Source organism: Cucurbita pepo, chromosome 15 (genome assembly GCF_057944985.1).
Source record: "Cucurbita pepo subsp. pepo isolate OVF chromosome 15, ASM5794498v1, whole genome shotgun sequence".
NCBI classification, from domain to species: domain Eukaryota; kingdom Viridiplantae; phylum Streptophyta; class Magnoliopsida; order Cucurbitales; family Cucurbitaceae; genus Cucurbita; species Cucurbita pepo.
Genome location: NC_141812.1, coordinates 3,569,178 through 3,630,125, shown reverse-complemented (window position 1 = coordinate 3,630,125; position 60,948 = coordinate 3,569,178). Strand labels below are relative to the sequence as shown.

At 36.2% G+C, this 60,948-nt stretch overlaps 2 protein-coding genes across 11 annotated transcripts; one reads left to right on the top strand and one right to left on the bottom strand.

Moving 5' to 3' along the window:
• Positions 1 to 3,546: 3,546 nt before the first annotated feature.
• LOC111811406 (phosphatidylinositol 4-phosphate 5-kinase 8) lies at positions 3,547 to 26,591 on the bottom strand. Of its 10 annotated transcripts, none has more exons than XM_023698225.2 (11): positions 26,465 to 26,591; positions 26,052 to 26,203; positions 24,160 to 24,294; positions 22,963 to 24,042; positions 17,101 to 17,268; positions 16,774 to 16,939; positions 12,916 to 13,026; positions 12,640 to 12,827; positions 8,826 to 8,980; positions 6,998 to 7,169; positions 3,547 to 4,004 (listed from the first exon to the last, which is right to left on the bottom strand). In XM_023698225.2, the coding sequence occupies exons 3-11, from the start codon at positions 24,174 to 24,176 to the stop codon at positions 3,725 to 3,727; spliced, it is 2,337 nt and encodes a 778-aa protein (XP_023553993.2). In that variant the 5' UTR covers positions 24,177 to 24,294; positions 26,052 to 26,203; positions 26,465 to 26,591; the 3' UTR covers positions 3,547 to 3,724. The 10 variants fall into 10 exon arrangements, with proteins under 10 accessions (XP_023553993.2, XP_086973977.1, XP_023553994.2 ...); XM_087117851.1 differs by lacking the exon at positions 26,465 to 26,591 and adding an exon at positions 26,210 to 26,458 and having other exon boundaries at positions 25,819 to 26,141; XM_023698226.2 differs by lacking the exon at positions 26,465 to 26,591 and adding an exon at positions 26,210 to 26,458 and having other exon boundaries at positions 26,052 to 26,141.
• Positions 26,592 to 45,451: 18,860 nt separating this feature from the next.
• Positions 45,452 to 48,777, top strand: LOC111811946 (uncharacterized). Its single transcript, XM_087117802.1, has 2 exons — positions 45,452 to 46,099; positions 46,151 to 48,777. The coding sequence occupies exons 1-2, from the start codon at positions 45,504 to 45,506 to the stop codon at positions 48,462 to 48,464; spliced, it is 2,910 nt and encodes a 969-aa protein (XP_086973928.1). The 5' UTR covers positions 45,452 to 45,503; the 3' UTR covers positions 48,465 to 48,777.
• Positions 48,778 to 60,948: the final 12,171 nt, after the last annotated feature.

Sequence of the window (60,948 nt, the reverse complement as noted above, 5' to 3'; positions counted from 1 at the left end):
AAAGAATATTAGCCTAAATATCAGCCTAATTGTTTATTTAGTAAAATTTCAGAACATTTATACTGAATTAGTACCAAATTTAGAAACAATAAACAATATGGCAAATCTGAAAACTGAAAAAGCATCCTTGTATATTTAATTGAGTTATTTGGTAAAATTTCATAACATTTATGCTGAATTAATACCAAATCTGGAAACCAGAAACAACCCTGCTGGCAAATCTGCAATTAGGAACATCCCGGGTGGACACCCTAAATGGGAAGCAATCACAAATATAAACGAAAAAAAAAAGAAGATTCATTAAAAGATGGAGCCACCAAAAAGGGAAAACGGAATAGACAGCAAAGGGCTCTGCTGATGTGAAACCAAAGAGTAAGAAGAAGAACCCTAATTCAACCGCTATTGACAATAGAAGAAAAAGAAAATCAAGAAAGGTAGATTAAGGTAAAAAGGTGGACGTAAGAGCTCACCAACAAAGCTTGATAACTCTCTAATTGTATGGAGAGCTAAATCTTATAAGAGAAGCAAGATAGTTTTATGTAGTTTAAGGATACTTGAACGTAATTGAAGGTTAGAAATAGTTCTTCTTCTAGAGTCTTGTTAATAAAAATTACAAAACGATTATGAAAGTAATCACTATGCTCAAACCTCGAAGTGGGCTTGGGAATCTATTAAATGGAACTAAAACCCACCACAAGTTCAACAACTTATCTATTTAATCTATCTTAGCCGAACCTTCCTCATTACTGTTGATTTTCTCGTTGCTCTTTGTTTTTCGATAGGAGTGAGACTCTATATAAGTTTTGTTTAATTAGCTTAAACTCACCAACACCCATTGAATGAGACCAAAAACTCACTAAAATTTCAGCAACAAAAGTAACAAAAAAAAAAAAATAAAATAAAATAAAATAAAATAAATAAAATAAAATAAAAAAAAGGTTATCTGTCCATTCACTTATTACTTGCTACTTGTGATAGTGTATTGTACTTTTTCTTGTGAACTCTACACCATTTTATTATATACATTCACGAGCGATAAAAAATATTATAAATATAGAATGAGTATTTAACAATCTTAGTAAGTGACCCGAGTCAGAAAATGTATACACATGTGAAATGCTTCATAAATGGTGGTACCTAGTTTTCATTATTGTTCCTTGGACTTTACTTTTCATGACAGTTTCTTGGGCTCTACTTTTCTTTTCTAGATATGGTTGGATGCATAGTGTCACAACCATACTATGAAGAGAGTAGGTTGTGATCCTTACATTGCAACAAGCAAAGCAGCAACCCTCAAGTGGTGCCCATCCAGCCACACGAGGGCCTATATGAGTGCCATGGTACAACTGAGGAAGAAGGTGCATCATCTAACAAACCACACAGACTGGGCGTTGAAGAGAATATGAGATAGAAGCAAGATAAGCGCCACAAGTAGACACAGGTATCAAAGATAGGCTTATTAAAGGGTCCGGTAGGGCCCCGTGCCTTAACTTCGAAAGTCGGGGTTCCAAAGAGAATTTAGGCATGCGATTCTGGAGTCAAGTCTATCCATATGAAATATGAATGCTCGCTAAATTTGGTGTCAATCAGACACCGGACAGACGCTCCACGAAATCGTATGATCGTTTGCCAAAATGACGTCTACCTTAGGGGGAGACATGGTGTGAGCTCTCCATCACTCCTGGGCCTGTGGCCTAAACGAGCTACCCCGTGGCACATACGTGTGTCACAGTGAGGGTTAGCATTTGCCAGATGAGTGTCTCAAGCGACTTCCTTTGAAATGAGTTTTTCAAAGACATTGTTTGGGTTGCATAGTGTGTCGGTATTGCACCCTAGTCCAGGTGTCGAAGGTTGGATTATGCACTTGCTATCCGGTACGAAGTCCATACATGATATGGCATGGACACTAGAGTGTCCAATGCCTCGATAGAACCCAAATGGATGGATGTTTGAGATGTCTCTATGTTATAAACGGCACGTGGGCCCATTCTTGATGGCATGACTGAGTTAGCTGTGATAGCCGATGACACCCGTGACTTGAAATGTCATTAAGAAATATGGGTCATGTTAATTGGGAACCAAGATGACTTGATGAGATGCGACGTTTACATGAGAGACCTTGGCCCCGAGTAAAGACCAAATCGAGCAGAATGATTTGGCGTAATGTAGAGACAAGTTGGTTGTGTAGCAGATGATTGAACATGCATATGCAGGTAGAGTGTGTGACCAAACAAGCTTGGATTTTGTGTAAGGGATGTTCGATTGACGAAGATGACCTTACCTAAAGTTTGACGAAGCCGCAAAATCGGGTGAAAAATGAATATGGGGCTTAGGTTCTCTTCAAGGCTAGTCGTGAGCGTGTTAAGATCACGACGCCAGTTGAAAAATTACGGCCATAATACATAGTAGTTCTCGATACATATTTCATGCACATACGCATAAACCTATTATGACTAGCTATGGGCTAGTGCATGCCTCACTACTGAAAGTCACTAAAAAAAAAAGAGTATGCATAATAACATGGTGTCAGCATCTATATGTAACATTTTTCGAAAAGTAATTTATGATCACGTGACATACAATATGCATGAGGCCTCACACAACCCCGACTTTTCCTTATATGATTTTTTGTCGTCATGCATAGTGACAACCACGCAACCAATTGGACGCTTCAGCTCGATGAGACATTGCTGGTAAGTAAAATCCCTCAATCAACTTGGGGGTTTTTCCTTCAACCGTAGCAATAGGGAGACACAATTATAGTGCCAGCACCACCGTCTCCATTGTTGACAGCCATCACATGTCACCATCGCAGTTGCAAAACATCGTGAGACGGGTTATCAACATGTAATCCATTGGTCACACGAAGGAAGGAGACACGCAGTCCTAACTCCAACAAAATGAACCGACCTCAAAAATTTCGGTTTAGTCAGACCGATTAGTCGATTCAATTATGCTAGTTCGATTTGGTTGAGTTGAACTCATTTTGATCTAACGATATTGGATATGCTTGTAAGTAAAATGCTACATGTATTGTATGATTTAAAGTACGATTAAAATCTATGATGGGACTGTAGCATATAGTTGAGTGGTTAATGTCACCGTATGGAACAGTATACTATGTTAGACGAACACAACTCTCCACAATAGTATGATATTGTCACTTTGAGCATAAGCTCTCATGGTTTTGCTTTGGGCTTTCCCAAAAGACCTCACACCAATAGAGAGAATTCTTTGATTATAAACCCATGATCATTTCCTAAATTAGCCGATGTGGGACTTTCATCATCCACCACCTCCCCTTGAACAAAGTACGTCTCCCCTTAATCGAGGCTCAATCCTTTGAAGTCTTAATCATTTTTTACTATGCTTTCGAGGAGGCTTGACTCCTTTTCTTTTGGAGTCCTTTGTTCAACATTTGAGGATTTACCGACTAAATTTACGGCATGACTCTGATACCATTTTTAGGAACTAATCGAATTCCCTGTTACTCGAGCTAAGGATGAGTTGATCTTAAATACGAACAAACGCACTGAATTGTCTCAGTAGAAAAAAACTATGGTCCATTTATTGAATAAACATTTATTAACTTTACAATGAATTGACTGTAAAATGATCCTGTACTCTTTATTTCAAATGCAACTTAAGCAAAAACAAAGGAAAGAGAGCACAACTCAAAAAACCAAAATACAAATACAGATACAAGCTGGTTTACTTACATTTTTCATGGCAAGTCATGGAAGACCTTTTCCAAGAACCTTTTGAATCGTGTGGCGTACAAATGAGGCTCCACGACCGATATCGAAAGAGGGTCGAATCTTAAAGACTTGTACGCATGCTCTAGCTTCTTCTTCAAATTGTATTCTTGCAGTATATCTATAATGCCCATGTAAAGAACTACGTCGTATAACTCAAAAAGTTCTACTTCTGAAGACTCCGACTTATCATCGAGAAGCTTGTGGCTAGCCTGGGCTGGCATATTTACTCCCAGCTGCACTCGAAATCTGCACATACAAAAGAAAATGGCTGTTAATCATGTGCTACATTGTTGCTAGTACAGAAATTTCTGTGTAACTGATTACCACGCCTTAATCTATATTAGGCCATTTTTTATTTATTAAAACGAAAGTTGATTTGGGTACTTTTGTTAATTTTGGTTTACAATAATTTCATCTGTATCTACTTTTTGTTAGGAATCACGAACCTTCACAATGGTATGATATTGTCCACTTTGAGCATAAACTCTCATGACTTTACTTTTGGTTTTCCCAAAAAGCCTCATACCAATAGAGATGTATTCCTAACTTATAAATCCACGATCATCCCCTTAATTAGTCGATATGGGACTCCCGTCAACCATCCTCCAACACTTTTGAGTTCAATTATATCTTTTTTACAACTGATTCTTGCAACAAGTATATCAAAGGCATTTTCTTGATATTGAATTAGTTTCAGTTTGTTTGCATTTTCAAATTCAGAGTTTCTTCAAACTCCTAACTCAGTGGAGACATTTAAATTTAAAGAAAAAAGATAATTACAAATGGTAATGTATTTATCTTCGATTCATGTAAATGCCTCGAAACGGAAGATGACTCGAGACGTTTTGAGAGAATTTTCTAATTCAATAAAATGGAAATTCAAGAGAGAATTTCAAGAGTTTCTTGAAATCCACTCACCAAACGAAGATTAAAGAGAAAGTCACAAGGAATTAAGTTTCCAAAAAATGTCTACTAAGACAATATTAAAAGGAAAATTTCAAGATCGTCAGCTGTTCATAGCCAAAAGAAGAAAAAGAAGTATAATTTATGAGCATGATCTGAATAAAAAGCATCATTTCACTCTCTGTCCACAGTTATCATTCAAATAACAACAATTCGTTCCATTTTCAATATCAAGAGTAAGAACCCAAAAGGTTTTTTATATTATTCCCTGGCGAAACGTTTTAAACATTAGTAAAAATTAAAGGTTTAAGTATTTAGTTGGCTATTATGTTATAAACTTCATATTTACAATTACAATATGAAGAGTAAAATACATTTTTGGTTCCTAAATTTGAATATAGATTTTCATTCGGTTCCTATGTGTAACAACTATTAACTAATTTAGTGTAACTATTTACATCTATATTTTTTCATTTTCTTTCTCCATTTTTCTCCTCTCGTGAAAAACTTGTGTGAAGGTGGGAGAAGGTATATGACATTCAGATCTAGGCCGGTATAACTCAAAGAAAAACTTAACTTTGGAATAGGCTCTGAATATAACTCAAAGAAAAGAAACAACTGAAAATTTCATCTGGTCGGTAGCGATAGGCAACATTGGGGTCTAGTTGAGGGCTTTAAAGTGGGATCTGAGAGTATTCATGTGTCCCTTCTTTAGTTTCCAAATGATACCGTTTTTCCCACGCAGGAAGGAGGCCTCTGTTGTTAATCTTAATGGCCTTTTGTCATTCTTTGAAGCTAATTCAGACCTTGATAAATGGAGAGAAAAGTATGATCATTGGTTTAAATTGTGATCCCTCTAAAGTAGACTCTTAGGGGTCGTTAGTGGGTTGTGAGGTTAGTAAGCTCCCATTTATATTTGGGACTTGGGTCATCTGGAACTCTGGTGGAGAAAGTAAAGAAGGCTCTCTTCCCGGAAGACTTCTCTCTTTAAGGGAGTGATGTTTACTTCGACTTAGATGGGTTGAGTGGATTCCTATTAATCTTTCTCCTTATTTAGATTCTCAATCTCTATTTGTAAGAACTTAGAGAATCTAGTGAGGAATTTATTATGGGAAGGAATTGAGAAGGAAGGTGGATCTTATCGTGCCAGGTGAGAGGTTGTTTCAGAGTGGAGGCCAGAGGTTTAGGCATTGGTAAACTGAGATTATGAAATGAGGCTTTCCTAGAAAAATGGTTGTGGTAGTTGTCCAAGGCATTTCATACTCTATGGTATAGAATCATCATGAGTATGTATGATCTGCACCATTTTGAGTGGCCCAAGTATTGGGTTGAAAATCTCTAGGAAAAAGGATTGTTATTACCTTGAGTTTTCCATTATTTCTAAGTTTGTAAAATACTCTGTCAGGGATAGGTGGTGGATGTTAAGCCCCTTTAAGGTTATAAGTTGCGCCCTTTATCACTTGTCTGATAAGGGGTTGCACTTGGTTGCCTCGATTTTGTTTGCCTCCAAGTCATCCTCGCTTTCTTTTGGTTTTTGTTGTCTTCTCATACACAGTGAGTGAGTCAGTGTATGTGGTGTGAGATCCCACTTCTCCCTAACAGACGCGCTTTAAAAATCTTGAGGAGAAACCCGAAAGAGAAAACACAAAGAGGACAATATTTGTTAACGGTGTGCTTGAGCTGTTACAAATGGTATCAGAGCCAGACATCAGACGATGTGGCAGCGAGGAGGCTGAGCCTCGAAGGGGGGTGGACACGAAGCGCCGTGCCAGCAAGAATGCTGGGCCCCAAAGGGGGGTAGATTTGGGGGTCCCATGTCGATAGGAGAAGGGAACAAGTGCCAGTGAGGATGCTATCATAGTGTTTATCATAGTGTTTATCTTGGGAGAAGGCATTTGCAAGAGCTTGGGATCCTAATCAGTCTGAGGGTGTTTCTTCTTGTTCGTTTTTCTCTATTCTTTGCCGCTTTCGCTCAGTTAGAAGGCAGCAATGTTATCCAGTCAGAGGGCTGCTATGTTCACCTCTCGGTAAAAGGTTAAAATCCCTAAGAAAGTGAATCTTTTGTCCTGAAAGCCTTACATTGTAGATTTATGTGGAATTTAGTACTTAGTAGAGACGGTTGGTCTTAAATCTTGGCATGCTAGAGCTTTATAAATATTACTGCGAAGTAGTAGGAAAATGTCACAAACTACTATAAGGCCAAAACCAAAATGTACGGTTTGACTAAAGATGGGCAAAATGTAGACCACATTCGATAAAACTCGTCTTAATATATATATGTTTAATCTTTCAAAATTGTTGTCAAACGGGACGAAATAGCAATAATGAAAACTGACCTCGCTGTACCAGGCAGTAATACATCAACTTCTCTGTCACCTAATGAGTAGGTCTTCAATGGTCTTCCTCTGATGTGAGGACCAGGAGCAGTGGTTACAGAGCTAGGTTCATGTGTTACAAGTAATAGACCCTTTGGAGAAATCATTGGCTCGCTTACTGAAGATTCACCTTCTGGAAGGAGGTCAAGAGCAAAAACATAAACGAATAGTTAGTGCATTATTAAAGACATTTCCATATGCTACCAAAAAGAGGACGGTATCATCAGCTTTTTCAGCTTTAAACTTCCAAAGTAGAGGCAACATCAAGAATGAATACAGAAAACTATGTACGTAAATATTAAATAAAACAAACATAAAATCCTCCATCCAACAGTCCCTAATAGCAAAAGTCCACCCTCAACATAGCAATAACAGAAGAGGATAAATAAAACACATTATGATACAATGTCACTATAAGTGTACACGCAATACACTCGTGGCAGAAGTAGTCATGTACGGAACCCATTAGTGAATTTTTCTGTTTTCAGTTTTGTTTTCAATTTCTGTATTGTAAGGAGCCCTCCACTTTCATTTCTATTTTTAGTTATTTCCTTTGTTTTATGAGAATGATCCCCCATAATTGAGTCATGATTTCATTGATGTAGCAATGGTTATTATACAACTTGTATAAATAGTCATAAACATCAATGAAGATGGTACCAAAAAATTCTCAATTGAGTACTTGAACTTAGAGGGATTAAGGTTCCCACTATTTGAGTCTTACAATTATTCAAAATAGGTCAAAATAAGAATTCTACTTCTCCCCCCACATAAACACCATCTACCTCACTTAGGAGAGACCCATAACTCGATCTCAAACTTGGGCCCGTAACACATTCCTTCTTGAGAGGAAAGGAAAAGAATGGCAACTAAAGGGAAAAAGAAGACCCCTTTAACAGGTGTACAAAGAAGACAAAACCATAACTGCAGAAATTAGGTTCCAATCTAAAAGGATGAAAGGTAGGATTCTAGAAGGCTTTGAGGTGGGCAAGGATATAGTGTTGGTATCCCATCTCCAGTTCACAGATGATACTATTTTTTTTTTGTTCTAAAAAGGAGTCATTGTTTTTCTTTAATTATATTTTAGCTTTCTTTGAGTCTATGTCGGGACTTAAGATTAATAGAGGAAAATGTCAGATCACGGCGCTAAATTTTTTTTCCATTGAAAGTGAGGGAAAGCGGGTAAGTGGGTGCTTGTGTGGGGCGTGAGATTGGTCCTTTCCTTTTTATCTTGGTCTTCCTCTTGGAGTGATCCTAGACTCATACTCTTTTTGGAACTCCATGGTAGATATGAGGAAGAGAAGAAGAGAAGCTTCCTCTTCAAAGGAAAAAGATAAACCTTGATTCGTTCAGTTTTAAGATGTGTTCCTAGGACCCTCTGTTCGATGTAAGATTATCGAAAATCTTATGAGAGATTCTTGTGGGAAGGAGTTGAGGAGAGAAGGATGCACCTTGTGACTTGGGAGGTGATAAGAAAACGAGTGAAACTTGGGGGTTAGAAGTAGGGAATGATTTGAAACGGAGTCTTCTAGAAAAATGGCTTGAGCCTAATACTCTGTAGTGCAAGATTATTGTGAGCAAATAACAATATCATCCGCAAAAGTGGATGTTGATATAATAAAATATACTGTCACTCATCATCTTAAGCTTTCGGTTGATTGGTAATATAAGATTTAATTAGTAAGATCCACAATGAATAAAACATTCAAATCACAGTAGTGTTCATTAACGTCAATGTAGAAACTGAACAAGTTCATAAGGTAATATTGTCAAGGTAGAGGAAACTAACCATCATCATGGTGTAAATTATCAGGATTATGAACTGTAGCAGGAGGTTCCAACAAAGCCTTCAGTTTCTCAGGAGGTCGAAAATGCACTCCGAGCAGTAGGCTATAGTCAATTATGTTCAGAGACTCCAAAAACATGCAATCGAGAGAAATTTGTCTAGCATTAAAAAAAAAAGAAGAAAGAATTAACTTGATAAGTGTGGTCATGTTACATTGACTTCTAACTCCCTCTTAGTGAACATTATATCAATCTGGAAAGAAAAATAAGCTAAAATATAATTCTATAATTATTTAATTTTGTCTTAATATTTAAAAGGTTTCATTTTTGTCTCACTATCAACCATTGCAAGAATACAATCAATCTGGTGGTTAAAATACTATTTATTTAGTGGTGGAGATTTATTAAAAAAATGTTAGAATAAAAGGGATAGAACTATACCCAACGAAGCATCAGCGGCTATTTTGAAATCTAAATACAAATTTAAAAAAAATTGGATAAATTGAGCATTAAGATAAAAGGAAAGAATATAGGGGCATACAAAAAAATCAATCCCAGAAGAGCTAAGCCTACGTCCACCGCAATCCCACATCTACTGTAAGCCCACATTTCCCCATCCATTCGCCCATATTCCTATCCACCACAAGCCCATATCCCTCAAGACGGGTGTTCTTCAACCCATTTGCTTTGTCATACGGACAGAACAGAAAAAACTTTCTCAAATGGTCTCATATCGTGCAGATGTACCTTAAGGGAAAGGGAAAACTTCAGCACCTCATTGGACTAGAACCAGCAAAGACGGATCCCAGACTTACTGTATGGGACAAGGAAGACTCCATGATAATGTCATGGTTTTGTGATTCTATAGAGCTATCCATCAATGATACATGTATATTTTTATAGAATGCACAAGCCATATGAAATTTAATTCGTCACACTTACTCCTAGACAAGAAATGCTGCTCAAATCTATGAAATCAATAAATGACCGGAGCCATGAAGTAAGAAGAAAAACTGTCCTTGAACATGCCAATGTCTTGCAAACATTGTGGCAAGAACTTGATTATTATTGGGTATTCTGTAATTTTTTGGCAGGTCTCAACAACAAGTTTGACCAAGTTCGTGTACGAATCATCAAAAAAGAGGAAACATCATTCCTAGAAGAAACAATTTTCCTTATTCTAGCCGAAGATCACAAACAAAGCTTTATGCTTGATAAACAACCCAGTTTTAGATACATCAGCCTTTGCTCTAGAGAAAGATATAAATAATGGAATTAACAACCAATGGAAGTAAAAAAGACAACTTATGGTGTACCCACTACAGGAAACCGCCACAGACGAAGGAGAGTTGCTGAAAGTTGGATGGAAAACCTCCCAACCATAAATGAAAAAATTGGGAAAGCCAAAAAGAATCATGGTCTGGAAAACAAAGGAGAAATGTTGAAGGCACAAGCGTACATCACTGAGGAGTCCAAATCAGAATAAAAGCCACTCATTCTGGAGACTAGTAGATTCAATAATAAAGAAACTGAGAGATTGAAGGTGTTCTTGTACTCCCTCAATAAACCATCTACTTCCAACGCTTTGACAATCTCACAAGTCTTTATTCGCTTTTTATATAAATCCTTCAAAGATAAGTAGGTTAACTTTTGGATTCTAGACTCTAGTGCAACTAATCACATGACCTCTCACTCACAATATTTTAGAACATATAATTCATCCTAAGTACTTGAAAAATACAGTCGTAAATGGAACCAATGCAACCGTTGCAGGAATGGGCGATGCATTCATCTTTCATCCATACACTAAAAACGTTCTACACGTCCCCTAATAGCCTTATTTCCTTACAAAAGCTTACTCATGACTGCCACTGTGGTTATTTTCTCCTCCTCATGTTGTGTTTTTCAAGAACAAGTCTTGAAACTAACGATTGGACTTACTAAGGAAGAATTACCTGAGAGAACAACCAGTTATGCACCTGTGTCATATTTTAGTTCTCCCATTAAAAATGGGATTTGGTTCATCACTTCTGTATGGGTCATCCCTCCTTTAGAGTTTTGAGAATTATGTTTTCAGGTTTGTTTGACAGATGCCAAGTTTTTTATTTTCATTGTGATACATGTGAATTTGTTTTACTTGGATATCTTTTCCCATTAGTCAAAATAAAAGTTCTACCTCTTTTCAATTGATTCATAGTGATATATGGGGGACTCTCAAAAGTCCAAGTACTACATATTTTTTGTGCTGGTTGATTTCTCACACTAATTGATGACTGCACTTCGGTCACATGGCTATTATTCTCAAACAAAAATCAGATGTTAGTAATATTATTTTTGTCTTCCACTCAATGATTCAAACCCAATTTGTAGTCAAAATCAAAACATTTCGAACTAACATGCTAGAAATTACTTCAATCACACCTTATTCCCATATTTCCAATCTTAGAGCATTATCTATTTTTCTTTCCACGGGGAGAAAGAAAGAAAGAAGCCACCAAAAAAGTGTCCCACAAAAGAAAAAGGTAAACTAAAGGGTCTCCAATCAAGTAAAATAAGACCTAATGAATAGTTACAAAATGACTTGGTCATCATAGCTCACTAAGAGATGTTGAATCTAACAAAGGTCTGAAGCTATGTATGAGAGTAATTTTCTGACATCTTAGTGAGTGAGGAAATAGGAATATTTATACAAGAAGGATGCCAATCATATATCCAAAAAATTAACAGTTAGCCTAATTCTATGAAGGAAACTACAACAATAAACATACAAGAAAATAGTATCTCCATTTTACAGTTCGAGATTGATTTTCTTTAGGGTCCAAACATCACTCTAAGGTCTCAAACCCTCCTAAGACTTGGTTATTCCTCACTCCAAATACCCCGCAAAACCACACACACCCTAATCTGTCACAACCATCTCTTTGTAGCCCCAATTTCTAGTCATACTTAAGTTAAAATCCTCGAAAAAAACAACTTTAGATTGCTTATGCATAATCACAATTCCCGAGGATATGATCAAGGTCCTCATCCACTTGCCTATAAAGAATGCAACAAAACAACCTAATCAAATTTCGCAACCTTATCAAAACTCGATCCAAGGTGTTAACCCATTCATGAAGAAAACTTAACCTTCTTGAAATTTTCACCTTCCACAGTCAGGCAATGGCACCACTCAAGGGAGAGGGATTGACCATACTACAAAAGAAAGACTTGCAAGAGAAGCATTTGGAAGTACAAGGGCTCAAAACGAACATTCCTACTCTTCAGACTACAAGAAACCTCCCCAATCAACGAAAGAAGGGAGATAACATCCAATGTTTTCCTATCAAATATAGGACGCCAAAATCCAAGCATGGGCAACAAAAAGGTCCAGGAAAGTGAAATACATCTGCCACCAAAAACATCCTCATCAAGGACAAATGACACAAACAAAGGAAACAAGATGAAAAGAACGCCAAAACCCAAGCATGAGCAAAGAAAACGTCTAGGAAAGGGAAATACATCTGCCACCAAAAGATTCCTCATCAAGGATAAATGACACAAAAAAGGGAAACGCGAAAAAGGATCGAGACAAATAATCCTACTTAAATTGTCCACCACCAGCAAGAACAAAAAAAGTTTTCCAATTGCAATCATACGGTTAAAAAACAAGAAAAGCTTTTAATATAATTGTCCTTTTTTTGTATTGCCATCATAATTTTAAGTGCTTAAAAAATAGAGTTTATTTAGTATCCAGTTTCATTATCCAGACATCTTAAAGACTATTCATTGACCGAAGTGCTACCTATAGAAATTTACTTCTAAGAGAAGGAAAGTACTTGAAAAGGGATTGTCGCAATAATTTGTCCATATGAAATTCATATGACAAATCGAGATCCTTCATTGTTATACCATCTCTGGATTTATCTCCATGAGTATATCTCCCGAGAGTTGAGCCCTTCAGATCATAACGACGATGAATTTTTAATTCTGTGCAGAACATGTTTCCCATGACCACAAAGCGTACCTGATAAGATATAAATGGAGTGATTAGAGGTGAAAACCAACAAGTTTAGCATAAAAGAAGATAAATCCATATAGCAGACAGTAGATACCTTACTGTGACCATAAATTGTTATGCGATGGAGACCAAAAAATTTTGTTATGAGAGTATTTTCATGTTCTTTTACATGACCATAATATTTAGGAAGCATTTTGAGTAGAACCTGCAGAAAGGAAATAGACTGTTAGTGAGGTTCTGACATGTATTCTCAATCTGATCATTACCCAAGAGAGAAGATTTAGGAAGCATTTTGAGTAAAACCTGGAGAAAGGAAATAGACTGTTAATCAGGTTCTGACATGATTTCTTAATCTGATCATTCCCCAAGAGAAAAGATGTTTAATCTGATTTTCTTCATAATAGTTCTGGTAATTTAAAGATGTTTATATTTTGTTTTATTTACTTATTTAATATTTAATTATTTATTATTTTAAAATGGTTTGTAGAATTAAACAAAAGGAAGAGGTCTTCAACCACCTCCTTTTCTTAAGGGAGTGGTTTATGCATATTCAGTCTGTCGGTTTTTCACATCATCCATAATAAGAGTTACCCAGAGATTTTGATGTAGTGAATTTCTCGAAGGCTTTCTTCTATTTCTTATGAGGTTTCTTGGGCCTTTGTACCTGCTTCTTGGGTGTTCTTTGTTAAGTTTTTTAGGCATGGCTAAAGTTGTTTAACCGTGGTTCTTGTTTAAATCTTAGGTCTTAGCTGATTGGCTTATCTTTGTTTAGAAAAGGCTGCTGTCCAGCCTATAAATACTTGTACTAACTAGCTGTTTTGGCTTATTGCAAATTAATACAGAAGTTTTGAGATTTAACATTAGATTTTCCAAAAGATTTCACAGAGAAATTTTTAGTTCTAATCAAAGTCTATTTTACAACGTCATTCTTCTTTTACTGAGAATACAAGCAAAACAGCATTTGTAAGAACGAAGTCTGCAGAAGGATGTTGGTTTCTCGAGTGGAGTGAGTTAAGGATAGCATTCAGCTTTCTAAATCCTTCAACCCAAGCTTTCTAAATCCTTGCTTTATTGATAAATAGTTTATCATACATGGTTTGCTGTTCTGTTTGTCAAGTATTTAAAGTACTCCTACTCCATCATATTTTAGCAGATTCCCCAACCTTAAAAGAGAGACTTATTCCTAGTTCGTGTTTATTCGGCCCACAGTTTTAGTACCTGGGTTGGACAACATAATCGTCCACCCATGTGTTTTCAATCCACTGTGCTGCCACAAACTTATTATGCTCTTCCCTTATATTCTAAGGCAAGATTGTCATTGTTCTCCTTCCTTCTTGGCCACACCTTCGTGGGTCTATATTCAATCCTAGTTTTCATGGACTTATCTTTATAGAAAATTAGATCCACGTTTGTGGGTCTTTTGTGTTTCTAAGTTCAATCTGATCTACCTTCTCTCTTCCGCTAGCTCCATTTGGTAAAGTCACCAGGCTGCAAGAATACAAGTTTGATTGTTGGTACGGTTTCTCTCTTGCAGTCATGGCTCACTCAATTGTCCAATCTCAATAGATGAATCTACTGACTTCTCATTCACCATGACAAAACATAAGGCCACTCTAGAGCATCATATCACATGACTCTAGAGCATGTTTTTTCATGCAGTATAACATATAAAAACCATGGATTGCAGACTCTAGAGCATCATATCACATGACTGGCAACATCACTGTTTGTAATGAGTTCAAATCACAATCTGGTCACTCATCAGTTCAAATTGCAGATGGATCTCTCTCTGAAGTTACACAAATGGAGTCAATAAAATTATCAAACAATCTCTTACTCTGTAATGTCCTTTGCGTTTTAAATTGACTTGTAATTTGATGTCAGTAAGCAAACTTATGAGTGATTTGGACTGATCTTTAAGTTTTATATAAACTTGGATGAATTTTAGGAAGTGAATCTCGGTACGTAATTAGCAATGCTAAGCACATGGTGACCTCTATCTTCTTTCAGGAAAAACATCATCCAGGCTTGTGTTTCAACTCAAATCATAAGTCCTTCCAATTCTACTAGTCTTATTCTCGAGTCCTCTTCCCGTTCTAGGTCCTTGTCAAGCGAAATTCAAATAATGTTATGGTGCTTTCATTTGGGTCATCCAAATTTTTTGTATCCTGAGAAATTGTTTCCTCATTTATTCATCAACAGGAATTCGAGTCTTTTTTTCAGTGCGAAATTTGTCAACTTCCAAACATACCCAAAATAGTTCTCCAAGTGTGAGCTACAAATCTTTGAACTTTTTTGCACTAAGCCACAGTGATTTCGGAGACCTTTTTGAGGTAGCTCGTTCTCTCATGTTTGCCAGTGATATTCCAAATCATCTATGGAAATTTCCTTCTTTGAAAATCAGTCCTTTTTTAGCAAGTCTCATATTCACGGGAGAATATGAGGGAATTAAAACCAATGAAAGTTGAGTCTACATGTGTCACAACTTCTACTCCCATTGTGGCCTAGGTCTTAAACTCTCCCCCAAATAAGCTACATGTTTCTATGTTGGATCAACCTATTGGTTCTAACTAACATGTAGTCTGACAAGGTCGAACTCATTGTTTACAAGGGAAGGAAAGAGGCTACCTTGCAAGACTCGAAATATCAACCACCTCAACCTGATTCATCCTCTTCGAATCTCGCTCATGGGAATATTACTTCAATGGCTCCCTTAATAAAAGATGTTGCACCCACCAATAAAAGTTTTATCAGTCATCCAATTGAAAAATATGTGCTTTCGTCTTATCATGCCCTTGTAACTCAGTTGGACAAGTTCTAAACACTATTCAAGATGCACTTAAAGACCGAAAGTGGAAAAAGGTTGTGGATGAAGAAATTATACCCCTTGAAAGTAATGGAATATGGACTCTAACAATGCTTCCTCTTGGAAAGAATATTGTTGGCTGCAAATGATTTTTCACGGTTAAATATAAGTCAGATGCCCGTGTCGAAAAATTCAAAGCAAGAATTATTGCCAAGGTCTTCACCAAGTCATATAGTATAGATTTCAAAGAGATGTTTACTCTCATTGGCAAATTGAACATTGTATGTGTCCTTTTATCATTAGTTGTAAATCAAGACCGACCTCTTTGTCAACTTGATGTCAAGAATATATTCTTGAATGGTAATCTCAAAGAAGAAGTTTATATGCAAGTTCCTTTTAGAATGGAGAACCATTCTAACAGAAGCTTGGGGTGCAAGTTGAAAAAATCTCTGTATGGATTAAGTTGTTGACATTTTCGCCAAAGTATACCGAAGAAAAACTTTGATGAATTCAATTCCAAGTTTGGCTTGTATTCTATATACAATCTAGCTTGAGGGTAGTGCAGTTTTGTGTTCAGATTAAAATATAAGTCTTTTGTTTTTTGAGTATTTTTCTTTACATTAGGTTCCTGAGTAGAAATTTCTCTGGTATTATGTTTACCAATTATTGAGCCCTTTGTACTCCATCCAAATATAGTATTTCCTTTTAAACAGTATCCAGTTATGTAACTCTCTACATTCTTCTAGCTTAAAAATAATCAAAATTACCTCTAAACCACTTTTTCAACCAGACCAGCTGAACTTGCTGTCCTTCCCATTCTTTTGGCCTCAAGAATATGTAAATCTCAGGGTATCATCCTAACATATGTACATTAAAGCTGAACGATTTTAATATTTTAAAAAAGAAATTCTTCTTTCAGACATGATATTAATCAAGCACAGTAGAATTGCCTTTTTAGGATATGTTTCCTGCAATACAGGAAAACTATATTTTAAAGAAGCAATCCTGTAGCCATCTTATGGAGGTGTTCCAAACCATCATAACTGAATTTTTAAGAAAGTGCACTAAAGATCATAGGAAAGTGGGTTTTGGAATTCACTAACTAATAAAGTCAAGCCAGGGATCTTTAGTTTAATGCCTTCAAACCTTCAACTCAGATTTCTTCAGAGTCTTGATCACAAATCTATCATCTTGAGAAAGGTAAAAGATACTTCCACTTTTCCCGGGAGATGAGAGTTCCCTTAGACCATCATCACCACATATGGACATCATATACTCGGCTGCATCTAGTTTGAACATCTCCCTCAAATTCCTAATATTATGAAAAAATAATCATAACAAATAAGGGTTCTAAGTTATGATCATTATTTGAACGAAGAAGAACATATCAGTAAATAATAGAGTGCAAATGAGTATGATGATATAATAATAACTAAGAAATTTGTGAATGAGGTGCAGTAGATTAGTAACTACCTGAAGACCATAGGACAATAGTCTTTCCAATGAAAGTCGACAGAATAGTGTGGAGGTGTAAACTGAGAGCCCTTTCCAGGAAAGTACATCACTATTCTAGCCCGTCTTCCAAAATCAGAAGATCGAACTTCACGCATGGGAACTGGTGTAATCTTACCAACAGTATACCTGAAAACTTCAAATAAGATAATTAGTATGCATTATAATTTAATTCAGTTTAGACATCTCATGAACAGACCTAAAAATAAACTCCAGACAACCTTTAGGAAGCATTATTTTCCGGTCTTTAGTTAGCATTCGTTTACTTATGGGAATAATGTTAATCCCTTAATTTGAGAAACAATTATTTGAATAATTAAATATTTAAAAAAGAGTTACCTATAACTTTTTATTAAGGACGGTTAATTCTAACCATTATAGTTATAACTCAGAAAACTCCTATAAAATTTTCTCAAGATAGTAGGCGTCAAGAAAGATTACATCCTTCTCTAAAACTTTAATGCCAGCAGCCTGGTACTTAGCTCATATTAAATGATAACTAGAGGCACAATTGGAAAATCTTAACAATACTAAGCAGACTGGTAACTTCAATGTCGTCACAAGCAGAGAAGATGTACCATTGGCAAATTGATGATAAATAATTTGGACAGTCACTAAATGGGGAAAACACTATTTACCGATTATCCAGCCCTTCAGGAATAATCTATTCTGAAAAAAGAAGAAAAGGAAAGTGATATTTAAGGGTAATCTTGGCAAACTCCCTTTATTAACCGAGTTTATCAAGAAAATCCCATTCCATTTTGATAAGAGCATTTTTTAAAAAGGAAATACACTAGTTGGCAAATTACTATTATATGATTTTTCATTTAATCAATGAAAAAAGTTTATCTTTAAAAAAGGAAATACATATTTTGTTGATGTCATAAAACTTTGGGAACTTAGAAAATTGGGATCCGAATACCGCCACGCGGTTTCAAGTTACTACCACACTCGTTCGAGATCCCAATTTCCGTCCAACATTCTAACATATTTCAAGGATAGTTTTGAAACATTTACAAAATATTGCAACTTTGGAATGAGTGATTTTTGTAATTTAGCCTAAAATTTTTAAATAGAGTCATTTCACAAAGGAAAAACTCAGAAATCCCAGATAAGAGCATCTTTTATATCTAAATTGAAAACAATGCTTTCCGTTCCTCCATTCATCAACTGCCTCATTGGTTATAAGAACTGAGTAGGTGGAATACAGCGCTACTTAGAAACAAATACATAGCTGAATGGGTCTGTCTATAATCTGGTCGGGTCAGCTTTGCATTCTGTTCCAAGTTTCAAATATAAGGCTAAGACAACATTTTTCTGTGTGAATGGCAAGAACTTATATATATAACCAGTAAACCAACACCTTGGCTTTCTGGAGTAATTGCAAGAGGACGGTATCTAGATCCTTTTTTCCACCGTTATTCTGACTTACATTTCTATGGGAAAGATATAAATATTTTCTCAATCTTCAAACAATTTATGTTTGAACATTTTGTCCTAAAATTTTACATTTTTTTTTTTTATTTTTATAATTTTTATTTACTTTTCACATTCAAAACTTCATTGAAATCCACATTGCTATGTAATGTAACTTTCAGTCAAGGCTTGAATATGAAAGTCATTCTTCCGACAGAGAGCTGGAGAATTTGGCGCCCTCACTGAGAAAATTGGACTTGATTCACCTTCAAAGGGAAATAACCAAACTATTTGGAAGAGGTTGTCGTAGGAATAACCTTAATTTGAGGAGTATAGGTGCAATCTCTATTACCTATTTTCTAGTGTTTCCTTTTCTGTCATATTTCTTTCCTGTTTTTTTTTTTTTTTTTTTTTTTTTGTTTAATTATTTCCTTTTCTTATTGTTTGTTTCTTTTTCTATATTGTTTTCTTTTCTCTAGAGAATTAGTTGTATTGTAAATAAGCCTATTTTCTTCTATGATGAATAATAAGAATACAAAGTAAGCCTTTATTGCTAATTAAACCTAAAGTCTACCCTAATCAGTGAAACCTTCATAGTTGACGACCATTCACCATGGCCAAGACCCACCCAATGTTTTTCCCTCTTGTTTCTTCCACTATCATGTTAGAAAAGTAAAAAATCTCATCACTAATAGAGGAAGTTCCATCAGCCTATATTACTTGCAATTATTATAGAGAATAATAAGCGTCTCACCTATGTCCCTTCTTAGTTCATCAATAAATATGTGATTTGGATACATCAACTTCACATGGATCATCCCTCATTTAGAGTTTCTAAATTTGTTTTAAGGATTCAAAGTTCTTGATTTCCATCATGCTACATGTGTATCTGTCAAACATACACGTATATGTTTTCATACATAATAATAATAAAAGTCCTACTTTTTTCATTTGATTCATATTGATATGTGGTGACTATCCTCAATTGTTCCAAATATCTAGTGATTGTTGGTTCCTCACATTAATTGTTGATTGCACTCGAGTCACATGGTTATTCCTCCTCAAACAAAAATTTGATTGTAGTACTATTATTCTGACCTTTCACACAATGATTCAGGCTCAATTTGGAGTCAAATTTAAAACATTTAGAACGGACAATGCTAAAGATCACTTCAATCAAACCTTATCTCCATACTTTCGATCTTAAGGCCTTATTCATAACTCTTATTGTGTTATTATGTCACAACAAAATGGAGTGACCGAGAGGAAAAATGGATACCTTCTAAACACTACCCAAGCTTTGCTTATTCACGGAAGCATATCGAAGTCTTACTGGAGATAGGCTGTTCTTACTACAACCCAAATGATTAATCATCTCCCATCTCGTATCCTAAATAATCTAAGCCCAATGGAAGTTGTCAATCAATTTCATACCACTTTCAAACATCAAATGGTCTCAAACCTTGCTCAAAGAGACAAACTCGATCCTAGAGTAATTAAGTATGTCTTTTAGGGTGCTCTTCAACAAAAAAGAGGTACAAATGTTACAATCCAACATCTAGGAGGTCGTACAACTCAATTGACGTGACATTCACCGAGCACAAATCTTTCTTCTCTAATACCACTCTTCAGAGGGAGAACATAGTAATTGAAGAAAGTGTGGTAAACAATTGAACTTGAGAACATAGGAACAATAACTATTGAGTCCACTCCTACTACCAATTCCAATCATGACTTACAAGCCAAGATCTAGCTAGAATAAAGCCACCTCCTAAATCGTCCAATCCACCTTCAGTGCCAGATCCATTGTTCTATCATGTATATGCTACTAGGAAAGTCATTTCAGAACCGATAAAAGTCTAAACATTCGAAACGACTAAAAAATAAATGCAACACAGGTATGAAATGGAACTCCAGATGACCAATAGATGACAATATCATAACTAATTCATAAACACACTAGATAATGTACAAAACAGCCCTTATATCCTCTATCAAATTATATCTATCTTGAAAGATTATCTCCATCACACAAAAGTTCTATTGTGAGTCTAAATTCAATTGTTATACCTAATACAGTTTCTGATGCTTTATCCAAAAGAAAATGGCAGAAGGCTATGAGAGAAGATGCATGCTCTGGAAAAGAACAACACGTGGGAACTTGTAGATATGCCAAAAGGGAAGAATATAGTTGAGTACAGATTGCTTTTCATAGCGAAGTGCAAGGCTGATGAAACTTTGGAAAGGTACACGGCAAGGTTGGTAGCTAAGGGATATACTCAAACTTACGGAAAAGAAAGACATTTGCTCTAGTTACAAAGATGAATACCATAAGAATATTGTTATCCTTGGTTGCTAACTTAAATTAGCCGCTCTCACAGTATAATGCGAAGAATATGTTCCTTCACAACGATCTAGATGATTCCCCCAGGATTTGAAGAAAACTAGAGGAGTGAGTGCGGAGGCTAAGAAAAGCTCTTTACAGAATAAAATAATCGACAAGGATGTGGTTTGAAAGATTCACAAAGGTGATGAACAATTGTGAATATAAGCAAAGTCATGGAGATCACACTCCCTTTATCAAGGGCTCAAAATCAAGGGAATTTACCGTGCTTCAATATGTAGATGACATCATAGTAACTAAAGATAATGAAGAAAAAAAAAGATTGAGCTTAGGAGGAAATTGATGAGAGAATGTGAGATCGAAGAACATGGGAGGCTAAAATACTTTCTCAGCACTGAGGTAGCATACTCAACTCAGAGAATCTTCATATCACAATAAAAATATATGATAAATATATATATGGGAATTAGGAAACATGGATGTAAACCTGCAACAACATCAATGAATCCACATCAGAAGTTGCGAGAGTCTAAAAGACTAACTTACAATGAATAGAGAGATGCACCATAGAACGTAAACGTACTCAATGAGCATAATTAGCCAATTTATGCATGACCCATGGGAGCCAGCATATAGAATATTACATGAAAGGGATTTCAGGAAAATGAATTTTTTTCAAACGAAACAATTCTCTTGCATCAAAAGCTTGTGCCAACACGACTTACTATGGGGTACTGCACTTTCTAGGAGGAAATTTGGTAACATGCTAAATCAGAATTTTGAAATATTGCACAAAGACTATGTGAGCTTTTATGGTTAAAGATAAACCTGGATGACCTACAGATTAAGGGAGAAGGTCCAATAAAGTTGTATAGCGACAACAAATCAGCCATCAACATTGCTCCTGATCCTATTTAGCATGATAGGACAAAGCATATTGAAATCAATCAGCATTTTATTAAGGAAAAGTTATAGAAGGTGATACTATGCATGAGTTATTTGCCCCATCTGGCAGAGGTGCTAACAAAAGAACTTCACAGTTATTTGTTTCATGGGTTAGTATCCAAACTGGGAATGAACGATAACTATTCTTCAGCTTGAGGGAGTCAAAGGAATAAGCTTAATTTGGGGAGTATAGGTAATCTCATTAAATAAGGAAATTAGCCTACTTCCAATGTTCTATTATTTCCCTTTTTGTAGTGTTTTGTTTTCTGCCATGTTTCCCTTTTGTATTATTTCCTTCTTTGCATGTTTCCTTTTCTGTATTGTTTTCATTTCTCTAGAGAATTGGTTGAATTACAAATAGGTTTATGTTCTTTTGTGATGAATAATAAGAATACAGAATAATATACCTCACTCTTGCAACAGAGGGAGATGAGAAGAAAGTTTTCAACAAAGTTGGACTTTCTTTCCTTTGTTGAGAGTTTCCAAGAAGACTGATTGATATAGATGGGAGAAAGGCCATTTGGAAGCGGAAGATCCCTAAAAGGGTGATTTTTGTTCCATTGGCCACTGATGCATAGAAGCCTTCTAATGTATAGGTTATCCTTCGAATTCTTCATGAATTTCCATTATCAGTCTCTAATTATTAAAAACAACCATTTTATCTTTCCAAGCATCCCCAAAAGAAAAGAAAAAACATCCTACAATAATTTAGAAGTTGCAAGCAACTCTTATTCTTATGTTCAAATTTCTAGATTTCTCATTCTTTTCAACTTGAATTATGATAGCCATCATCAGCAAAAGAAAAAGAAAATAACTTTGTGATACATAATTATGTGGATCAGTTCTTGTCAGTACAATTTCTCATTCTTGTCAGTACAATTTATGGGAATGTGTATGATAGTATTCATCGAAGTGTTACTTGTGCTACTACTAAAGATTTATATTAGAATATTTTCGGCATTTGTTTTATCTAGGTATCCTTTCAAACTAATCTAATTCTATCTTCATTGCTTACAAAAATTCTCATTAGATGCAAATATGAGGCAGCCTGTGGTCCAGATTAGAGTCATTTAGCATAACAAATTTAACCTACATAGTCATAAAATTAACAGATTTACCTTATACCAAGTTGCAAATTAAGCATTAAATAGTAGCTCCGACGACTTTCAAAGAAGTTAATGCATGACACCTTTCTTGCTTCTTTGACAGTAGTTTTCTTTTGTTCCTTACTTCTATGAAATATTTCTTCATAGTCCTTAACCCTCTCTTGTATCAACACTCCTTGCACGTACTCCCTTTCATAAACCGTTATATCCTTATATGCTACATTATGTTGACCTTGATCAGATGTATGGGACATCATACAAGAATCTTCATCAGCTAATGCTTCTCGAGTAGGATCACTTAAGCCCCAATTTATGTCCATCGACCTAGGCCAATTTGATAGTCCAGCACTTGAAATTCCAGTGACGGCAAATTTCTCTGAGAAACTGTGCTTAAGGCCATGCTTTGGAGCTTTTTCTTTCTCTGAATTTAGTGACAGCGTACGAGATAGAAACCCTTTTCCATGAATATCATAACCAAGAAAGTTATGCCACTTCTCCAGGGATGGTGGTTTGCTTCCAGCAGGATAAAATGTTCCTTTTCCATCCTTGAGGCCCCTACTCCATGATCCAAAGTAATATGCACCATCAGCAAAATGATAGACCCCAGAACCATGTCGAAATCCATTCAACCAAAAGCCAATGAAATGATCACCATTTACCCATTTCATGATCCCTTTACCACACATTTGCCCACCCTTCCAGTTCCCAATATAAGAATTTCCAGAACTCCAGAAGTATCTACCACAACCTTCAGGCATCCCTTCTTTCCAAGATCCATCATAAATGTCTAAATTAGCATATAGTTTTTGTCCAATCCCATGGTGAATATTCATCCTCCAATCTCCATTATAGATGGACCCATCAGAATAGTTGAAGGTGCCAAAACCATGAAGATAACCACCAGAGATTTCACCCTCATATTTTGCTCCTGATGGCCAGATAATCTTTCCCTTGCCTGTCATTTTTCCATCTTCCCAATCACCGTCATAAGTTGTTCCATCAAACCAAGTGTACTTTCCCTTCCCATGTAGCAAACTATTTTTGAAACTGCCGATATATACATCTCCATTTGCGAAAACATTCTCAGTAATCCTGAAAAGAATAAATGCTCTTCAAATATGTTTACTAAAAAACAAAGTGTGCAGGTTATGACAGCGTTGAAAGGTACAGAAGTAGAAGAGAGTTTCCCTTGGTTAAAGATGAAATTACCCTTGGAAATCTTCCATGAGCACAGGTCACATTTTCTGCACCATGACATCCATGACTTCCATCTAGGTTCTTAAAACCAATAGGTTTCCCCAATGTTGACCATCCATACGAGTTATATCATCCACTTGGGAAGCTCTGGAATAAATCAAATATGATCATAAATGAAGGAAAAAAGTACCTCAAAAATGTAAAACACAGCAACCAAATGGTAGCAGTTACATTCACCATTTCAAGGGTTTATTGGGTGTATTTTTAAAAAACCATTTCTAAAACTGCTTTGTAGACAACTGTTTTCAAATAGTTTTGTTCTTAAGAATGAGTTTAAATATTATTATTCCAAAAACAATTGTACATCAAAAACAGTTATTTTCTTAATTTCTAAAAAGAGAAAATTGTTTTAAACCTGGCTTTCAAACAGGCCTTCAATCTGCACCACTACAGATTCCCCATTAGCACAAGAATAATTTTACTGTGTAAGTTCTAATGTCTAGCACCATATAAATAATGTTGAGGGTTGATAACTGCATCTTGGTGCCAAATCTTGGATCAGAAAAAATTGGTCCATAGTTCACACATAGCCCAGCGTTCTTACTAAACTAAGAGAAACAGCAATATAACAGAAAACTAGTAGTTTCGTAATTTAGTGAATGCAATGCAATGGCTTGGAGAAGGAGATAATCAAGCACGAGTTAGATGTAATTTTTCTTTCACACCCTTGAATTAACATTCTTAAATGTTTACTTTACAGATTTGTAAATTTTCTTTCAAGACCATTGATTAAAATCAAACCTTAAATCGTGGAAATAACTACCAACATCCATCGGCCAATTAACTGTGAAATCTTTATTTAAAAGCTCACAAAACCGCAACCTACATTGCATAGACATATATCTAGAAGATAAATGGTCCAGAGAAGTTGAAGCCCTTTGTTTGGCTTCAAAGGAAAGTGTTTAAATTGGGATGAGTGGATGTATCTAGCAAAATACTATGCATCCTCTCCGTGTGCACTATCAAGTTTTTTTTCTTTCTTGCTTTTTTCTTTCTTGCTTTTTTCGTAAACTCCCAATAGTAGTGAATATTTTGGTAACTTTTCACTAATGCAATGAAATGCGTTCCTTTAAGAGGAGGTAAAATAAAAAGAAAAATGAACCGAAGTAGAGAAGATTATGGTTAAGAAACAATTCTTCCATAATAACAATTCTATATACTCACAGAAACACGCAGTATAGAATCAAAAGTCGTGCTCTGCTCCAATTAAAAAAAACTAACTGCAATACAGGAAGGAATTCCCAATATTCTAACAGTGAAGAACCCTATTATATAAGAAGAATCTCCTGCAGAAGAGAATTCAATTGACCAAAAAATCGAAGCAGCTATTTGGCTGATCAAATAAAAAAAAAAAAAATACTGAATTCCTCAGTAACTGAAATCAAGGGCATATTGAAATTGGTATAACTTGGCTAATCAAATATACCGAGAAAAGAATATAAAAATAAATCGACAAGATTCATTCGTAAGAGTCCACTAAACAGAAGTTTCATAGAACTAATCAATGTACATTTGCTTCCAAATCAACAAAATTCAAAAGAAAAGAAAACATCTCAGGCAATACACAAAATTACAAACTGAATTGATTTACATCAGAAGAAATAAACTAACCAGGAATCGATACGAGATATACGAACAGATATCTCTTATAGGCTAAGCAGAAGGGAGAAAGGATCGAAAGAGTAAATAGTGAGAGTGCGAGAGAATCCCATAAAACCCCTCGAGACAAAGAGAAAGAACAAGAGAATTCCCTTTTCACTTGTTGTCCCCCACCATCGAATTCGGTTATCATAAAATAAGAAAAGAAGGCATTTGCATCCATAATAAAGTTAGCAGCTCATTACCACAGTACAGCTCCAACTCCGAATCCACAATTGACCCTCTCGCTCTCTCTCTTCTCTCTTCTCTCTCTCCAAATGGATCATCTAAAATCACTGTTCGATGCGCGGATGGTGAGACATCATTATAGGATTGAAAGGCATGCAAATACAAGTACCTGTACCAGTCAAAGAAAAGCGCTGAGGAATCCAAAACAGCCACACAAAAAAAAGCAGCAACCGCTTCGATGCAGAAAGGAATCGACCACGTTCGGTGCAGGGAAAATGGGGATTTGGATTCGGATTTGGATTGGATGATTGCTTGTGTATGAAGATGAAGATGAAGAATCATGGACAATAATAATCACGTGGAAGCACAGGAGAGAGGAACAGTATCGATTCAAATGGGCAGTATTAAAATGGAGGAAGCAGAGCTGTACCTGATCATCGATAACCTTTTTCTATCGGTCAGGGCTTTGGAGGAAAAGAGGGATCAGAACTGTACGACAAGCCACAAGGCTGGGCTCTACTCTAACTCAGGTGCTTTCTAGTGGGACCGCCGAGGCCCCATGGCTAGATATATACGTGTTCATTTTGTTTCTTTTTTTCCTCTTTAATAGTCAAATTTAGTACTCAATTGTTTAACTTTAATATCATATCATTCTCCTAACTTTTTAAGTTTCAACCCTCGTTCGTGATTTTGTCAAATCTCCGATAATAAGATAAATATTCTTTGTAAAGGTGTGGAAGACTCTCCCTAACAGGCGCGTTTTAAAAATCTTGAGGGGAAGGTCGAAAGGAAAAACCCAAGAATGACAATATCTGCTAGCGATGAGCTTGAAACGTTACAAATAGTATCAGAGTCAGACACGGGGTGATGTGCCAGCGAGGAGGCTAATCCTCGAAGGGGGATGGACACGAGATGGTGTGTCAGCAAAGATACTGAGCCCCTAAGGGGGTGGATTGGGTGGTTCTACATTGAGTAGAGAAGGGAACAGGTGTCAGCGAGGACGCCGGGCTCCAAAGGGGGTGGATTGTGAGATCTCACATTGGTTAGGAATGAGAATGGAACATTCTTTATAACTGTATGAAAAACTCTTTTTAGAATACGTGTTTTAAAACCTTGAGAGGAAGCTCGAAAGAGAAAATCCAAAGAGGACAATATCTGCGAGCAGTGAGGTTGCCATTTAGTCCTTGGATTTGGACAATATGACAATTCCGCTCTCTAGATTTTAAAATCATAGAATCAATTCCCCAAGCCCTAGTTCAATTTACTAATGGACGCAGTGATATGTCATATAATAATAATAAGATTAAGTCATGTTAAATGCTCGTGAACTTTATACATCATTTCAATAATACATCTAAACTTCAATATTTTTCCTCAATCTTAAAAACGACTCATATCGTCTTTCCCTATTTTTTTCAATTCCAATTTCAAATCATTTACTAAAAATTATTCTAATCGTTAGTAAGAAGAAAAGGTCGGTACACACAACAGTGGTACAAACTTTCATTTTCAAGAGAAGATAGCGTGGAGAAGATCGTTTGTGTTATGTGTAGTAGAAGTGAGGAATCTCTCGTGCAACATTGGTGCTATTTTTTACGAAATCTATTACGTTAAGTTGTTCTTTTTCGAGTTTGAATAAGAAAGAAAAAAATGAATGAGTAATTTTAGAGATCGGAGAATAGAATATTTGACAAATAGAGTATTGAAGAAGAGAGAAAAAAGAGAAAATGAAATGGAATAATATTAGGTCATAAATTGAGCCCATTTGTTGAGGCCTTTCAAATAAAATAAAAAAATAATAATGTAACGAGAGCTTATGTTCAAAGTGGACAATATCATATTATTGTGAAGGTCTGTTATTCCTTACATGGTAATTAGATTCATGCTCTTATCTTAACGTAGTCATGTCAATATAACTCTCAAGTGTTGAACAATTAAGTTGTGAGCCTCAAAAGTGTAGTCATAGTGACTCAGGTTTCGAAGAAAGGATGTACTTTGTTGCCCAATTATTACCCTGATTCCAATCTTAACCAAATTTTTATGTGAATTAGGACCTATTGAGAAAAATAAATATTGGGATGGAGGAGGCTAGGTTAGTCGAAAGATGGTTATCGGTTCAAGGACAGGACGCAAGGTGCCCCTGTTTTTTCAGGGTAAGAAGGGGTAGAGAAAATGCCTCGAGCCAATGTTCGAGTACCAGGCGCTACGGTGCTGAAGTAACCCATGCCATACTCCCAGAAAATCTCGAACGACCTTCAACAAAAGGGTACCTGTACCAGAAACCGCACAGGTGGGTAGGTAGAGAATACATAGGGGCGCGAGACAACTCTCTTTAAGGAACTCGACAAAATAGCCCCATAACTTCATTTTTGGACACCCTATTCGCATAGGAACCCTAAACGAAAGGGCATGTGTTAATCATGTAAGTCGCCGTATGGATTTTTAGGAATGAATACTTGTAGGGATTGCTTGGATGCATGCATGCTAGTAATTTCACCCTAGGCGGTAGCTTTTCTCGGAAATGATTTTAGGTAATATGAGTAAGGATCCATAGTGTGAAGTTGAATGTATTCATGTTTTATGCTTCCACTATATATGTATGTATGTGTTTAATTCATGCTGAAAGGAGGATTGGAAATTATGAACTCTACGCTCCGGGTGTTGATGGATGTTATCGCCTCGTTGAGCATTTATGTATATTCTGCATGAATTATGTATAGATACTCCAATGTGTGCGCACCCAATAATTTTCCACGACTCATTATTATAATAAGTCTAGGGATTTGTGGTTAGAGTGACAAGTCACTGAGTTTAGACCTAACATTTTCCTAGGAGCCTAACAGATCACCACGGCCAACGAAGTACTTTAGGAGTGTTCTTAGCCTGCTAGTTGTATGAACGGTGTCTATAAATCCGTAGGGGACTAGGGGTTCCTGATCTGTACCCACTGCTCCTAGCCATTTCTCATGGGAAACGTGAGCCCACGTCGTACAACCCATTAGCTGCATGGATAAGGGAGCAATGGGGCCCCTCGATAAGGGGAACTATCATGGACCTGGGAGGTACTCAGCATACACCTAGGTAAGAAACAATATAGTCCCAGATAGTCATGCAGAGGTAGTGCCTCGTAGAGAGACACTAGTCATTCATAGTTTGGCATAAGGAACTCCTATGGTTTAATGAAAGGACGGAGAACCAGAATAACCCCAAGAGGATAAAATCAGAATCAGACGTCCTACCGCCAATGAGAAACCCGTGGGAATCTGTTAAGCCTAGAATGCGATGAGAGCCTATGAGTAAGTGGCTTATTGAGTATAATTTTTATACTCATCTCGATTTTTCTTTCTTTTCAAGTGTTTGTAGGCAGCCGGTTGAAGTGGAGGAGCATTTTAGAGCTGTGCAGTCTCAGAGGGATTGTTTTCGAGCGTCAATCCATTTTTACATTTTGGAGTCTTTTGTATTATCTTCAATATTTGTACCCGGTTTGTAACATTTGAAACAACAAACATATTTTTCCTTTATTTTGATTTGATTGAATTTCTATCAATTATTATACTTTTCTCCTATTTTATTTTTATTTGTTTTCGCTTTTGTCTTTTTAGTCACAGTCTAAGTTTTTGAAGCCTCGAATCGTGACACTAAGTTGTTTTTCAAAGCCCTAAATAACCTCAAATGTATGAAACTTTACAAAAGACTAGAAGGGAAAAGACAAGACTAGCCCTAATGAATCTTAGCAAAGACTCATGGTCTCTCTGAAACTTCAAACAACATATTATGATACCATGAAAAATTCAAGACTTTTATGAACTTCGATTAGGGTTTGAGAATTTATGATAAAATTTTTAACATGATTGTACCTTAAGAATAATTCTTGGAGCCGGAATTCAAGAATTCATGAAATTAAGAAAATGTTCGAAGGACAAGAACCAAGAAACAACGCAACACAAACCCTAGTTTACTAAGAAAAGAAGACTTCTAGGTACCACTCGAAAATAAAAGTACTAAGGTCCTTAGACTCGGAACCTAAGAATCTTTAGACCTCCATTGGTACAAAATGTTTATGACTTAGACTACATTGCTTGGAATGTAGCCTTAGATGTAGATTTTCAGATTGTTTCGCTTGGAACGTAAGAATCCTCGAATGCAGGTTTTAGACTATGATGCTTGGAGAGTAAGAAGTCTTAGACATAGATATTCAAACTATGCTACTTAGAACGTATGAAGTCTTGGGCATAGGTTTTCAATGTGTGTCGCTTGGAACGTAAGAAATCTTGAATGTATGTTTTGGACTACAACGCTTGGAACATAAGAATCCTTAGGTGTAGGTTTTCAGATTGTATTACAAGGAACACATGAAGCCCTAAATGCAGGTTCAAATTAGGTCACTTGTAAATTTTGGACATAGGTTTTCAAATTGTGTCTCTTGGAACACATGAAACGTTGGACACTGGTTGTCAAGTTCATGTTTTGTACCGTAAATCCTAGGAGAAGTATCTTAGAAAATAGAACAAGAAACAAGAAACATGAAGTAAGAACTTATTAAGGATAGGGACAATAATTAAGAACCAAGAACCAAAGACAAGAAATTAGAATAAGAATCAATATTCAAATTCTCATAACTGAGAACACAAAACATCATAACCAAGGTCCGTAGTTCATAACCATGTTTAAGAACTTAGAACCCATGATCAAAGTCCTTGAGCCAAAACCATAATATTTATGAGATTCCACATCGAATCGGGAGGAGAACGAAACACCCTTTATAAGGTTGTAGAAACCTTTCCCTAGCAGACACGTTTTAAAAACCTTGAGGGGAAGTCCGAAAGGGAAAACCCAAAGAGACAATATTTGCTAGAGATGAACTTGGGCCGTTACAAATGGTATCAGAGCCCGGCACCAGACGATGTGCTAGTGAGGAGGTTTGAGGAGGTTTTTCTCCGAAGAGGGTACTCACAAGAATAAGTGCAAGTTTATAAACCTCTTGGTTAACTTTATGGCCGGAAATTAAGTGTTCAAATGGGTGTTGGTGATTTTAAACTAATTAAACGAAATTAACGGAGTGTCACTACTGTCGTAACATAAAACAATGAGAAAACCAATAATAATGAGGAAGATTCGGCTAAGAGAGATTGAATAGATAAGTTATTGAGTTTTGTGGTGGATTTTAAGTGAGTTTTTGGGTAACATGAAAATGGGTGTGGGTGATTTTAAACTAATTAAACGAAATTAACTCAGACTGCCACTACTATTGTAAATAGAAAACAGTGAGAAAACCAATAATAATGAGGAAGGTTCAGTTAAGAGAGATTGAATAGATAAGTTGTTGAGTTTTGCGGTGGATTTTAGTTCCCTTCAATCGATTCTCAATCCCACTTCCGAGGCTCATGCACGGTGATTATTTCCATAATCGTTTGTAATTTCTATTAACAAGGCTCTAGGAGAAAATTATTCCTAACCCTTCTGTTACCTTCAAGTATCCTTGCAATGGAATTAGAGTAGAAATTCATTGTTCCCTCTTTCTCCCGAATAAGATAACAACTATGTATGTAAAGTGGCCAATTAAACAAACATGTAAATTATTAACGACAACAACTCTTTAATAAATTAAAATCACACTGTCAACATACTTAAACTACATAAAACTCTCTCACATCCCTTATAAAATTTAGCTCTCCATACAAACTAAATTAAACAGAGGAACCCACATCTCAATTATATTAAATTGATAGAATAAGAAAAGAGAGTAAGGAATTAGAGATTTATCCAGCTTTGCTGCTGTTCTTCAATGGAAGTTCCTTTACCTTGAGCTTTCACGTCCACCTCTTTGTCCCAATCAATCCTTCTTGATATTCTTTTCCTTCTGCTATCAACAGCCGTTGGATTAGGGCTTTCTTCTTCTTCTCTGATTTCACACCAGTTCACTATAGCAGCAACGCTTACTAAAATGTGGCTCTCTCCTTTTTTTAGGTATCATTTTCTTTTTATAATGTTTGTTTCTTCTCGTTTAGGGCTGAGAAAGGATAAAATTGTCCACCTAGGATGTTTCTAATTGGGTTGTCAATGACCCACGTTGAATGCTGATGTAGACTAAAATTCCCATGTCATGCTCTAAAATTAGAGGGTCAGCAATTTGTTCTAGATTTGCCAACCGTCTTGTTTCTAGATTTGCATCATGGTTCAACATAAATGTTCTGAAATTTTAACAAATAACTCAATTAAATGTACAATTAAGCTCGATTTATGCAAATTGATTTCTTTTCATATTAAACCACAATTGATTATTTCATGTATACTAATTAGAATAAATGGAACATTTTGGAGAGTTATCATTAGACACGAGGCAGTGTGCTAGGAAATACGCTGGCCCCAAAGGGGGTGGATTTGGTAGGGGTCCCCTAACGATTGGAGCAAGGAACGAGAGCCAGCGAGGATATTGTGCCCTGAAGGGGAGTAGATTGTGAGATCCGAGATTAATTGGGGGGAAAAACGAAACACTTTTTATAAAGGTGTGGAAACTTTTCTCTAACAGACACGTTTTAAAAATATTTCGGGGAAGCCCAAAATATTCCTAAATATTTCAATATTTTGTAATATAGTATTGTTAACATAACACAAACTATGTTCATCTAAACATACTTTTGAGAGTATTTCATACTATATGAACTTTCTAATAATAAAGTTTGAGAAATCGAATTTCTCTTATCATTTTCATCCTTAAGTACAATTTTCTTACTTAATGACATCTTAATATCTCCCACTACACTAAACAATGCCATTAGGTAGAAACTATTTTACATTTTTAAATATTTTTCAAGAATAACGAACAAATTTTGACGGTGGATCTTGTATCAACTATTCAAATGATAGTGATGTTATTTATTTTTTAGAAAAAAAAAATGATAAATCAAATTTATTCTGATTTAGATTTTTCTTTGATTGCTTTTCGATTTATATAAATTCACAAGAATGAGTGCAAATATACACTATTGCAAGTAATAAATACATTATCGATCCCACATAGAACCTATCTTTTTGGTTACTTCTGTGGTTGAAAATTAAGTGAGTTTTAAAATATCATTCAAGTGGGTGTTCGTGATTTTAAACTAATTAAACAAAATGGGTGGGGAGTGCCACTGCTGTCAAAATAATAAGAAAATTAACAATAATGAGGAAGGTTCAACTAAGAGAGATTAAATAGATAAGTTGTTGAGTTTTGTGATGAAGTTTAGCTAATTTTAATAGATTTCCAAGCCCACGAGGGTTATGCATGGTGATTAGTTACATAAATTTTGTATTAACAATGGTACGAGAAAAATTATTCCTAACCCTTTTATTACCTTCGAGTATTTTTGTAATGGAACTAGAATATTAAAAAGAATTTCATTGCTACCCATCTTTTCCGAATAAGAGAACAACTATGAATTTAAAGTGGCAACTAAACAAACATGTAAATCATTAACGACAACTCTTTAATAAATTAAAATCACATTGTCAACATGCTTAAACTACATAAAACTCTCTTGGCTCCCTATAAGGTTTAGCACTCCATACAAACTGAATTAAACAGAGGAACTCACATCTCAATCATGTAAAATTGATAGAATAAGAAAAGAGAGTAAGAAATTAGAAAGTTATCAAGCTTTGTTGCTGTTCTTCAATGAAAGTTTCCTTCCTTTGAGCTCTCACGTCCACCTCTTTGCCCTAATCTATCTTTGTTGGTCTTTTTTTCTTCTGCGGTCAACAATTGTTGGATTAGGGTTCTTTTCTTCTTCCTCTCTTGTTTCACAGCAACAAAGCCCTCTGCTGTCTCTTTCGATTTTCTTTACCAAATGTGACTCCACTCTCTTCATGAAGCTCCGAGCCTAATCTCTATTGTGTCGTAAGCCTTTCGAGAGGTCTTGAAGCTCAAAGCAATTCTTTGGTCTAATTCTTATCCCTTAGGGTCTATGGAGGTTACTCAACTTTTCTGTACTTCAACTCAAGTAGCTTGCCTTGGTAGTGAATGACCGATATTATGGGTTGATGCGCTTCCTCAATAAAATATGGTAGGACAATATGTCATCTACTGGTTTGAACAATTGGGAATAAACGCTTCATTCTGTGCAGCGGAAGTGTTGGAATCAACTTTAATTTTATTTAGAATTAAAAAAACGCAAAAGTTAAGCAAAATTACTTGGAAGAAATATGGAGAAAGTTATGGTGGGTCTTTAACCTACTTATTCGAGCTCCTCTCACGGTTAAATTTTTGTCCCAAAGTCTTCCTCGTTATGACTCGAACACAAGGTCAAAGCTTTTCGGGGCCTAAAAGAAACTCTCCAAGGATGGAAGAAGGAGAGTTAAAAGAGAATTGGAGAGAATTTTTTGGAGGAGAAAATCTGTTGTCTTTTTGTTCTAACCCAAATTTTTGCTAAATAATATATTTAAAAATATAATATATTAAGATATATTACCTTATTTAAATCATATTTAAAGGTAAGATATTCCTAAGTTTATTTAATTAATTTGAATCTCATTAAAATTTTAAATATATATTTTTATTTAATGTATCTAATATATATTAATTATTTTAATATTTAATGTATCAAATACAAGACCATAAACTCGACCCGAACGCTATTTTGATTGGCGCGCTTTTGACGTTGGCTCATCTTAGTATCGACTCAGCTTGGCTTGATGGTTTCAATTTAGATTAGTCGGCTTGATTTTGAGTTAACAAAAGTACTAGGACTTGTTCCTAACGTATTTTTACCATTATCGAGCTGATTTTGATGTTTTCGGAAGTAAGTAATTAAGGTATATGACCCTTTTTTTTATTTTATCAATTTAAGTTATTTTTAGCTAAAAGTTGAATTAGCTGACCCTATTAGGTTAATTTGGACTTTATAGTGCTTAAAACTAGCTTTTAGATTATTTAGTGGCTTCTACTTGAGCTAACCAAGTAAGTGACTTTACTATATGCTTGGTTGGAGTAATTGTATTGTGCATGATGACGCTTTCCCGTTGCCCCATGCATGTGTCATAATTATGATTGTTATGACATACTATGTTAAATTGTAATATGTCATATTATGTCATGCTATGTTAAGTTGTACTATACGACCTTTATGTTTTCCATGATGTTATGTGGGTTTGTTCCTTCTATAGTGTCCGGAACAGCCTGTTAGCGAGTGCTAGTCCAACGAGGCAGGCCTAGAGGGTGTGCGAGCTTGTCTGGTGGCTCCATGCTCACACGTGTGGGCCGTTTGTAGAGAAGTACTACAAATCCAACCTTGCTTAGATTAGAAAGCTACCTGAGGCCATGACATGATGTTTTTAAATGATAAGTCTCACTAATGTTACATTTTTTTTCAATTTCCTAATCGGGCTACTTACTGAGTACTTTTTAAAATACTCAGGCCATGTGCTACTTTTATTTTTAAAGTAAATATAATGCACCCTGTACGTATAAGGACGTCATGATGAAGGCTATGAGACCAGTATTAGGATGGTTGCATTATGTCTTTTTATATACATAGGTTAAATTAGGGCATTGATTTATTTTTTCGTTTTCGTTTCAAATGCTACATTATTTATTTTCCACTTTATTGGTTTTCTTGGTGTTAGTTTTAAGGTTTTACTTCAAATGATTGAGTCCATGATATCGTTTATGAACAATTTTTAAAATGAAATTTTCACTCATAATAAATACGTTATGCATGGAGCGACAACTTTATTTTTAATAAAACAATCCCGTTGTTACATCCTCATGAACTTTTTTTTTTCTTTTTCATATCCAAATCTTCTAAATTTACACAATTATCTTTAATTTTTTTTTTTAAATTTTATTCTCCAAAAACTTCTCACACTCCAAGTCCCTTCGCGGCCGAGTGTCCTTGCTTGCACTCGTTACCTTCTCCAATCGATGTGGGACCTTCTAGCCCACCTCCTTTCGGAGCCCAGTGTCATTGCTGGCACACCGACTCATGTCCACCCCCCCTTCGAGGCTAGTCGTCTTCGCTAGCAGACCGCCTGGTGTCTAGCTCTAATACTATTTGTAACGGCCTAAACTCATCACTAACAGATACTGTCCTTTTTGGATTTTCCCTTTCGGATTTTCCCTCCAAGTTTGTAAAACGCGTCGCTATAAAGAGATTGCGATACTCTTATAAATAAAGTTTTATTCTCCTCTCCAACCTATATGGGATCTCACACAAAAATTTATAGTTAGATTCGATTTAATTTATTATTTAATAAAGGTTATTTGGATCGAAATAATTTAACAAATTGGGTCCAAAAGTTATCTCACAATTGTGTTGGGTGTAAATGGTTGTAAATTGAATGGTTTACCTTCATTTTCCCATTGCAAGTCAACTAAATATTTTAATAGATGATAAATTCTTGAGTGTATAGAAATTAAGGTAGGCAATTCATTTTAATTTAAAATTTCACACGTGCACAAAACAAAAATTAAAAAGTAATTTTTATTAAATTATTGATTACTATTTTCATGATTATTCAATCTTAATCCGTTATTATTAGAATAAAATATGTAATTTCTGACACTAAATATTTGCATGGAAAAATTACATAAATATTTTAATTGATGCAAATAATAATGTGAACGAAATTAATAAATGAAACAAACATGGGCGCGCACTTGGGTTCACTAGGACGGCTCACGTACCCCCTTTAGGCCTAGCTCGTCGAGCTAGCATGGGTTAATGAGCTGTCGAACACTAGGGTGGGAAAGAACACACATAACATCATGGCGAACATAAATGTCGTAAGGTATGCGCCCATATTGACACACAAAATGCATGAGATCCCTGTATGTGCATAAATTTACATAGCAAGTCAACCCCATTTCATTTATAACCTAATGAGTCTCTATATTATGCTTACATAATTTTCTGTCATGTCTTTCACTCATAACATAGCTTACATGGCATGGTCTATAGAGATATATGCATCATTTTATCAATTTTATCAATATCATAACCATACTATTACAACATGACATATAGCATAACATATAAACATGACATAACTCATCAAAGTCTAAAATGACATAACATAGAACAACATATCATATAATAGTTTACCACAAGATAGACGTCATCATACATAAAACAATTCATTCAACCAAATCAACAATAGAGTCACTTACTTGGTTGGACTAAGCCGATGTTAGTGAAACCTTTTGGTGCTAACCTAATTCTATTTCTTGAATCCTAATTCTACTATGATGGCTTCAAGAGACGACTTTCCTTCTCATGAAATTGAATTTGCAAAATAGTGTGAAGGTTTATAGAGTGTGTTCTGCCATAGACTTATGTGTTTCGAAAATATCTTTAAAACGACACAAAAAAATAATAAATGAAATAAACAAACTTTAAAATTAAAAACATCATATCCTAACCAAAGTCTAAGAAAATAGATACAAGTACTCTATGCATGTGCCATGGTCTCGAATTATGATGTTTAATCCCTCTATTGGGCTTAAATGCAAACACTTACAATTTCATGAATGAAACCTATCATAACAGTCTAATTTCCTACGGCAGCGGCTATTCTAACGGGCAACTTGAATGTGTACTTAATTTCCCTACACACAGCCCACACGTGTGAGCATGGACCAACCAGTCAGTTCGCACACCTCCTGGGCTCTTTTTTTGGTCGGGCGAGCATTCTTTAGTAGCTGTTGATGCCGGATACCCATTAGGAATAGCGACCATCATGACAGCATTATGATAAATATAATGTTCATTCTCCTGCCTCATAGCTTATGCGTTCGTACTATCATGAAGGAATAGGGGTATCTCCCGATGCAAGAGCGCACAATAATGCATGAAGTTCCAACATTTTTTCATTTTCATTATCGTTTAATACAACCCCGCTAGCGTCTTCTTCAAATCATATCATTTCTCATAACGTTTATCATATCATTTATCATTATTCATGCGTATGTCGGGGTAGTATTTCACGCTAGTTTGTCGTTTTGCATGTCAATCATATCATATCATTCATGACGCACATATATTATATCATAACGTTTTCATGCCTTCAGACATAACAATCCACATCATGCACATAACATATCATATATCATAACAGTCACATAACATATCCCGAGCATGTTTTCAACATATCATATCATAAACATATTAAGTCATCAAATACAACATAACGGTCACATCTCATAGCATATACATATTATCTCATAACAATTTACATATACGAGCATATGACACGTGCGAAGCCACGAGCACGTGTCATCATACATCACACAATTATAACCAAACGACCGTAGGGCCACTAGGTCGAAGCTACTACGACTCCTCCATGCTCACACTACTTAATGCTACTTTTTGAAATTTAATTCGGCCTAAAGATTCCAACCATCATAAATTAGAACTACTATAGAATTCACTCACCTAATTTGGCATAAAATAACTTTAAACCTACCCCTAATAATTTAAACTAGTTAAACCTAATTATATATAAAAACTTACCCCTAATAATTTAAATGACTAAGCCTAATAATGCATAAATAATTTAAACTCGATTCCAAAAATTTAACTAGCCAAAAGGTAGTCATATTAATCTTAAACACTTTCGAAGAGTTGAAACTAGTTGGAAAGGGTCCGATTGTATCAGACCTAAGCCGGATCAAATTTTGACAGAGTTGGACCAATGAAAATCAATTTCTCCGACATATCAAATCAACGAATTGAATTATAGAGAGTTTATGAAGGAAAACGTTGCCAGAAGCTGATTCTTGTACGAAATCGAATAAATTGATTTTTTCAATTGAAAGATGAGTAGCTCATGCTATGGTTCAAACAGAATTGGGGGAAGGGAGTTGTAGATGGGGGTTGGATTATGTTACGTTATGATGTTTATTCGAGTTGCTTGGGTCACCAAATTAATTAACCAGAAATTTCGAGTCGATTAGATTGTGTTAGGCTGTGATCTCTATTCGAGTTGTTTGGGTCACCAAATTAATTAACCCGACATTCAGTTCAAAAGATTTCACCAACCTAACTTAACCCAATTTGTGTATAGTCCTATTAATTTCCTATTAGGCAAGAACAATATTCAAATTCTCATTGATTTTCATTAAATTATGTTTGGTTTCTTTTCGGTTGACTTTTAAATTTGTTGGTATCTTCTCGTTGGTTGAATTTCAACCAAAACTTCAGTTAGGTATTTTATTAGTGGACTAATACAACTTAATAAATGTGCACTATAAATGTTTGTGCAAGTAATACATTAATTTTCCATCTAAACAACATTAATTTCCCCTAAAAAAAAAAAGATATTTGTGTCTTTCAAAATTATATATTGCTTGATTCCAAGTGGTTTTGTGTAATAAACAAATTAAAGACAAACTAATTATTAATGATCTTGACTTTACGTGCATTACGTGCATGCTATTGATCACATGCATACTATGTCTATTACGTGCAGAAAAATTCATTTAAAATATTTCACAACGACGTCATAGACTTTTATGTTCATAATAACGTTATCAAAACGATAAGATGGAAAATAAATAATGCAAAGTTATATGAAAAAAAAAAAGTATTACTTTGATCTAACTTAAGGGCTACGAGAGAAAAACAACATAAATGCGTTTATTTTAGTTTTGGTCCCATAGTTGTCACTACAATGTCATCATTCGGTACAGGAGTGCCTTATTTTTATCTGAAAAATAAGAGTACTATGTAGCTTAAGAATTTTAAGAAATATTCAGTGAGTGCCTCTATTATTGGAGTCGGAAAATGCATACAAAAGCAATTATGGTGGAACCTATCCTTTTCTAAAAACGTTTTATGGCCTTGAAGTGTACTTTTCTGTCTCGAAAAAATTAGGGAGGTCTCGAGCCAAACCGAGACGAAGTTAGAGAGGTGCAAGTTGCGTCAGCTAGTCGAGTTGGGTACTGTATCGCCCCTAATTTTCTTGCCTAAATTAGAGACGTCACTACCATGCATACTACTATACTATCCTATATATTTATATTTAATGCATTAATTATTTTAATACTTAATGTATTAGATATAATAAATATATTTTTTTTATTTTAGGTTTAATATATCTAATAAAATAAATATCAATTCAACCCTTCAATATTAATATATTTTCTCCATTTATAAATAATATCTCTAATATATTAAATACTAAATACCATTCAAATTAAATATATATTTCTTTTTATATTTAATTTATCTAATATTTAAATATTAATTTCAACCTTTCAAATTAAATATATTTCTCATTTATATTTATTTGAGCACAATAATTTTTTTCAACTAAATTGATGCCTTTAGTGTTACTATGAGTAGAAATGTTCATGGGATGGGGCGGAGACGGGAAAATCTTCCTCGTCCTCACCACCTATTTCATTCTCTACACTACAAAATTTTCCATTTATTTTTGTGAGGATCGAAACGGTGATTACCTGCAGGAAATCGCGGTGATCGAGTTCCTTGCGAAGAATTTTTCAATCTTTCCATGTTTAATAATTATTTTAACAGAATAGTCATTTTAAAATAAATTTTTAATTTATAACTTTTCATCTTTCAATATAAACTATTAATTGAAGTTGATTGAGTAAGTTATTAGAAATTGGAATTCAACCACTTCGTTGTAAATTACTATTTGTTTATAAAGTCATTTCACCTACAATAGTAAACAAAATATAAAATTACTATTTGTGTTATGTATGATGACACGTACCCCGTGGTTTTATATGTGTCATATGTCTGTTATGTGTGATGCATTTATAATATGCTATGCCTATGAAATGACATGTTTATGATATGATATGATATGATATGTTTTAGGATATGATAAATGGTGTGACGTAATATATTTTATGATATGATACATGTATGATACGACACGATGTGATACGATGTATGACATGAATGATATGCGACAAAATGTTTTGACATGGTGCACAACCCTGAGACATGTTTTGAAAGCGATGATATGATATGAAGGAAAATAGGAACGAGTTGTTTTACATGGTTTAATAAATGTGAAAAATATTTACCTCATGCATTATTTTATGTTACATGCATCGGGGTATTACCCCCTTTATGATGGGTACAGATGCGTATATTATGAAAAGGAAAATGATTATTATGTATAACATGATGCTACGAGAGTCGCTACTTCTTCCAAGTGTCCGACAATAGCACCAGAGAATATTAGCCCACAGAAAATAGGCCTAGGAGGTGTGCGAACTAACTGGTGGGTCCAAATTCGCACTTATGGGTCGTGTGTAGAATAGTAAATACACATCCAATGCCCGCTTAGGATAGTCACCTAAGAGAATACGATTTTAAAATGATAGGTCACATTCATGTTGCATCTCTTTGCATTTCTTAACCCTAAAAGTGGATTAACTTACTAAGCATTTCTTAAAATACAAGACATCCCTACATGGTTGCCGACTATTGTTTTATGACATTGTTTTATGAAGATGATTTAAATGATTATTTCCACATAAGAAGTTACGTTATGTATACGATAGTGACTTTAGGTCAGTAGAAATCTAAGTTGTTACACGTTAGGCATCTATTTAATTCATACCTTTAAAAAGTTTTAATTACTCATTATGATTCTAACAAACAAACAAAATTAGGCACGTTCTCTGTCTCTCTGACTTATGTCCATAAATTTTGAATTTAGTTTAATGATAAATGTATTCATTACCATTTGATTAGGATTCGGACTAGAATTCTGAACTCGAATTCGGTCTTTGGTGACTATGCATTCCCTTGCAACATGGTTACATTACTTATTGGTTCGACACGAATCTCTTTAGCATGCTTTGTTATCACTCACATGTGCTTCTTAGAAAAAATCGTAAGAGGTCACCCAATATAAAATTGCTCTAAGCAAAACGTGCTTAACTATGAAGTTCTTATAATTGAGTCACTGAAAAAGAAGGCATACCTACCGTGTTCTAATACCAATTATAACAACTCATGCCTAGGATTCAGAATTTGAATTATGCACTTGATGGCCCACACATTTTCTTGCGACTTAGTAACGTTACTGGTGTAACGACCCTAGATTTCAGATACCTAAAGTCGCTGCTATCATCTTATTCTAAGATCATATGCGGAATGTAATTGTTAAAACATCATCATTTGTGTAATAATTTCAAATAATTAAAAGATACTTCATCATTGAAAACACCGTCATAGTCTTACATGTTTAACATATAATGTTGAAATGCAATTAAAAACGAATATGAAATAATTTAAAAAGATGAAATGCAAGACAATCTATTCTAACCTAGGTCTAGAAATTTAATTATGTTCTATCCTATGCACGTTCCATGGTCTCTGATTTGCAATGTAACGAATCAGTATTAAAAAAAATATGAGGTCGTCGGAGGATGCAAAAATTTCAGCGGCCGCCGAAATTTTCAGATCTTACACGACCACGACCTCATGGATTGTCCCCAGACGCGTCCCTCCCTCCTCCAGCCTTCAGCCAATGCCTCAAACACCTACACAGAGGAAGAAAATAGCAGAAAAATCGAGAGAGAGAGAGAGAGAGATCGTAGTTTTTCTAGCATGCGAAACATAACTCGAAAAAGTCCTCACCAGCCTCAGTACGCCCACCCGAAGGTAAATTGACGCCACGTAATCATCGTCGCCACTGTCGTCACCACGTAGCCGTCGTCTCCCCCGACATCCAACAGCCACGAAACTTCGTGGGAGAGAGAAGGATAAGCAAATAGAGAGGAAAAGGAAGAAAAGCGACGTCAGAAACCATCGAATAGAGGAGAGAGAAAACAGAGTCGGAGAATCGCAGAGAGTCGGGTAAGGAAGAAGGATCCTTTGGAACTAGGTCGGACTCGATCCATAAACCGCGACCCAAGTCCAACAGCCCAACCCAACTGCTTGCAAACATGTGACCCATTGTCGGTCCAGCCCGCCTGCAAACCCGTGACCCATCACTGGTCCAACCTACAAAAACCTAAGGGTTGTGGCACGTGCATAGGATAAATGCATATTTAGATTCTTAGTCTTAGGTTAGAATAAGTTGTCTTGCACTTCATCATTTTAAATTATTTTATTTTGTATTTGTTTTATTTTTTAATTTCATTATTTCGTTTGAAGGACGTAAGATCGTCCGTATTTTTTAGAGTTAAAGATGTTTTAAATGTTTTCAACATTTATAGTAAAGATGAGGTTCCCTTTTAAGAGTTAGATTTCGCATTTTAGCAGAGTATGAGACATTAGGACTCTGAGTATGTAGAAATTTAGGGTCGTTACATGCGTTGTCACCGTCAACCGTACAGAGGCACCTTCATGTAGCACACGGTCGGAGTATTTTAAAGAATACTTAGTAAGTGACCCCACTGTAGGGGTCATGCAAAGATGCAAACACATGCAATTATGCTCTAAGGACCTATCATTATCTCATCTAGGGGTGGCCTCCATTTCGAACTAACTTGGATGTGTAGTACTTTCCTACATACGACCCACACATGTGAGTGTGAATCCCTAGGCGGTTCGCATCCCCCCTGGACCCATCATTGTCGAGCTAGCTGTTCGTAGCGATATCTAGAGGTTAGTGAACCCCTGAGTGTCATGCTCAACATGATCACCGTCATCATCATAAAGTGGGCGTCCACACTCATCATCATAAAAGGAAAAGTATCTCGATGCTTATATACATATAGAAATGCATGAGGTCTCTCTAACTTCTCATCTTTAAAACGTCTTCATAACACAACCCTAGTTTAATCTTTATATTACTATTAGTAATACATGAGCGTTAACTATTCATTGTTATTAATATTTCGTATGGTTGTCCTAGGTCGATTGCTCAACATGATGCAATAAGGAATTCATAACATACATCTTAACTTAATATGGAAAACATCGCCATATTAAGGCAACAAAATCATACATCATCATCATCATACATTTTCATCATAACGCCATCAAATACATCATAATTATCATAATACATCATCGGGCATCATCATACATTATCATATAACTCATACACATCATCATACATCATAGTTCCTAGTTATAAAGCATAAAGAACCAAGCCAGTGCCACTAGGCACGTGTCGTCATACAGCAAACAAGTATCTAGCCTATCCTATAGTAAGATCACTTACTTCAATTTTTTCTTCTCTCTCGATTTTTCTCTGAATTCTTCCTCTTGTAGGACTTTTGTGGTGTGGCTGAAGATGGGTGGGAGCGTGGCGATCCGTGGGCAACGGGAGGGCGAGTGTTGGGGTGTTGGAACGAGAACTCTGGCGCTTGTCTTCACTGAATTTTTAGATTTTTTTATATATATATATTAACGAAACGTTACAACTGGTCATTCAAAATAGAATTGTTCCAAGCAAAACACTCTTGACTATGAAGTTTCTATAATTTAGTTATCGAAAATGAAGGTGTACTATGATGGTATAAGAAGTAATTTTCAATTCTTTTAAGCATTTTTTAGTCATTCTATTCTCCGGATCTCTCTCATTTGGATATGGTCTCTATTCATTCATTGCTTTTATTATTCCAAAAGTCAACTTATTAATTTTTTTATAAGTACAGACCTATTAATGCAATTTATGATAACTTTTTGCGTGGTAGAAATTAAGCTACTGAATTTATTCTAAATTTGGACTAACTCTAAAATCATTTTTATTAAACTATTGAATATTATTTTCATAATTATTAAATCCTATTAAATAAATTATTAAAAAGTTAAAAAGGAAAACTCACGATTATAAAATTATATTTCATTTTGTTAAAAGTATATAAATTAGTTTTTTTTTTAAAACAAGAATAAAAAAAAATATATTGGGTTATTAGAATTAAGAAAACTAAAAATTATGAGGTTTTATTTATTATTTTATTTAAATCCTATTAAGCTTAAAGTTTAATATTTGTATATTTTAATTTTTAGACTTTTAAAATATCTATTTTAGTTTTTAAATTTTTAAATTTACTGTAGTTTGGCACATGTTGGATGATAAAAGTCTCACATCCGCTAATGTAAAGAATGATCATGAGTTTATAATCAAGGAATACTCTCTCCATTCGTATGAGGCCTTTTGGGGAAGTCCAAAGCAAAGTCATGAGCACTTATACTCAAAGTGGACAATATCATACCATTGTGGAGAGTAGTGCTCGTCTAACATGATATCAGAGTCATGCCCTAAACTTAGTCGTGCCAATAGATTGGTAAATCCTCAAATATCGAACAAAGGACTCTAAAAAAAAAAGGAGTCAAGCATCCTCGAAGGCAGTAAAAAATGACTAAGGCGAGAGTCGTACACTTCTACTGAAGTTTCAATTATATCCCTGAAGTTTGAAATGATTAATGACGAGTTAATGTATACCAATAGGGTTTAAAGTAAGATAGGGAAGTTGAGGGAGATGCATATATAAATAGGAGAACACATGTAGTAGTTTGAAATGTGAGTGAAGGAAGCTTGATTATGTGATGGCTTCCTACAAGACCTTAGTTGTGTTGTTTGGTGTTTTTGTGAGTTTATGTTGTTTGAATATTGAGGCGAGTGAAGCAGCCCGCCGTCTCCAACAAACACCTTCCTCGTCAGACCAACATGTCAATTCACAATTGCTTACTCTCCCGTTACCAATACCACCTATCCGTCTCCCTCCAATACCACCTATCCGTCTCCCTCCTCTTGTACCAATACCACCTATCCGTCTCCCTCCAATACCACCTATCCGTCTCCCTCCTCTTATACCAATACCACCTATCCGTCTCCCTCCTCTTATACCAATACCACCTATCCGTCTCCCTCCTCTACCTATTCTTCCACCTTTAATACTACCACCAATATTTCCTCTTAGACCACCACCTCCTCCTCCTCCAACTACAATTCCACCCCCACCACCTCCTCCACCTCGTCCCAACATTCCACCAACTTCACCGCCTCCTCCGAGCATTCCACCTATGGCTTCACCACCTCGTCCCAACATTCCACCAATTGCTTCGCCTCCTCGACCAACCATTCCACCAATTGCTTTGCCCCCACGCCCCATGATTCCACCAATGGCTTCACCCCCTCGTCCCATTATTTCTCCACGCCCTAGTAATCCACCAATGGCTTCACCCCCTCGTCCAATCGTTCCACCGATAGCATCACCTCCTCGTCCAAGCATTCCACCAATGGCTTCGCCCCCTCGTCCCATCATTTCGCCAACTTTGCCACCTCGCCCTAACATTCCACCAATGGCATCACCACCTCGTCCAATCGTTCCACCGATAGCATCACCCCCTCGTCCAAGCATTCCACCAATGGCTTCGCCCCCTCGTCCCATCATTTCACCAACTTTGCCCCCTCGTCCTAACATTCCACCCATGGCCTCACCACCTAGTCCGATAGTTCCACCGACAGCATCACCCCCTCGTCCAAGCATTCCACCAATGGCTTCGCCCCCTCGTCCCATCATTTCACCAACTTTGCCACCTCGTCCTAACATTCCACCCATGGCCTCACCACCTAGTCCGATAGTTCCACCGACAGCATCACCCCCTCGTCCAAGCATTCCACCAATGGCTTCGCCTCCTCGTCCCATCATTTCGCCAACTTTGCCACCTCGCCCTAACATTCCACCAATGGCCTCACCACCTCGTCCAATCGTTCCACCGATAGCATCACCTCCTCGTCCAAGCATTCCACCAGTGGCTTCGCCCCCTCGTCCCATCATTTCACCAACTTTGCCACCTCGCCCTAACATTCCACCAATGGCCTCACCACCTCGTCCAATCATTCCACCGACAGCATCACCTCCTCGTCCAAGCATTCCACCAATGGCTTCGCCCCCTCGTCCCATCATTTCGCCAACTTTGCCACCTCGCCCTAACATTCCACCCATGGCCTCACCACCTCGTCCAATCGTTCCACCAACAGCATCACCTCCTCGTCCAAGCATTCCACCAGTGGCTTCGCCCCCTCGTCCCATCATTTCACCAACTTTGCCACCTCGTCCTAACATTCCACCCATGGCCTCACCACCTAGTCCGATAGTTCCACCGACAGCATCACCCCCTCGTCCAAGCATTCCACCAATGGCTTCGCCCCCTCGTCCCATCATTTCGCCAACTTTGCCACCTCGCCCTAACATTCCACCCATGGCCTCACCACCTCGTCCAATCGTTCCACCAACAGCATCACCCCCTCGTCCAAGCATTCCACCAGTGGCTTCGCCCCCTCGTCCCATCATTTCACCAACTTTGCCACCTCGCCCTAACATTCCACCAATGGCCTCACCACCTCGTCCGATCGTTCCACCGACAGCATCACCCCCTCGTCCAAGCATTCCACCAATGGCTTCGCCCCCTCGTCCCATCATTTCACCAACTTTGCCACCTCGTCCTAACATTCCACCCATGGCCTCACCACCTAGTCCGATAGTTCCACCGACAGCATCACCCCCTCGTCCAAGCATTCCACCAATGGCTTCGCCCCCTCGTCCCATCATTTCACCAACTTTGCCACCTCGCCCTAACATTCCACCAATGGCCTCACCACCTCGTCCAATCGTTCCACCGATAGCATCACCCCCTCGTCCAAGCATTCCACCAGTGGCTTCGCCCCCTCGTCCCATCATTTCACCAACTTTGCCACCTCGCCCTAACATTCCACCAATGGCCTCACCACCTCGTCCAATATTTCCACCTATAGCATCACCTCCTCGTCCAAGCATTCCACCAATGGCTTCGCCTCCTCGTCCCATCATTTCGCCAACTTTGCCACCTCGCCCTAACATTCCACCCATGGCCTCACCACCTCGTCCAATCGTTCCACCGATAGCATTACCTCCTCGTCCAAGCATTCCACCAATGGCTTCGCCTCCTCGTCCCATCATTTCGCCAACTTTGCCACCTCGCCCTAACATTCCACCCATGACCTCACCACCTCGTCCAATCGTTCCACCAACAGCATCACCCCCTCGTCCAAGCATTCCACCAATGGCTTCGCCCCCTCGTCCCATCATTTCGCCAACTTCACCACCTCGCCCTAACATTCCACCAATGGCCTTACCACCTCGTCCAATCGTTCCACCGATAGCATCACCTCCTCGTCCAAGCATTCCACCAATGGCTTCGCCCCCTCGTCCCATCATTTCACCAACTTCACCACCTCGCCCTAGCATTCCACCAGTGGCTTCACCCCCTCGTCCATTCAGTCCACCAACAGCATTACCCCCTCGTCCAAGCAGTCCACCAATAGCTTCACCCCCTCGCGCTATTATTCCACCAATGGCTTCGCCCCCTCGTCCCATCATTTCGCCAACTTTGCCACCTCGCCCTAACATTCCACCAATGACTTCACCACCTCGTCCAATCATTCCACCAATAGCTTCACCACCTCGCCCTAGCATTCCACCAATGACTTCACACCCTTATCAATTTATTCTATCGACTGCTTAGCCCCCTCGTCCAACCATTCCATCAATAGTTTTGCCACCTCGCCCCAACAATCCACCCATTGCTTCACCATTGTCATCCTTGTATTTCAGGGACGGCTCCTCTCAAAGTTCCACTTGTTAGTTCACCTCCTCTACCATCAAAGTCCTAGCGTTTCCGAGTTTGCACTGAAAACCCACCATCTTTTATCTCCACATTGAAATTTTAATTGTTTGAACTTATGTTTTCAAGCCTTATCATATGAACTACTGCAACATCAATGTAACTTCTTTAAGTTATATATTAATAATAAACATTATGGTAATTGTTAGCATTATTTTAATGACCTTACTAAGACCAAAATTAAGGAAAATGCAAGAAAATCCTTTTCTTTGTCATCTATATTAAAATAGGAATATTAACTTAATTTTAAAAATTTGTGTAAGTTTTCTCGGTTCCAAAGCATTAAGATATATATCCTTTGAAATTCATTCCATTGGATGACAACAAATCTTATACATGTAGAATTAGATTACAAATCCCATTGGCTAGAATGTCTCCTTCACCCTCATGTATTTTTTTCCCATTATTATTACACTTATACATGTAGAATTAGATTCCATTTTCAGTAACTATAATCTTTAGAAGATTATCTTTGGCATCATCAATGGAAGTTTTTCCTTGTCTTGAACTTTCAAAGTAATCCCACCCTAAAAGTAAAAATGGAACAAACATATGAAATGGAAGCTTTTATTTTTTAGTTTAACCAATTGGGACCATTTAATAAAAAGTATATACTCTATCACAATTGAATTAGGTTCATATTATAGCCTCTTGATTCAAATTTGTGAGAACATATTGTTGTAAATTATTTGATAGTTTTTTTTTAGGTTTATATTGTGAATATATTGCTAATATTATCTATTGAGATATTGTTTCTTGACAAATATCAAAAGTTTGAATTTTTATCTCTCCACGTTGTTGATTAAAAAAAAAAATCATATGAATAGTAACTTACTTGTCTCATAAATTGTTATAAGTCTAACATGCTTTGTCACGATCCAACTTTCAAGATTTTGAATCTCGAACCATGACTAAAAAGATCGAGATAAGAGAATAAATATAAAAATCAGATAAATTTTAAATCAAATAAAGGTAAACAACGTTACAATTAAATACAAAACAAAATTCAATTACAAAACAATGCTACTCAAACTTATTACAAATTAGGAGAAAGGTCAGGAATATAATTATAAAACAAAATACAAATGACTTACAATATAAAAATGGACTGGCGCTCTGGAACGACCTCCTCTATGACTGCACTGCTCTCGAGCGCTCCCTATGTAACGACCCAAAATTTTCTACTTAATTTAAGGTCGCTACTGTATACATACCATAAACATTGAATGCGGAAGACTTCATTTAAATTCCATAAAACATAACCTTTAACTTAAAACACAGCCATGGATTTACGTGTTTCGAAAACATCTTTAAAATGACACAACAAAAGACTCGAAATAAAATAAATAAGCGTTTAAGTTTAAAACATCCTATTCTATCCTAAGTCTAAGAAAATAAATGCCACTATCCTATGCATGTGCCATGATCTCGAGTTGCGATGTCGTCGTCAGCCGTATAGGAATGCCTTGCCTTAACCTGGAAAATGTAGTAGCACATGACTTGAGTATTTAAAGAAACACTCAGTAAGTGACCCCACTATTGGGGTTAAATGCAACAATCACATGCAATGAAATGATGGGACCTATCTTTCGTTTCATTTCATTTCATTTCGTTTCGTTTCGTTTTCCCTACAGTGTAATCCTAACAGGTAATCGTGGACGTGTACCATATACTCTACACGCAGCCCATACGTGCGAGTATGGGCTCACCAGCTAGTTTGCACACCGCTGGGCCACTGTCCCTAGCCGGTGGGCATGCTCTGGGGGCCCACCGGGACCCGTTAAAACTAAAACCGTCACAGCAGCGCTATGCAGGGCATTGTTGGATCGGTATGGCAACCCTAGAGGGGGGGTGAATAGGGTTTTAACGATAAAAGTGTTTAAACGTGATTAATTTTTCTAATGATGAAACTTTTTACAAATAAGTAGAAGATGATAATTACTATAACAAAGTAATTCAAGTCAAAACAATAATCAAGTAGAACATGCAATAAATCACAATAATAATTTTGAAATTAAATAGAAAAGAGTTAGAGAAATTGACACCGTAGTTTTATAGTGGTTCGGTCAAACTCGACCTACTCCACTCCCCAAGCGCCTCTTGGGAATTTGAATAAAGAACTTTCTCGACTCTTTCCACGGATCTGAGCCAAACCACTACACCGCTCTTTTTACGAGTTCAAGAGCAAACTCAATCCTTTCCACGGCGCAGGATCAAACTGATACAAGTATTTGAGTTTGATAATAACACACCACAACTCTCTCAAAGAGTAGATTTACAATTTGGGATACTCACAACTATTTCCTCACAATACAATAATAATCCCTCTCAAGAATAAGATGAAAAGAAATAAACTTGTAAGCTTGGAGAGAGCAACAAACAATGGAGACTTTTAACAAATGGGGATTGGAGAATGTATGTAAGTTGTGTATTTTAAGATGTGGGAAAGATGAGTTTATATAGAGGAGAAAAGTGGCAAAATGTAGGATTGAATATTGACCATTGGATTGTGTTAGGAATAATGGAAGGTGGAGATTAAAAGTAAATAAATAAGAAAATTTTCTAAATTCATTTATTTCAAAATTTTAATATAATAGTAATATAATATAATAATAATAAAAAGTTATGTGAGTAACGGTCAAATGAAATTCAAAATTTATTATAAATATAATAATATAATAATAATAAAAACTATGTGAGTAACTACCAAAATTTTAAAATATAATAATATAATAATATAATATAGTAATAATAAAAATCGATGTGAGTAACGGTTAGATTCAAATTTATATTTTGTAAAAATAACTTTATTAAAAATATAATAATAAGAAAAACTCAACCATTTGTTACTCTCCCAAAATCATAAATGTCATACTTTGATATATTTTGATTTGTCCATCATTTTGATTTTGCTGCCACATCATCACGTCGGGTATGTTGTCTCGACTGTAATTTCTTCGTTTTAGCTCTGATTTGAGTAATTGAAAAGTCGTTGAAATTGTTATTCCCGACCTTATACTGTGGACAGTTCAAAATAATGAAAATAGTTAATAATTAAAAAGTAGGTTTGTTATCATCAAAACATCAATTAATTGATTGAAATTAATTAAAGTGAGATGAAGGGCCAAAAAGCCAACAGGCATAACGATCGTTGTCCTACCATTTGGATGTACGTGTCCGTACCCTCGTGATGGGATAGGGGTATCCCCCCAAATGCATGATCACACAATATGCATGAGGTCCCACTAGTCCTACAGTCATCATTTAATGAACATAACCCCGTGTTGTTTTCATGCTTACATGTCATTCTCATTCTCATTTCGTTACATATCATACATATTCCTAGCGGGGTTATGTATCATGTAATTTACCGTATTTCATGTCATACAATTCATTCAGTTACATTTCAATACTCATACAACAAGCCATAATCGTACAAGGGCCACACATCGTCACATGCATTCATATCACATCAACTAAGCAGCATAAATAACATACATTCACGTTCACATGATTTCGTACTTAAGCACAATAATCTAGCATACAATGTATCATATCATAACCAAGTCATAACGTAAACACTTCATAGTCATAACGTAAACACTTCATAGTCATATCGTTCTCTAACTTACCATAGCCTTAACGTTCTTATACCTATCACAGATATATCATTACGTGACGTACCTTAGTCATATCATCACCAGAACGTATCCTAACGCCATCGTTCTATCAATCTATCACAAACCTATCCCTTTCTACCCATAACCTAACCGTATTCTTTCATCAATCTCTCCTATCCATAGCACTCCGGTATGTAACCTAACCTTAACGTTTCATGAACGTATCTTACTCCTATCGTTACATTTTGTTTTGTGCATCCTTCTCGTATCCTATCTCAAACATCTCCTAGAGCATATCGTACCATAATTATTATCATACAATCCACATATTATAACATAACATAACATATAGGAAGCATATCGATCCACAGACAAGGCACACATATCAATATATATGACACGTGCAGAACTACAGGGCACGTGTCAACATCAAAAATAACCATGCCGATAGTAAGGTCACTTACCTGGATAGCTTAAGTCGTTGTCACAAATATATCTTTAATGAAAGTTCGATTCCGTCCTTTGAAATCTGAGTCAATCTATATGAGCTCATGACATCAGTTTCAAGTTTTATCTCTATCAAATTATTACTCTAATTTACATTGTAATCTTAAAATTCTGATATTTTATGTTATTGTTAAATAGTTTAACAAATCTTTCCTTACTCTCCCTCCCTCTCTCTCTAATCTTTTTCATTCTGTAAATAGGTTTTAAAATTGAAAGGAGCTCACTGCCGTCTTATATTTACTTTTATTGTTAAATACTATTTAACAAATCTTTCCTCAATCTCCCTCCCTCTCTCTCTCATCTTTTTCATTCTATAAATAGGTTTTTCAATTGTGTAAACAGATATTACTGACCAATTTTAAGTATACGATCTTTTAGTTTATAGATTTGCCACCTAAAATTTTATTGAATCTAATTTATAACCTTATTTTGTATAATTAAAATGCTAACAAAAATTTAATAATTGTATATGGGATCTAATTATTATAGACTTAAGATAGGAAAGAAGATTGGATCCTAAATTAATTTCTTATCACCATAATGTAAAGGAAAAGGAAATATGAGATAGGATTTTACCGTAATAACCGACAAAAATCTCTAAATCTGCAACAGCCATATTGTACTTCTTCTTGTTTTTTTTTTTTTTTTTTTGCAGTTGGCATAAGATGGGTCGAAGAGAGATAATTGTGGGAAGGGATGAGAGGTTAGTGGAGAGAGGTGGGGAAAGATTTTTTTTTTTTTAATTTTAATTAATTAATTAATTATTATTATTATTATTTTAACTATTTTTTTATTTGTTTATTTCTTTATTTATTTTTGGGCTATTACACCCTACCTCGACCTGCTGCCTTCAAACACTTCAAAAAAAAAAAAAAAAGAAAAAAAAAAGAAAAAAAAAAAAAAAAGGAAAATGGGTGAGTATAAAAAGACTTAGGAAGCAACCTATTTGTAACCTCTCATCACATTCTTAACCTAGTAGGTATCCACAGGATTTACTCTTAGTTTTAGGAAGTTCAAGATTAGTTTCTATTGCTATATGAGTATCTCGAGGGCCTCAAAGTTTCAAGCAGTATTTTAGTTACTCACATATCCACTTTGGGTTCGAAGAAGGTGGTTCACCCTTTTCTGACATCTCAAATTTACCGAGAGACATGCCCCATCGCTGGGGTGAACTAATCTTCTGTTCTTTGACTAATGGTAACTAGCTTTGCCTATGCAATGAAGAACTAGTGACTAATGGTAACTAGCTTTGCCTATGCAATGAAGAAGTAGTGTCTTGAGTTAAGGTGGTTCCTCGTGGAACTCCATCTCTGGTGAGGACAGTATGTTGTGTGCTAGCTTGCTCGTCATCCATGGGAGGTTAGCTGGAGAACCCTCTTGCAAGACCATATAGTCACCCAAGGTTGGGGGAGCGACCCATTTGCTTGTAAGCTATGAAGGCTACCCGTGTGATTGGACCTCTATCAGTATGGATCTACTGTGTAGGATAATCCAACTAAATATCAAGACAAACAACCCCAACTGACCTATGCCTGACTCGACGATACAAGTATCAAAGTGGAAAGGGTAGTAGAGACTCTGATGGCATCGTTAAACTTATGACACCATACATAGTGCTAACACTCTAGAGAGCTACCTTTGTGATTCTTGAGTAACATGGAGGTCTACTAGGTTCTTAGGGGAGTCTAGACAGTTTTAACCTTATCTTACATTTCTAGGACGTCTAGGACTAACTCATTGAGCTATTCCATACTCTATGTAACGACCCGAAATTTTCTACTTAATTTAAGGTCGCTACTGTATACATACCATAAACATTGAATGCGGAAGACTTCATTTAAATTCGATAAAACATAACCTTTAACTTAAAAACACAGCCATGGACTTACGTGTTTCGAAAACATCTTTAAAACGACACAACAAAAGACCCGAAATAAAATAAATAAGCGTTTAAGTTTAAAACATCCTATTCTATCCTAAGTCTAAGAAAATAAATACCACTATCCTATGCATGTGCCATGATCTCGAGTTGCGATGCTGTCGTCAGCCGTACAGGAATGTCTTGCCTTAACCTGAAAAATGTAGTAGCACATGGCTTGAGTATTTAAAGAAATACTCAGTAAGTGACCCCACTATTGGGGTTAAATGCAACAATCACATGCAATAAAATGATGGGACCTATCTTTCGTTTCGTTTCGTTTTCCCTACGGTGTAATCCTAACAGGTAATCGTGGACGTGTACCATATACTCCACACGCAGCCCATACGTGCGAGTATGGGCTTACCAGCTAGTTCGCACACCGCTGGGCCACTGTCCCTAGCCGGTGGGCATGCTCTGGGGGCCCACCGGGACCCGTTAAAACTAAAACCGTCACGGCAGCGCTATGCAGGGCATAACGATCGTTGTCCTGCCATTTGGATGTACGCGTCCGTACCCTCGTGATGGGATAGGGGTATCCCCCAAATGCATGATCACACAATATGCATGAGGTCCCACTAGTCCTACAGTCATCATTTAATGAACATAACCCCGTGTCACGTTTTCATGCTTACATGTCATTCTCATTCTCATTCTGTTACATATCATACATAGTCCTAGCGAGGTTATGTATCATGCAATTTACCGTATTTCATGTCATACAATTCACATATAATAACATAACATAACATAACATATAGGAAGCATATCGATCCTCAGACAATTCACACATATCAATATATATGACACGTGCAGAACCACAGGGCACGTGTCAACATCAAATATAACCTTGCCGATAGTAAGGTCACTTACCTGGTTAGCTTAAGTCGTTGTCACGAATATATCCTTAATGAAAGTTCGATTCCGTCGTTATCCTTGATGAAAGTCCATTGAACTCCAAGTCAACCTATGTGAGCCCATGACATCAGTTTCAAGTTTGAATTCTATAAAATTATTTCTCTAATTTATGTTGACCCATGTGTTATACTTCATGCGAACGTTAGAGTCTTGAACGTTAGGGTCTTTGCTTGAGTTAGGTGTTGAAATATTTATATATGTTTCTAATAGTATTATTTTCATACAAACCATTTAATACTCATTAAAATTTACCAGATATTCTATTTTCTCTTATGGTGTTTAATACCCTTATAACATTTTCCAGATAATTTTCAATTATATTTACAGCCTTCCTTCTCTGTCTCTTACTGTGTTTTCTTCCTTTTAATTATCTGTCTGAGAATGACTTTTAATATCATTAAATAAAATAAAAGGAAAACTACTAACCTTTTCAAATGCAATATCTCTTTTTAGCAAAATATCTCTTTCTACTAAAATAAAACTTAATCTGAACCCTTTTTGTGCTTGTTTTTGCAGGAGAGAAGAAATTCTGATTAGTTAAATCTGTTTAATCCTTTCTTTTTATTTTTGTTTGTTACTTTTTCAATTAGGTTGGCAATTACTTCTGGCCAATTTAATCGATTCTATTTTGTTTATGCTATTGATCATGAGTATCTTTCTAATTAAATTGCTAAATAAAACTAAATAGTTGGATAAAAGAAAAGGAGATCTGAGATATAACTTAGCAAGGCATGTCTGTTTTCTCAAATCTGAGATTTTTCATTTCTGTTTCATTTGTGTGAGGTGCCCCTCTCCTAGGTAAATCTTGATCATCTCTGTCAACCCATCTCCTATAAATTTGATGCAAGGCATGTTTGTTTTCTCAAATATGAGATTTTTCATTTCTGTTTCATTTGTGTGAGGTGTGTTGAGGAGAGATTACTGGGAAGTAACTTACGGGAGAGAAAAGAGGAAATAATGGTTTTTTTTTTTTGTTTTTTTTTTTTATTTACATATTTATTAATTTATTATTATTATTATTATTATTTTTATACCTAATAATAATTTTTATTTGTTTATTTATTTATTTTTGGGCTGTTACACCCTAGGTCCACACAAGTCTAGACCTCTGATAGATGCTCACAAACCTGACATGCAAGATATATTGGAAATATATTAACTTAGGTCAGCTCACAACCGCTTTAGCTCTAGCGCCCGTCTTAACTTTGTTCTCTTGAGCATGCTTTGATAGGAAGATTATCCTATCAATCACCTTGAGCATGATATACATAATCTAAACATTCCTGCAAGCTTATTACGGAGATATCCTATCAATCACCTAAAGAGTTAAAAACATTCACATAAGCTAAAACACAGAGATAACATCAATCAATCGCCTGAAACACAAATCACAATAAAGCATCCTGGAGCGAAAAAGTAATGAAACAGTATTAAAAGAAAAACGCGAGGTTGCGGAAGACACGAAAATTTCGGCGACTGCAGGAATTTTCGTATCACACACGACCACGACATTGCGAGACGCCCTAGACGCTCCCTCCCTCCTCTAGCCTTCTACCTTCGACCTTAGAGCACCTGCAAGGAAGCAAATCAGAAAGGAATCTAAGAGAGAGAGAGAGAAGATACTGAGTTTTCCGGTGAGAACCCAAAACAAAATCCACGACCTCGACACCGTCCTCTCCGACCCCTATACCGAGTAAAACAACCAGGAAAACCCTCACCGGTCTTGGTACATCCATCCAAGAACCATGAAACTTCATGGGAGAAAGAAGGAGAAGCAACCAGAGAGGAAGAAGAAGAAAAAGGACGGAAAAAGACGTCGGAAACCACCACACAGAGGAGAGAGAAAAATCCATCGAAGAAACGCAGAGAGTCGGGTAAAGAAGAAGGATCCATCAGATCTTAGTCGGACCCGAACCGGAAACCCGCAACCCAAACTGCACCGGCTCAGCCCAATAGCGGCCCAAGACCTAAGGCCCAAGAACCTCAGCTCATAAGCTATCGTCGGTCCAACCCGCTCTGCAACCGACATCCGAGAGCCCAAACCCACTATACAACCCGAGAGCGAAGGCCCAAAACCCTCTCGACCTAGTAGCCCACCAACTCGCCTGACCCGAACCAAACTACAACCCGTGCCTTGACCCAACGATGCTGCACGATGTGGCTCGCCTTGTTTTTGCCACGTGGCACCCTGCAATGCAAGCAACCTTTCGACTAGGCACAGTGGCTTTTCTAGCGGCTTATCATCTCGGTTTCCCATTTTCAGCCCGATTTCCATTGTTTCGATCCTCTCGAAACTATTTTCGACCCCAATTAAGTAACTAAGGTCATTTTGGGGTCATATTTCACGTTTATTTATTAATTATTAGTTTAATTATGAAATACTAACGAAAGGTGACGAACGGTGTGATAGGAAACGAACCCCGACAACCTTTGGAGCAGCTCTCGAAGAACGAGAGTTTATGTTTAGCTAAAGTAGGGAGCACTTCGGCCAAGACCAACTAAGTAAGTGGCCCTACTATAGGATATGCTAGAAATTGTATGTGTTACCGTTAATGTTTACGATGTATGAGTATGATGATGTATGAGCTATGATGATGTATGAGTATGATGTTTGAGCTGTGATGCATGATAATGTACGTGATTTATATATTTCAATGTATGACGTACATGACATATTTCATTACGATAAGTATGATGATTGCATGATGTTTATCTTAATATGTTGATGTTTTTTATATCAAGCATACTATATGTGATGAGTGCCATATTGCATCATGTCGATAGACCAACATAGGACACAACCCTAAGAGCATAAAAATGATATTAATATAAATATCCAAAGAGCATGTGTTAGAAGAGAGATGAGATTAGAGGGTTGTGTCAGAAGAGATGTTAAGATGAGAATTAGAGGGACCTCATGCATGTTGTATGTACATAAATATAGGGCTACTTCCCCTAGAGATGATGAGTGTAGATGCGCACAATATGACGAGCAAGGTGATCATGGGGAGCATGACACCAGGAGTTCTACTAACCTCCGAACGTTGCTACATATAGCTTGCTTGATCAGAGAGGGTCTAGGGGGTATTCGAGTCATCTGGGGATCCGCACTCGCACGTGTGGGTCGTGTGTAGGGAAGTATTACACATCCATAGTATTTCGGACTAGAGGCCACTCCTAGATGAGATAGAGATAGTTTCCAAGAGCATGATTGCATGTGATTTCATTTAGCATGACCCCTATAGTGGGTCACTTACCGAGTATTCTTCGAAATACTCATGATGTGTGCCATATTATTTTTCAGGTATAGGTAAGACATCCATGTACGGATGACGGCGACATTGCAAGTAGAGACTATGGCACATGCATCAGATAGACGCCTATTTAAATTCATAATCTTAGGTTAGAATCCGTTGCCTTGTATTTCATCATTTTAAATTATTTTATTTTGTATTTGTTTAAATTTTGAATTCCAGTATTTAGTTTGAAACACGTCAGACTGGTCGTGTTTTCTAGGAGATGAAGTTTTTTTTAAGCATTTTCAAAGTTTATGTGATAAATGATGTTCATTTTACGTGTTATATTTCCACATTAAGAGATAAGCATGAGAAGTAAGTAGCGAATCTGAGTATGTAAAAATTTAGAGCCGTTACAAAAAATAATTAAAACATAATTCATCACAAACATTGAAATTGGAGCAAAAATAGTTAAAAGGGAGTCAAACGAGCCAAAAAAGGGCTTACCACAAGCTGTCACGCACTTTCCAGTGCCAGAAATAAGTGACAAGTGCGAATACAGACATGCCTGTGGGAAGGATATACGTGCCCACATTGTACTCGTGGCATCCTCTGATTCGTGCATTCGACTTCTAAAGATTATGTTTGATCCCTTATGGGCATGAAATTTCCCTAATTATTCTCGTAACGACACATGGTGTGCTCAGGCGAGATGTAGATCATAGATCGGGTAAGGCAGATGGATCGGGTTGCAATTGCTGAACAAGGTCGTGTGTGGGTCAAAGGGTTGGATATGGATTTAGGTCGCATTAAACCAAAAGACGCATATCATCATTAGACGCGGGATGCGTTGCTCCATCCTCTTCTCAACATCTAACATTATCGTAGCCAGCTGCATTTCTCCGGTGACTGTCCGACGCATGTCTTCCTTTCTCCTTGCACTGACATTTGTTTTCCAGAATTTTATCGACTTACGATTCCTTTCTATTTTATTTGGATTTTTATAACTTTCTCTACGTAACTCAAAACAAATTGGTTCTTTCATTAAAATTAAGGGGTAGTGTTTTAATCCATTTTTATAAAGATATTTTTCTAGTAATTTATAATCAAACACAAGAAGAAATATGTAAGTCTAAAGATGGTAAAAAACTATAAATCTTACCATTTTTGTATAGCTATAATAAATGCTATAATAGAATATAAAAGTATTGGATGCTACGTTATTAGAGGTATAATAGGTTTCCTCTAGGTTTAGTATAACTAAAATAAAATAATATTCTATCATTAGCTTATGATTACATCTTTGAACCATATAAATTAAAATTTATAGCTTCCATCTTATGTTATAACAAAATTATTTACTTAACTTTCACATCATTTATTTTTCGCTACATAAATTATCATTTATTTTTCGCTACATAAATTTTATTATTCTGAACAAGGTTTAGCCCTTTTTTTTTCTCAGCTATTTTCTTTAAAATTATTTACTCTCGACTAAATTTAAATTTATATACCTGCAATGAAATTTTACTATGCATAAATATATCTGTATATATACATACAAATTACAAATCAAAAAATTATTTGAGAGGCATGATATAAATTTTTCTAATGTAATTACAAAAAAAACACATAAAAGTGATATAAATTTTGATTGTAGTTTATCATGTAAATTCCTTAATTCAAGTATATATATATAGAAATAAATAAACTTGAAAATTACATATTAATAATCAAATTATGGGCGGACCAAGTAATTGTACCACCCACAACTTCTTTAATGCATGTCATTTCTGATGTACACATTGGATTTCTTTGATACATTAATTTATACTCCAACGCATGTAGTCCAATAGGAATGTAATGAACAAGAGCAGCTGGATTATTAGAAGATCATCGTCCTTTTGCAACAATTTCTCTTGTGTCATGCCAATATAATAAATTGTACTTAATTTGAGTATTATTATTGAAGCTCTATGAAAAGAAAAATATAAGTAATGAGAATTGGATACTAGTAATGAAATCAATAATTTTGTTAGTTCAATTACACAATCAACTCAATAATGGAGAAAGTATTGAAATAGTTGAATTAATACTTTTTGGTTCAGTTACCATTTGAAACTTCG

Bases quoted from the DNA above. Each gene is read 5' to 3' on its own strand.
- LOC111811946 (XM_087117802.1), top strand. From the start codon at position 45,504: ATGGCTTCCTACAAGACCTTAGTTGTGTTGTTTGGTGTTTTTGTGAGT. The intron at 46,100-46,150 runs CATTATTTCTCC...ACCCCCTCGTCC, and splicing joins ATGGCTTCACCCCCTCGTCC to AATCGTTCCACCGATAGCAT.
- LOC111811406 (XM_023698225.2), bottom strand. The intron at 16,940-17,100 runs GTAGTTACTAAT...TCATAATATTAG, and splicing joins TATTGTCCTATGGTCTTCAG to GAATTTGAGGGAGATGTTCA. The intron at 8,981-12,639 runs GTACTTTCCTTC...TTTTAATGCTAG, and splicing joins TTGCGACAATCCCTTTTCAA to ACAAATTTCTCTCGATTGCA.